Consider the following 68,749-nt stretch of genomic DNA (forward strand, 5'->3'; position numbering starts at 1 on the left):
GCACCCACATCTGTGTGTGGGGGCCCGTGGGTGAGCCCAGGGTCACCGAGAACGCTCTGCTATGTGAACCCCCCGTGCTGACATTTGGGAAGGTCGCAATTTCTATGCTGGTCTAGCCGTAGGCATACCCGGGCACACACGGTTCTTAAACTTTTAAGTGACCGAGTGTTTTCAAGCAAGCGTCCCGTTGCGGAAAGTATCCGAGAGTCCGGGTAGTCCAGATAAAATGGTTTATTTGTGACACCCCACAGAGAACTGTGTCTGGGCAGAGGAAAAGAGTAGGGCCCGGAGTTCTGGCTGAGTCATATTTGCCCCAAGGCCAGGGTGAAGGCTGGAGGCCAAGTTCTGTGGGATTCCTGCGCGGGCCCCACCCCCACCCCTCACCTGAGTGATGGCCCCACAAGGAAAGCCTTAACCTGAGATACCCAGGGAGCCGATGGCCTCTGGCCTGGCGTGTGCTCCCCTTCAAGGAGGCAAGATAAGACCCGAGCTGGATCTCTTTGCTTTTCTTGTTCAGTTCAGCACCGGGGGAAACAACCGTCCCGCCATCTGGATCGACACGGGGATCCATTCCCGGGAGTGGGTTACCCAGGCCAGCGGGGTCTGGTTTGCCAAGAAGGTAAGCCGGGGGAGGTGAGGAGGGTTCTCACCTGGTGGGCTGGTGGTCAAGGCCCACGGGAGCCCGGGCCTCCCCTTTGCATCCAGAAGCAGGGATGCAGAGGTGCAAATGTCCGTTGCTCTAGGGTGGCCGATGCCTGGCCTGACCCACTCTGCCTGCGTGTCCCCCCCACCAGATCACACAAGACTATGGCCAGGACTTCACTCTCACTGCCATTCTTGATTCCATGGACATCTTCCTGGAGATTGTCACTAACCCTGATGGTTTTGCCTTCACCCACAGCAAGGTACAGACTTCCTCTCGTTCTTGGGGAAAACACGGCGGGCCCCTGGCCTCTGAGCCCCGCAGGCTACTCACCCCGAATCTCAACCCCCAGAAGTTGAGGGAGGGGCAAACAGACCTGTTCTGCTGGACCAGGGTTCTCATCCTAGGCCTTCTTGATGAGGCCCCTCAACTCTCAACCCCTCCGTTGAGAGAGCCAAAAATGTCTTCAGACATTGTCATATATCTGGGGATGGGGAGGGGGGACAAAATCCCCCAGACCCGCTGCCCTGGACCTTATTTCCTAACTTTATTTTACTTTTATGGCAGGTACAGCCTGCTACCAATCCCGCGTGTCTGGGCAGGGGGCGGGGGGAGGGGCACCTTCGTTTCCGCCGGTAGAAACCTCTGGCCAAGTGCCGTCCACTGTTGCCTCTGTTCTCCTTCAACCAAGAGCCCCCTTTGCAGACAGACCTTCCCGACAACCAGTTGAACGTGGCTTCTGATCTGTGCTGTGTCCACGCCCATGCTCCTGATCGGAGCGCCTCGTGTCGGTTGTGGCCGCTCACGGCCCGCACTGCTCTCTGCGGGCTCTGGCCCCCGGCCCAGCACGGTGACCGACAGGTGTCTGGTTCCTTCCTCAGAATCGCATGTGGCGCAAGACTCGATCCCTCACACCGGGCTCCTCCTGTGTTGGGGTGGACCCCAACCGGAACTGGGATGCTGGCTTTGGGAGTAAGGCCCTGTGTGATTTGGGGGCAGGGACGGGAAACCCAGATGGCTTCTTCCCCGCCTGTGTCCTGCTGCCCCCCCTACCCCTTTCCTGCCCCAGCAGGGAGGGCAGAGATGTCAGCCTCTCCGCTGAGGCTCCCAGGGAGGGAGGAGGGCCTCTGAGATTTTCTTGCTCCTCGTCCGTAGAAACAAATCTCCCCCCATTGGAACTTAGGTCTGAAACCTATGTAGGGGGGTTTCTAGAGTAACTTCAGCTCCTTCTCTCTGTGGTCCCTTCACTGCAAGAATGGATCTTGCTTGGGGAGCCCTCCTTCCCTCTCTGGGCACGTCCACCTGGCTGGGGAGGGAGGCAGGCCCCCCAGGTTATAAAAGGCCTTGGCCTTTCCTTAATTCCAGGGTGGGGGTGAGCCCTCCTGCATCCCACCCTTATTTCCACGCAAAGAACTTGAGGGTGTGGAAGCCACGCTGCTTGGCTGTTAAGGAATGCTACCCCCCCTCTCCTCCCACAGTGGCCGGAGCCAGCAGCAACCCCTGCACGGACACTTACCGTGGCAAGTTTGCAAATTCCGAAGTGGAGGTCAAGTCCATCGTGGACTTTGTGAAGAGCCACGGGAACATCAAGGCCTTCATCTCCATCCACAGCTACTCCCAGCTCCTCCTGTATCCCTACGGCTACAAGGCAGAGCCAGCCCCCGACCGGGACGAGCTGGTATGTGCTGATCCCTTGCTTGCCCTGCCGTGCCCAGCACCCCTTTCCGCGGACCCCTGATGCCTTGGGAAGACCGGCAAGGCGGACTTGTCTCGCTTTCTGTCTGGGAAACTGAGGTACAGAGTGGCTGAGTCACTTCTGTCCCATGACACTGCAAGGGGAAAGGCTAGACTTTGAGCTTGTACCACAAGTTCAATCTGGAGCCGCGGTGTGATCAACGGCCAGCCAGACGTCCTGCGGGGTTCGGGGATCGCGGGGCTGCTGAGCTCCCGCTGTGCGCGGGGCCCCGTGCTCTCTGCTGGGCTACTTCCCAGCTAGACGCTGGGCTACCCTGGCCCTGGCGTTACTGGCCGTAACAGGTGGTATCGCTTGGCATTTTCTCCAGGATCAGCTGGCCAAGTCTGCTGTGACGGCCCTGGCCTCTCTGTATGGGACCAAGTTCAAGTACGGCAGCATCATCAAAACGATTTGTAAGTGGGTGCACGGTCTCTGGGGTGTCACCGGGAGGAAGCTTAGCCGGCTTTTCCTGCCTGACGCGGTGTTCCTCCTGGAGGAAGCAGCCAGGGGTGTGCCTAGATCTGGGAGCATGGGCGAGGACAACAGCCCTCGGCGGTGCCTCGGGGAGCAGTGGGGCCCTTTCCTGAAGTGAACTCTGCCTTCGTCGATACCTTCAGACAAGCCGATCGGTTCCTCTGAGAACTTTTGTCCCCTTGTCTGGGGTTAAGTCCAGCTTTAGGAGGGGATGGAGAGTTCCGCTGGCGTTTGTAGATCACCAAGAAACTCACCTTAAAAAAATACGCTGCCTCCAATGCCTTTCAGTGAGAGAATATGTCCTATCTTTTCCCAGCTTACTTGTACGTGCAATGCCCCTGCGAGGAGCACTGTTATGTCAGAATGGAATTAAGTCAGCAAATGTTCATTGAGCACCTACTCTGTACCAGGCCTTGTTTTCTGCGCTTGGGAAATAGTTGGAAATAAGCGAAGATCAGGAAACGTACGTTCTAGTCAGGGAGAGTGACAATAAACACGAATGAGTAGACGATACAGTGTGTTAGGCCACAAATGCTAGGGAGAAAAAGAAAAACTAGAACCTGGTGAGCGGAGTCAGGAATATCGGGCATGGAAGTTGGGTGGGTGGGTTGAAGGGTAGGCCTCATTGAGACAGGAAAATTTGGGTCAGTGTTGAAGGACACGAGGAAGGGCGCCAAGAGGCTATCTATCTGGGGGAAGAGCCTCGCAGGCAGAGGAACCTTCTAGAACAAAGGCCCTGCCATGTGATCTGGACTGGCGTGTTGGGGGGATAGCAGGGACAACATGGAGCCCTAGGTGATGGCCGCAGGGTGAGAGCACACGGGGGTCATCGGGGACAGGTGGGGGGCGGGGGGGGGGCAGATCCCGTAGGGCCCTGAGGAATGCAGTAAGTTTGCTGGCCGACGACAGGCAGAAGTACTGAGTCAGAGGCCGAGGACAGAGGTGAGAGGGCTTGCAGGCACCCTTCACGTACCTCCGCCCCCGCGCGCCCAGGGCTTGGTAGATGAGTGGGCCACGGTCTTACTGAGGGCTGGCCTCGCTTTTGGACTTCAGGCCTCGTTTGGAAATGGGTTTCAAACCGCACCAGAGGTTGTCGCTTCGGTCGGCGTTGCCAGGTTAAGTCCGGATACGCAGCCCACCTCCCACACCCCTGCCCAATTCAAAACCAACTTCGTTACCCGCTGTTAACCGCAAACCTGGGCAAAATTCCCTCCAGAAAGACAGACGAGGGGCCTGTGCTTTGCCTCTGGCCTTCTGCACTCTCTCCTGCAGACCAGAGCCCCAGGGGACAGATCCTGGTTACTCAAGCGGGTAACTCTGGTATATTTGGAGGTTTGACCAAAGCAGCTGTTGGAGGGAGGTGGTTTTCAGCGGGGCTTTTGCAACAGCAAGAACTTTCTCGCATTCCCCCGTGATAGGAGATCCACTGCCGGTCCTCCTGTCTGGGCCTCTGGAGCTCAGACCCCTTGGGGGACTTCCTGGGAGGGAGCCAGGCTGCTTGGTCAACAGCAGGCACTTAGTAGCCGCTGACTCCAGTCAACCCTGCATGAGGCTCCGGGTTTAGGACCGTTGGCCCAGCCCGTACCAGTGTTTCTAAGTTTTTGACCTTTGCTCTCCGGCATCTGCTCCTGCCCCAGACCAAGCCAGCGGAAGCACCATCGACTGGACCTACAGCCAGGGCATCAAGTACTCCTACACCTTCGAGCTCCGGGACACGGGGCGCTATGGCTTCCTGCTGCCGGCCTCCCAGATCGTCCCCACGGCCCAGGAGACGTGGCTGGCGCTTCGGACCATCATGGAACACACCCTGAATCACCCCTACTGAACTGGTCCTTCGGCCCTCTCTTCTTCCTCCTCTCTGGCCCCACCCGGGCGACCAAATAAAGTCTGAGTGTAAGTGGAACAGAATCTTGGGGGCTCACGTGTGGGAACGTACGTGGCACGTCCGCCTTTTCAAGCTAGGGCAGAAGTGATTTAGTTCCTGCAGGCCTCGCCGGAAATGTGCGGGCGGTTGGACTAGATGACCCCTCGATTGCCCCCGCCTTCCGAGGTCCTCTGAATTTGGATCCAAGTGGCGTCTGTTTTAATTAGACCACCCTGGGCTTAGCTCATCGGTGGGGCGATGTGTTCATACCTTAGTAGCAAGCGGCAGCCGCAGCTGCTGACCGAATGCCTGGGACCCCGCAGTGGTCAGGAATTCAGCTCGTACGAGAGTGTTGCCAGTTGGATCCATGTATCTACAAGAGCCGTAACTCTAAGTATGAGACAGAATAATCCTGGTGGCCACCGCTGTCCCAAATAGACATTGCAGCCAGGCCCGGCCCATTTCTGTAAAGCCAGATACGGTCTCCCACTCCTGGATTAAATCGGAAGAAAACGATTAGGTCGAATGAAATAATTTACTGAAGATAAAGAACGAACACCAATCCCAGAATCTTTTACTAACTGTGGTGCCTCGTGACGACTTTGCCTTTAGGGACAGAAGTAGCTTTCTTCTCATACGTCACATCCTTTCTAGCATCCTTCGGGTCTCCACTTCCTTTTCTATTTGACCACCATTACTCCTTATCATTTGCAACGTTTCTCACATAGAAGGCTCTCCTCTTGACACTCTCCAGAGCTCCTAAAACTCGTTGGGTTTCCTCCTTTGGCTTGGTGATTCTGCTGGCTATGAGATCACACTCGGCGGCCAGTACAATACATAGGGCATCCCGACTCTTGTCAGAGCAAGAGTCTAACTTCTGTTCCTTCCGAGTCTCTTCGGACGCGAATGCGGAGCAGGGGTTACTCCCACGGAAGTCACTGGGGAGTGGGTGAGGGTGGATTGGTAGCTCCCCAGAGATGGAAACTGGGGGTGAAGGTGGCGGTCTTGCCCTGTATCAGCCATTTGAGGTGTTACAGGGCATCCGGCTCCAAGATCTTAAAAGTCTTGTCTTTTCCACAGAGCACGGCCTGTAGGTCAAATGCTTTTTCTTTCTTTCTTTCTTTTTTTTTTGCTACCATTCTAAAAAGCAAAATGTACAAGGCAGGATATATACCTATTTATCAATCGTACATAAACTTAGACACATGCAAGTGTATGAGGCAAGGAAAAATGGTGTTTTAGTCTTTACGGACAAATGACCTAAAGGTTTTATAACACTCCCTTCAAGTTATCTTTCGGGAAACATTTCCATTCAACCTATGAATGGAACCCATTTTAATGGCTCAGTTTGGGCCAGTGAAAAGCCAATCGTATTTTTTGCTTAATAAAAATGGATAGGCAAAAAAATGTTAAGTTAGCAAGGACAGTAAATCTTACGAAATTGGATTACTTAGGCTTCCAGGATAGAATTGCTTAATTTAAGGTTAATTGTGCTTCCTGAGAGCAGGCACCACTTTGGCATTCAATCTCCAAAACCACCAACAATAGTTGACGTACGGATGCCCAATAAATGTTTGTTGAGTGAATGTTCTCTACTTTTACTAATGAATGAACTTAAGAATTTTATAATCTGTAGAGTGTAGGCTCGTGAGTTATTTTGAATTCCCTGAGTTGTAGTTTAGAAAGTGAGGCTCTGAGCAAGAGTCTTTTTCCTTTTTTTAAATTTTTTAATGTTTATTATTTATTTTTTATTTTTTTTTTTTTTTAATTTTTTTTTTTTTTTTTTCAACGTTTTTTATTTATTTTTGGGACAGAGAGAGGCAGAGCATGAACGGGGGAGGGGCAGAGAGAGAGGGAGACACAGAATCGGAAACAGGCTCCAGGCTCCGAGCCGTCAGCCCAGAGCCGGACGCGGGGCTCGAACTCACGGACCGCGAGATCGTGACCTGGCTGAAGTCGGACGCTCAACCGACTGCGCCACCCAGGCGCCCCTATTTATTTTTTTTTTTAATTTTTTTAACGTTTATTTATTTTTGAGACAGAGACAGAGCATGAACGGGGGAGGGGCAGAGAGAGACACGGAATTGGAAGCAGGCTCCAGGCTCTGAGCCATCAGCCCCGGCGCCTGACGTGGGGCTCGAACTCACGGACCGTGAGATTGTGACCTGAGCTGAAGTTGGACACTTAACCGACTGAGCCACCCAGGCGCCCCTACTATTTATTCTTGAGAGAGAGAGATGGAGCACGAGCGGAGGAGGGGCAGAGAGAGAGAGGGAGGCACGGAATCCAAGGCAGGCTCTAGGCTCTGAGCTGGCAGCACAGAGCCCGACATGGGGCTGGAACTCTTGAACCACGAGACATGACCTGAGCCAAAGTCGGACGCTCAACCGACTGAGCCACCCAGGTGCCCCTGAGCAAGAGTCTTAAGAAACCTGGTAAGACAAGGAATGAAGCACCAGAAAATTCCATGAGGGGAGAGACTGCACTGTTTTGTTCAACACGTAATCCCTACTGGTCTGCCAAATACACGGCACAGAGTAGGCACTTAATAAATACTTGTTAAATGGAGATAGGGAACTTGTTAATACTTTTTTTTTTTCTATTTTCAAGCATATGAAGAGGTTTACATTTTGTTTGCAGATACATAGTTTTACAAATCTGTGGGTAAGAAAAATTTATACATAAAAGCATGAAGCTAAAAGAGAAATAATACTTTTAGAAAATATCGTAGCATATATGAAAAAGTATTAATATTCTTGAAGGGAAAAGAGTTCTTATAAGTAAAAGGGGTTTAAAAAAATTTTTTAACGTTTATTTATTTTTGAGACAGAGACAGAGCATGAATGGGGGAGGGTCAGAGAGAGAGAGGGAGACACAGAATCTGAAACAGGCTCCAGGCTCTGAGTCATCAGCACAGAGCCTGATGCGGGGCTCGAACTCACAGACTGCGAGATCATGACCTGAGCAGAAGTTGGACGCTTAACCGACTCAGCCACCCAGGCGCCCCAGTAAAAGGGGTTTTAAATAAAAAAGGACTAAAATTTCCAAAGAAAAATAAGCAATTCCCCAAAGAAGAAACACAAAAGGCCAATAAACGTATGAGAGATACTGATCCTCTGAGTGATTTTTTTTGTACATTAAAGAAAGGCAAATAAATCATTTTTCTTCCATCAGATTGACAAAGAATAAAAAGACTGACAACTCAGTGCTATCAAGGGTATGAAGAAATGGGACCTGTCATGTACCATTGGTGTGAAGACAGATTTCCACCTTCCTGGGGGCAGAAGGTGGGGTGCCACATAAATCAAAATTTCACATGTATTGTTGCCTTAACCCAGAAAGTCCACTTGGAGAAAGTTAGTTTATAAAAATATTCAGACAAATTCAAATGCATGTATGTACAAGGCCGTAATAGTAGAAAATGAAATATAAAGGAAAAGAGCCTAAACAGACACCAGTCTTGATACCCCTATGACATGTTTAAACAATGGAGTCTCGTGAAGCCATTGCAGCCCGTGTAGACGTGGGGAAATGGGTCACGCGATACTGAAAGAAGCCAGCCACATGATGCAGATGTTTTAAAATAGGATTGTGGTAATGGCTGCACAACTCCGTAAATTTGCTGAACACTGAATTGTATACTTAAAGTGCATGGATTTTATAGTATATGATTTATACAGTTGCTTAAAGAAAAGTAGTTACAAAGTAGCATGTTGAGTATGAATTGCATTTTTGTTTGAAACACACACACACACACACACACACACAATGCCTGGAAGGATATACTCTCCAATGATAATTGAGGTTGCCCTGGATAGTGGTGATGGTTTTCCTCCTTGTACCTTTTTGGATTTGTTGCAGTAAGCTTTTATAATCAGGAAAAAAAAAAACTAGTTCACACACACCAAATAACCCCGTGGCTAAAGTTATCTAAAATCAACTTAATACCAACATCTAACATCTAAGCGGTCATCTTCATTTGCGCCCAGATTCTTTTTTTACAATCTGCCTCCACTCATTTCTTCTGCTCTGGCCTTCCATTTTACCACCTTGCCCAGAACAATGTATCTTATCACTGGAAAAATTTACCCTCCCGATAGAGCTGGAAGCAACCGCGTTTCTACCAAGGGAAGGGTTTTCTCCCGCTCCCAGTTGGGAGCTGTTCCCTAAGCACTCTGCCATAGCTCAGACGAAAATCCCCAAGAGCCCTTTCTGCTCACATTCAGTTCCTGTAGCAATCCGGGGAATTGATTACGCTAATGCCTATTCTCCAGGGCTTTTCAAAAATCTTTATTTTTAAAGGAACTCATTTGACTTTTTTCTGAGACCCTTGTATATGGTTCTCCGTGTGGCCTGTGAGCCATCGGAGGTCCGTGAGAATCCTTCGGGTGGTCTCTTGAATACGCTGATACGCATGTGTAGCTTTCTGGTTTTGGCTTGAAGTTAAAACTGAAATGTCATTGAATACAATCCAGGTATGACCTCACTGGTCCTTCATCCAGTGCATGGCCATTCATCATCTCAGCAAGTGCTTTGCAAGGGCAAGTGGGGCTAGGTGGGTTTGAGGATGCAGAAGGGCTCTCGCTCTAAGGACTCTAAGGACAGAAACATCATTCTGTCCCAGATGCTACTTACAGGAAACTGATATGACCAACCATAACATTCAAATTGGCCACACGAAGGAAGAGCTCTGAGAAAAAAGGCACGGGGTGCCCGTCAAATCTGAAAAACAGTCAAAGGGTAATGGATTTTCCCCAAAGCTTTCAAGATCTGCATTAATTTGGCAACCCAGATCGCGAGCATCATCTAAGAGCCCCAGAGACCGAGACTGCCAAGTGCTTATTGCCAAACGCAAAGAAGAAAATTGAAAGTCTCCTGCTCAACCACGGCAGCGGGTTTCAAAACAGCACGGTGGAAAACAGCGCTCCCGGAACGGGGGCCGAGGCAGAAGCTTGCGGCTTGCCACGGCTTCCTCCGGGAGGCCCAGGCCTGTGGCCGTGAGCCAATTCACGCACCTTGGGTCCCCGCCTAAATCAGAGACATCACTGCAAAGCAAAGCAAAGATCAGACACGAAGTCCTAGCAGTATGGTTTATTAAGTGAATGGTTCAAGTTACGAGAACAAGCCCACTTCTTTTCCAACGGTCTAGGTAAAAGTTTTTAAGTCCCATTCCTTAAGTGAGACCTCATTAGGGTTCACTCAGGAACGAAACCAATCTCAGAAACCCTGGCGCACCGGTCCTCGAGATCGGTCATTCGATGCAGACAGTGGATATAGGGAAACACGTATTCCCAGGAGATGTGCCGCCTCTGAGTTCCTGTTGCCTTTTGTGTAGACGGGGTGTGTGGGGGGCGGTGGAGGCGGCTTTTGGAGGGGCGGGGGGATCTCTGGTGACGAGGAGGGAAGGGAGGCCAACAGCCAGGGGAAAGTTGCATTTGCGTGGGTAAATTGGAGGCATCGCCGAGGGAGCGCGTGGCCGCACCTACGCAGAGCGAGCACAGAGCCGGGCGGCTGAGCGAGAACTTGATCTGAAGCCCCAATCCTCAGGCTGGCTCCTGGCGTCTCCACCTTTAGCTCAGTGAGTCAGGGCCTCACGATGAGTTGCTTAATTTCCACCTGATCCTCAGTCTCCTCCCCTGACACTGGGGCACCCATCTCACGGGACCGTCGCGAGAGCGGAGGGTCAGAACGCGTAGGAGGAGTCTGGCCACACTGCCTGACACAGAGGGAGCACTCCACGCGTGTGTGCTGGGGTTATTCTCCCGCGAGCTTCAAGGTGTGAAACAAAAGAGAAAAAGAGCCCACTCTCAGTGGGGACGGTGTGCACCTGTGCGTGATGAATTCTAGAGGCTACTTTGAGCCCGAGGAGACCCTGCAAACAGGCCTGGCAGACTGCAGACGGCCAGGGTAATAACGACACCCCTAACGGCTCCCAGGGTGCCTCCTGCAGTAGGTAATCCAAAAATCTCAGGGTTGTGAACGCCTCTCCTACAAAAGCAGGATGTATACAGGGAGACAAAAGATAACGAGCTTTCCGGGTTTCCAGAACGGCAGACCAGCACTGAGTGGCAACCACCATGGGCATTGCCTCCCGGATTTCCGTCTCGACAGGTCCGATCGTTCACGGACGCTTACTAAAGGTCGCTGTCGTATCATTGGCCATTTTCACCCTCTGGGAGCTTATAGTCAAAATAATTTCGAACAGAAGACCTATTTGCGTCCTTTAAAAAAATGCAGTCCGTCACTCAAGAGCACTTAATAAGTGGCCTCTGTCTATCACACGTTTTTACCAAGTGTCTCAAGATGTTACGCAGGCGGAGAGAATCTGCTTCCGCGTTCGCAACAAAGGAGGATCAGCCAGAGAGGGAGACCATAAGGGGATCGCGGCGTGACAAATATTGTTTTGTAAACACACATAAAACCAGGCACTGAATCCTGTTTTGTCAGAATTCAGTGCGGAAAAATTTCCGCCGTTACATTTTTTTTATGCTGTAACTGACCTATGGATCAGTGTGAGGGGACCGCAATAACAATTTTATTAAAAATTACTGCAATTTTAGGAGAGCAGAGTATTAATAACCAAATGTATTCTGAATGCTCTGGAAGCACAGTGTGTTTTATTTCCTGGCTTCACAGGAGAAGCGTGTTTGTTAATAAAAAAATTAATTGAACTGCGTATCAGCCTAGCATCATGCCCACATAATTGAACTGATGAATTATAATCTATGTTTCTGACATTTCTTGTAAAGAACGAAAAGTATCATGGGAATAATATCTTTGAAAGAATTGTGAAAATAAATGCATATGAAAGACACGGGGAACATTTCGCAGGTGGGGAAAGAAAGTTTCTCAGTGATAACCATCAGTCAGGCAAGAAGGGGAGTTATGAATGTAAAACCAGGAGGACAGGAATTCATTACAGCCCCCGCCAAAACGTCGGATAACATAAAGACGGAATCTATGACCAATATGTAACATGACAGAAATCAAAACCAACACAAGAAAAATGACCTACATCTTTCTTCCTAGCCTCGGACTCTGATTTCACTGATATGCCACCAGGGAATTAGGGAAAAGAAGGTTTTTGTTTTGTTCTGTTTTCTTGGTGTAGCCTAGAGTCTTAAGAATTTGTGTATAACCTTGATAGCAGCACAGGAAAAATCTCCTCAGCAGCTAATGAACACTATTTTTTCTCTTAACGATTCTGATTCACACTGAGTCCAATGTGACTGTGCTGATTCCGGTTTTCTACTAAAGGTAAAAAGATAAAACGACTTTTAGGCCATTGGCATCATTCTATACCTTTCAGTGGATTAGACCTGACATATTTATAGCCCGAGACGTTCTTTTTGTTTTCAAATGAGTTATATAGCTTTCCTTTTCAGTCTTCCCTCCTCCTTTTCTTGCTTCCTCGCTTCTCTCCTTTCTCCTTAAATATACACCCTCATAAAGCACTGAGCGTATCATCTAGACTTTGCCCATCACCACTGCTGAGGCGAAGCTGAAGTTATACATCAATAAAGCACCCACCATCATGTAGGGGGGGGTCACAAGTTCCCAGGCCTTGTCACCCTTGACACACTGGCAAGGAAGTCCTGCTGTGATGTGTTTAAGGGACAGTCGGCCCCTGCTTGAGCAAGAGCAGAAACCCAGGCCTTCTGTCCAGAGAGCTAAGTTCGGTCCCTTACCCTAATTGGAAGGGCGTCCTGATTTTTTACGCGGAGACTGTGTGCCTTCTTGGGAGATGCAGTGAAAAGAGGTATGCTTTCAAATCCCCTCCGTCTCATGTGGCTCCCCCAAATCGTCTCAACAGAGAGGGCGAGAGAAGTGGGCAGATCTCAGCATAGTAATAGCAAACAACAAATTAACAACTATGTACTTTAATCTTCAGCATTCATAATTGCACAGAGTGTCACGGATCACTTAAATAATACATGTCCGTTAATCTAATGAAGAAACCAGTAAAGTAGAACGTTTGGGACGGTCACTTGAGCATGTAAAAACTGTCTGCGAGTGACACTTAACACGCAAAGAGCAGAAACAGAACAGGTCTTTGAGGGGTAGTTATTTAAAATCCTTACCAACAGGCGAAGCACCATGGAGAAACACACATAAATATATTCAACCTGCCAGACACCTCAGCTAAACGCGCAGCGATTCTAATAGGTTTGGCTACAGTGACTTTCCACATATATACAGTAGGTTCTAAAACACTAGGGGGGTTTGGTGATTGGAATGCAGTGTAGGAACAAAGGGGGACTATCGTCACTTTCACAACAGAATTGAGTGGGGAAATCTAAACTCCTGACCAGTCAACTTTAAAATGGCATAAACAGAACTTTGTTACGGAGAGAGATGGGTTTTTTTTTTTTTTTCCCCTTGAAAATGTATATGTGTCATAAATGGCTGAAAATCTTGTCCATGCTAGGGGAAAGTTGAGGGTGGAAAAATTGGCATTTTTAAAAAATCTATGCTGTAAAGAAAATAAAAAGCCAGAGCATTCTGGCATTAGCAAAAGGCTGAACTAAGTTCTCAGGCAATAAATTTATGGGGAAACATGACAGGCTCCTCATTAAAGCTATGTGTACGTTGGCTGAATTTTATACAAGATTCTTGAATCTTGTGGAAAATTGGGTACGGCCTGACATCTGAACAATGTCCCTGGTTTGTTTGATTTCTAAAGCATCGGAATATGTTGCACTTTGGAAATCAAGTAGAGAAGAATAAACACACTAAAACAGAGCTGGGCTGAATCTTAAAGTTATTTTTCCATATGTCTCTATGAGATATTTATTACCTTTGTTTCTCTTACAAACTACGCACCCCCCCCGCCCCATGCTAGAAATACTGCGGTGCCTTCTCTTTTTCCAGTTGTTTTTTTTTTTTTGGTGGCGAGAAAATAGTCCCGTTAAGGCAAATCTTACCCAGCAGCGGTAACCACCTAAGGATAGGCAATTTTCAGTTGGCTTTTCAGAAGCTGGTTGCCATGACAAAGAGGACAATTTATTCCTTGGTCCCTTATCACAGCTACAGATCACAGACCATAAAAATTAACAAGGCTCTTTCCCTTTTCCTGATGATTTCAGGAGTTCCTCATCCTTACCTGAGGTCTTTTGTTCCCCCAATTAAATGGAATGAATGTCAGTCATCTAGCAATTCAATTAATGCTGATTCAAAATTCTGGCCCAAACCAGAATCTATAATCACAACCTCCTAATCACAGCTCAGTCGTGAGAATGAAAAGTAAGCAGGAAATTGCACTAATTACTCAATTAGACTAATACTGTATTTTTAAGCCAGGGTTTAAAGGGGCTGTCGGCTCTGACAAAGGACCTCGGAGTCGTCCTCACCATGTGTGCCTGCAGTGGCCCGATTGAGGCTGATGTTTTCAAGTGGCCATAATTTCTATCCATCTAAGACAGATGGACCTGAGCTGGGGAATGGAAATTTACAACCGATAAACCAACCATGAATGAGGGGCAGGTCGGGGAGGGCGGGGGGGCTTCACTGGCTCTTAACACAGGCCCGTGTAACAGACAGGGCTCTTCTGGAGGAAGCCGGTGGCCCGTGTGAGGGTGGCTGAGCACACGTCAGCACAGTGCTGGTTCCAGGAAAACATCTGGTGGGGAGCAGCACTCAGGAAGTGTGAGAGTGGCTCTAGCAAACCTCAAGATTGAGCAATGCTCAAGGTGCCAGCCTCCAAACTCACCACGGAGCCTGCGGCGTGTGTCAGGCAGAGAGCTCCTCAGCCAGTGGGCCCGCCCCCGGGGGTGGCTGAAAGCTGAGAATCATCCACCCCCAGGGACAGCTTCTGGGGCTGCAAAGCCCACCTGGACAACCTCCACGAAGCCAAGAACAGCGAGTGAAAAAGAACTGGCTGGGAAGAACGTACCGGATGTGCCCGAAGAACTTACAAAACAATGCGGGATATGAACCAATATAAGCTGGACCTAAGTAGAAAGAAAAAAAAAAAAAAAAAAGCCCCAAAAATTAGACTCTTTTTTCTTACTCAGGTTCAGAAACTTAAAGATTCTGTAAACAATAGGGAAGACACTAGAGCCTGCCATGCCTCTGGTTTTTGTAACACTCCCCCCGAGCTGGATGCAGGAAGGGAGGCGGACACAGAGGAAGGAGGGCCCATCGCACATGGCGTCGTCTTTCCTCTGCAGCAGTTGCTGAAAATGACCGACTTGGGAACTGCTCAGGGGTTCCGAAAGGAGACAAAGTATTTATTTGACTAAGACAGGCAAAGTCTTTACTTCCAGGGTTTGCCTTGCAGGTGGCCACTGCTGAGCGAGCGGGGATTCGGGGGGCCACCAGGGCCCCTGGCGGGCGGGTTATGACCGCTGCGGGTGCCTGGAACCTTGGAGTCTCTTCCGGAGGCATTAGCTTGGCTCAGCCGGCCTGCAGGAGGCAAGAAAGCAGGGAGCAGAGCTGCAAGAATGACTCCAGGGACGATCTGCCAAGTATACTTTCAAGCTAATGAAGTCGTACGGTATAACCACTTGCAAGCTAATGAAGCCCTATTCAGCATCTACTCTAGGCTAAACCCTACTCTTCATCCTTGGAGGTAGGGAAGGGGCAGGGACGAAAGGAAGCCCAGCGAGCTTTTTTTTTTTCCCCCCTTCCTCTCCGTTATCCCAACCAGCTTAGTCTGGCCTTCATTTCTTCTTGGTAGAGACGGGTACAGGAGTGATTAGGGAAAAGACAAGAGAAAGTAGTGTGTTCAAGGGAAGGTTGGATGTGCTTTCAAGGTGCCCAGAAGCTGCAGAGGGAAACAAAACCTGCGGGAGAGGAAATCTAAGTGCCTCAGCTTAGCCTCTCAACTCAGCCTGAAATACATACCTTATCTGAATGGTAAGTCCTTTCTCTCTATTGGCAATGCCTAATTCTCCCCACAACCTGGGATCACCTCCCCTTGCCCCCGCCCCTCCCCACACGGCACCTGCACACTCCCCATGCCCTGCAAATAACGTAAGAATCTGAATATAAGAGATCAAGCTTTTCATATGACGATATTCCAAGCCGCAAACCTCAAAACGTTCTACACAAAACGTACTCTACCCAAAACGTTACCTCTACAGGTCAAAATATCTTACTAGGATGGTCCGTAGGACCCTGCTCCTCTTCCAGGTAATATTCTATCTTTTTCAAGTCTTCTGGGGTAAATCTCCATTTATTCTCAGCTGGTGGAGGCGGCACCTTGGGGCTGGATCGTTTCCGGGCAGAGCCAGAAGGAAGGGGCTGCTGGCAAGATGCTGGCAGGGAACCCGTAATCAGTCCTTCTGGGAATTTCTGAGCTAAGACTTTTAGACCTAGGTGTGGAAGAGCATCAGAAAAAGCGGCATTAACACGGTGAGGCTAAGGTGAAACCTGGAAAGCTGGAAAGGAGCCTGCCTGTCTCCTGGTCTTTGGTCTGCTGGCCCAAGCCAACACAAGGACGTGAAATCTTAACTGCTTCGCCATTAAGTAAATTACATGAGAAACATGGTGGTTAGGTGGGATTCTGTGAATTCCACCAGAAATCCTTCTGCTGCAGTCTTCAGCCTTAAGGCTTGCTTACAGAGCCCTAAAGCAACAGCATTATTTCTGGAATTAAAAACATGTGCCGATGGAGCTAACGGAAGTTTCACATAACTCCTGACCCCTTGCAGCCAGCATGGTTGTCTCTCTTTCCAGAATTCTTAATTCTGCGCGTGGAGAGGAAAAGGGTGACGGGGGGCGGGGGGGGGGGGGGTGGTTGAAGGACTCTGAGTCCGACTCTCTGTCTTTTCGGTCCTAAGCAGAATACAGCACACTCACCTCCGGAAAGCATGAAGAGGTTTTCAAATCCCCGCTCACACATGGTGGTGGCCGCCTGGCTGGCCAGCCTCTCGTCGTCGTCATACAGAATGATGATCTTGCCGTGAGCATTTTTCTAAGAGTCACATGAGTTAAGGTCCCCCCCCACACACTGAGCTCAGGCTCCTAGACTCTAAAGAAACCCCCAGGGAACAAAGAACTGTCAAGGTTCCCCTTTCTGAGTTCAGAGAACGTCGGACAACCTCATGACCCCAGCAGTTACTGGATTTTTTCCTCTCGTGGAAACCACACAGGCGGGTAGTCTTATCTTTTAGAAACTAGTATTACCACGGTCCAAGACAGAACTAGCTCCCTGCTTGATGTCTTTTGATTCTTGTAGCTTCACAACCTTGAAAAGTTAAGTATTAACAACCTCCATTCCATAGGTGAGGAAATAGAAAAAAACCTGTGTGCCCCACGTGTCTACCGTGGCCTTATTTATAATAGTAAAAAAAAAAAAAAAAAAAAAGGGAACCACCCAAAAGCCCACTAGAGAGGAACAGTTTAGTATATCATAGTAGAGTATATAAGATGAGATAATGTAGTGCAACCAAAAAGGAGTTTATAAACAGCATGGGGAAATACACTGTACTACGGCAAGAGGAAGAGTCAAAATACTAAATTATATATACGGTATGATTTCTACTCTGGTTTTCAAAAGAATACATAGAGGACAATCTGAAATAAAGTATGCAAAAAAACATAATCGGAGTTGTTCAGTGGTGATTATCAGTCTTCCTTTTTAGATCTTCCCGAGTTGAAATTATTTTCTATTTGTGTAATTTTTGTAAGCAAAAAAAAAAAAAAGTAAAATTTTAAGAAGGGAAAAATTTAAAACAGAGGGGGAAAAAAATTTCCTTAAGTTTTACTTGGGAAAGCTTTCTAGGGGAAAAAACAAAAGTCTTAGGACTAACTCTCAATAGATCACAGCCTTTAACCTAATGTTTTTTGGCCCACTGCAGGATGGCTTAGAAACATCTGCCAGGATAGTCAGGATACTCAGCAAGAGCTAAGAACCCAAATTCTAAAATATGCTAAGTAAGCTAATTAATATCAAAGGTCCTTCACAGAGGTTTTTTTCCCTAGGAGCATGATTCATGGCAAGTTCAACTCGCACAGTCCTCAAACCACCCAACTCCATAAAATGCAACAAAGGATACGTATTCAAGAATGTCATTTGAATAAGGGTTCATTGTCCTAGACAGAGTTGCGATTGGGTAACTGTAAGCTGCAGAGAGAAGAAAAAGCTTAGGACGTTTGTTGCTTTCTGTACAATTTTGCCCCAAATTCCTGCCTGGTTTAAACTCTAAGAGTTCAGGGGCGCCTGGGTGGCTCAGTTAGTTAAGCGTCTGACTTCGGCTCAGGTCATGATCTCACGGTTCGTGGGTTCGAGCCCCGCGTCGGGCTCTGTGTTGCCAGCTCAGAGCCTGGAGCCTGCTTCGGATTCTGTGTCTCCCCCTCTCTCTGCCCCTCCCCTGCTCACGCTCTGTCTCTGTCTCTTTCTCAAAAATAAAGAAACATTAAAAAAAATTTTTTTTCAAGTCTAAGAGTTCAAAGAAATAGAGTTTCAAAATCAATAAGCCATAAACGTGGACACGTTTTCGAGAGAAAAGAAACAGGACACTATGAACAAAACATGAAGCTTCGTGTCACCGTTTCTGACATTTAGCCCCAGGCCGCGGGGCCATCTGAGAATGTCCCAAGCCTCTCTCAGAGCATTACGGTAGAGCCAACACGTCACTTCCGGAATTGCTGACCCTGGGATGTGGCTCAAGCTGGCCTGGACTAAAGAATGGGCTCTGTTCTTGGGACTCAGATGCTAGAACGTCCCCTCTCTCTTACCTCCAACGATGTGGCACTGTTGGTAGGAATCTCTGTCTCGCACATCTAGCAGCAGGAAGGGGCAGTCGGGATAAGGTCGGTCTTTGGTGTTGGGCTCGGCTTTCTTCACTAGCCCTTTGTCTAGATCCAGTTCCCCAACACCACTGATGACGCTGCAAGTGAAAAGCAGGTCGTCAGAAACCACTCAGGGGTGAGTGGCTTCAAGGTCAAATGCGTTTCTTCAGAATAGCGAGAGAGTGCTCAATGTCTTCTCAAAGGGCACGTCAAAGAAGAAGGAAAATGCATATGGTGTCTCAGTTCTGTCTCTGAATGCACGACCCTATGGATTCCTATTCTATCACACTGGACCGCGAGGAAGGGACCCATGTGTCCGTATCACCTTCAGAGAAGGCATGTTAGGTCCTTAGCATGGCTGAGGGGACAGAGACTGTAGGGCACATGCTGCCTCCAGCAACAAGAGCAGCATTCAGAGAAAAGAAAGAGGCCAACAGTTAATCTGATGGAATGTGAAAGCAGAGCGAAAGGGGAAAGAATAAGGTTGATAGGACAGGAAACACGGAGGCCTTCTCTGTCCGTCATACATAATACAAACCAACAGCAACGTTTTAATGTATTCCCTCTACTTATAGGGTGACCTAGCCGATACCTATTTTGAACCTTAATATCATCAATAGTTATCTGTACTTATTCCCAGGTTATAGGCCACGGCGTTGAAGTTGAAGAGGCTTCCAGATTTGGCGGCATTCGTATAACGAGACAGAGGAAAAACGAGGATCGAAGTGAGTGAGTTCACTATTGACAGTTCTGTTTCTAAGGTCATAAGATTGGTCGCCGTACTCAGATTGGAGGCGAAATGTAGTAAAAACATGAATCAAAGGAATAAGATTAGTAGGCGTTATGAATAAGACGGCAGGTAGTGAAATATCTGTATTGGAACGAAAAGAGGACTCCTTTCCCAGGCAACTGTGAAGGCTTGTGTGCCGGACCACACGCCAGCACGCACTGACGTCTCCTCTCCCGGCACGGCAAATCAAATTCTGCGTCTAAACCTGCTAAACGCTGTCACTCGATGCCACAGAGCGCATATTTCGTTGCACCAAAGGAGAAGAAAACCTGTCTCATAGGAAACCGCGTCCTCAACGGAAGTCCCGTTGGTCCGTCTCGTAAATGCAATTTTCAAGTTCTTGCGTAAAAGTAGTTACAGAAAAATAACAGCGGTACCGATGATAGCAATTCTTTCTCTGGTAGACCTGGTTTCTCGACTACAGTTGTTTTCGCCATTGTAGAAGGGATGGTTATGTGCGGAAAATCAGCACCGTCTTATAATCAATGCCTAGTGTTTGTGAGAAAAGGGTTGTATCACAGCAAGAAGGACCCATCACATGCGGTTTGCAAATCGACACCGAGGGCCGCTTTCCTGCTCCTTTGCACCTGTGTAATAGCAGAGTATGGTGTAGGGCACTCTATTTTTCTTGTGATCTCAGACAGGGTAATTATAAGCTGCAGCAGACAGAAAAGGGGGTGGGAGTGGGAATCAAAAGATAGGAGATGTAAAGCTGAGTCCTAATAGCAAACCTGCACACGGGAAGGCTGAGAAGAATGGAATTAAGGAGCGAAAATTAATGCTCTCCTATCAATATATTCTTACCTAAATGCACCGAGATGCTGTGAAAAGATTCAGGCGATGGCATTTATATCAAGAGAAAATAGAGGGGCTGGGATGAAAATGTGGGACTTGACTACTGCCAGTCTGCTTCTAAGGCGACTATATCACTGAAACTGGAACCCAGGTTAGTATGAAGTAAAATACAGTGAAAACATGAATCTGATTAGCATACCTCTGCAGAGTCGAGCGACTGGAGTCCCCGGCTCCCGCGCTGTTTGTGGACTGGACAGGGCTTGGCGACTGCTCCCCGGGGCTCCCCTTCCCGTTGGTCCTGGCACTGACTTCCCCATCGGGCTCCGAAGTCGCAGAATCATTGTCTAAAATTTGCAAATGAACAGGTATATTGGACCTCAGAGTTGATTTCACTTGTCGGGCAGTCCCACTGAAATGAGGTCAAGGCAAGGAAATCCTATCACAGTGATTAAATTGTCCCCTAAGTTCTAACACGTAAGTTCTCAAAATGTAGTCGCGGATCCCAGGAGTCCCCAAGACCCTTTCAGGGGGACCTGCGAGGTCTCTTTTACCGGGTTGATATCTGCCCTCAGGGTGCCAAAGAAACAGTGGCTAAAACTGTGAGCGCCTTAGTAACACTCAGGGCAGAGGCACCAAGTTTGATGAGGAATTATCGTATTTTTTTCACCAACACGAACGCACTCAGTTAATAAATACAGCGGTCACATTTTAGCCAGTCCCTGATGGAGCTGTGATAATAATTCTATTAAGTCTCATCTTTAAGTATACGCCTTTTTAACGTTCTGTGTAATGACATCGGGGGCCCACATACGGTAAGTCTGCTCCATACCAAGATAACCAAGATACCCCTGGGGCCCCGAAGGAAAGTGTTAGTGTGATTATTGCTGCTTTTGCCCTGCACACCATTTTTACCCGGAAGAAAAACTGACAGGAAAATTATAGTTACTTAGACTCGTGCACGTGGCAGACATTCTCTCAAAAATGATCTAAGTGAACTTGTCGTTTCAAGGAAAAAAAACAGCTGATGGGCTCTGTTGTAGCGACTAAATCCTACCCCAAAATCAGAGTTTTGGAAACTAGCTGCCCTCAGGAGCTTGGGTGCCTCCCCGTACTTAATGATTTTTCTGATACAACAGGTGATGACGTTAATAAGTGTGATTTTTTTTTTTAATTTTTTTTAACGTTTATTTATTTTTGAGACAGAGAGAGACAGAGCACGAACGGGGGAGGGGCAGAGAGAGAGGGAGACACGGAATCCGAAGCAGGCTCCAGGCTCTGAGCCATCAGCCCAGAGCCCGACGCGGGGCTCGAACTCACGGACCGCGAGATGGTGACCTGAGCTGAAGTCGGAGGCTTAACCGACTGAGCCACCCAGGCGCCCCAATAAGTGTGATTTTTTAGATGTTGTGTAACGAACAAAATTTGTCAGTATTTGGAAGATCTTCCTAACTCGGCGAATCAATATTTTCCAAGTGGCCAAAGAGTGAGGTTAGAAAATTATGCGTGGCTAAAAAGCTTCATTCAAAGCACAGGACAGACCAAGGAGCTTAAGGTAATGGAATCCAAACCATGCACTGATCCGGTTTCAGATTCCACATTACAACTAACCTTTAAGAAGCTACCGGTTGTCAAGTTTCAGTAGAGCCTCAAAGATGTGTATCCATAATTATCTGAAAGAACTATTAAAAGATTCTCTCTTTTCAACTACAGGTCTGTGTGAGGCTAGATTTCCTTCCTATACTTCAATCCAAAGAGCATATTGCCACAGAGTGAACGCAGAAGATACGAGAATCGGCTGTCCACTCTTAAGTCAGACGCGGAGGTTTACAAGAAGATGGGAAACACGGCCATGCTCAATATACTTTTTGTTTGCTTGTTTTGGAAACACAGCTATTTTGCATTAAAAGCCTAGTTATGCGTGTCATGGGCTCAATATCACTATTTGTAAGTGAAATAGTGAATACATATTTTTAAGCTCTCAGTTAAAATTTTTTAATGCCCTCAATATCGAAAGAGGGGCGCCTGGGTGGCTCTGTCGGTTGAGCGTCCGACTTCAGCTCAGGTCACGATCTCGCGGTCCGTGGGTTCGAGCCCCGCGTCGGGCTCTGGGCTGATGGCTCAGAGCCTGGAACCTGCTTCTGATTCTGTGTCTCCCTCTCTCTCTGACCCTCCCTCGTTTGTGCTCTGTCCCTCTCTGGCTCAAAAATAAATAAACATTAAAAAAAATTAAAAAAAATAAATATCGAGAGATATAATGCACCCACACCAAAACTATTTGAGGTCCTCGATAATTCTGAAGCGTGCGGAGGGAGACTGTACCAAAACGTTCGAGAATTTGCTGTTTCCACTGGTATGATGAGCGAAGAAAGAAAGATAAGAGGCCTCGTTATTAAAGAGGACACTAAAATTTATTTTTCATATGATATAATCTACCTAGAAATTTCAGGAGAATCCTCTGAGAATAAGGGAAATAAGTGTGCACGTAGATAGAGAAAAGAAATACTAACAGGCAAACAGTTTTTCCCACATGCCAATTAGAAAGGAACATGAAGAGCATCTCATTCCCAGTAACAACTGCGGATATAAGATATGTTCTCCTAGAAAACAGGACTATTAAGAAATGCAAAGGGCCTGTACAAACTTATATCCTTTATAGGTCTTAGACAAATTTTACTTGAGAGACATTACAGAAAACCTGAATGAAGAGAGTGATGTATCTTCACATTCCTGACTGGGTGACAAAAGTGAAACGATGTTAATCCTTTCCCAATTTCATTTTTAGTCCTAAAACAATCCCAATGGGGTTTTTGAAAAGCTTAAAGGGATTGTACAAATGAGAAGGAAAAAAAATACACACACACACACACACACACACACACACACACACACACGTACATACGGGTAATTTGGAGAACATGCCTTACCGAATAGTAACATATGTGGCAAAGATAAATGATCAAAACAACGCAGAACCACAAACCAGAACGACGGGATATAAGAGAGAACACAGAAACAAATCCCAGAATATACATAAAAGCTAACATATATTAAAGGTAACATCGCAAACGAGTGGGGGAAGGGAGAACACTTGCATAAATGGTGGTGGGATAACATGTCAACTCTCTAGAAAAATCAAATTTAGATAACCCCCTCACATCATATGCCACAAAATGTAACAAGGGGATTGATGTAGGGAGAAAACCCAAACCACCAAGCAAGGTAATAGAAGAAAATATAGGTGAATAATTTATCTTAGCTTGGATTTTACGAGTCTAAGGCAATAAAAGAAAGCACAACGCGGAAGGCTAATAGATTTAATCACATAAAGATGCAAACCTTGTGGATGTCAAAAATGAACACCAAGAAAATTAAAAGGTGAGTAACAAATCAGGAAAAACATCTATGACATACATGCATTAGAAAGGCTTAATATAGCGAATTTACAGAATTAAAAAAAATTAACTAGTGCTTTAATTGGAAAAAGATCATGTGCACCAGGTAAAAATGCAAACAAGATAAATTTGTTAATATGGAAAGGAAGTCCCTTCCCACTCCTGACCTCTAGGCCCTCAGGCCCCCTCTTCCAAGGGAAACACCTGCACGTATTTATGCCTCCCTCCAGAAATAAAACAACTACGTACTTTTGCACATATTTTATTTCCTCCCCTTTTCACATATCAGGAGAACACTATCCATACTGCTCTCCGCTTAGGTTCTTGGTTTGGTCGTTGTTTTATTTTTACTTAACGATGGAGATTTGCATTTGGAAACTTCACATTGTCAAGTGAAGCCTTTTCTTGTTTTCAAGGCTGTACTTGTTTCCAATGTTTAAAGAGACCCTAATGCACGGAGCTTTTTCAAATCGGTAAAAGATGAGCGTTCCGTGAGAAAAAAAGAATGGGGAAGGACAGGTAATGTTCTCAGAAGAAGAAATGTGTGTGGCCAATAATCGCGCACATACACAAGGCTCAGTTTCATGACCGGAGAGATTCAAAAGAAAATGACCAGATACTACTTTTGACCCATCAAGTTGGCAAGCACGTGCAAAAATGAGAATTCTTCAGCACTGCCTGGGATGGGGAGGAACAGGTCTTCTCATTTATTTGCTGGGAATGCAAACGGGGAGAACCATTCGGGTTCGTTCGGGAATGCAAACGGGGAGACGGTGCGGAATCAGCGCCCGAGCGTCTGAAAATGGTTCCGCCCTTTGACCATCTGCAGCAAAATTTATCTTCAGGGAATAATCAGAACCACACTCAGGTTTACGTATTTACACAGCAGCATTATTTTAGAAAAGTGAAAAATTAGAAAAGCTGTCATGTCCGGTAGGAGAATAGTTAAATCAGTTATGGTATGTCCAAAGGACAGACGTTATATGACGACACAGCCTTTACGATTAAGCTTTTGAAGTCTATTCAATGACACAGGACAGCAGGCATGATGAAATGCTAATCTGGTACAGCATAATTCAAAAGTATGCACAAAGAACATGGATTCGAGGGGCGCCTGGGTGGCTCAGTCGGTTAAGCGGCCGACTTCGGCTCAGGTCATGATCTCGCGGTCCGTGAGTTCGGGCCCCGCGTCGGGCTCTGTGCTGACAGCTCAGAGCCTGGAGCCCGTTTCGGATTCTGTGTCTCCCTCTCTCTGACCCTCCCCCATTCATGCTCTGTCTCTCTGTCTCAAAAATAAATAAACATTAAAAAAAAAAATTAAAGAAAAAAAAAAGAATATGGATTCGGGTGCGCAGTTAGGGGAAAAAGTAGGGCAAAATGTTAACAGGGATTATTATTTTAATTTCCTTCCTTACATGTTTTTTGCAATTTTCTAATTTTCTAGAAATATACTTTGAAGTCGGGAAAAAAACAACAAACATCACAAAAGGAGGTTTTTTCCTCCTTCAAAAATAGCCAATATGCATACAATCTGTTCTACAGGCATTCCTGAGTGAGTTATTATTCTGTGTAGAGCGCTAGAAAAACACTAATATTACTCACACATTATGGTGTCCTACTTTACAAGAGCCTATTTTGCTGTGCAAATTTATCTCAGAAGAGAAAATTGCATGTGCCCATATGTTCTGGTGCTGTAATCTCCATGAATTCAAGGACCAAATCCAGGTACTTATATAACCAGGTTAAAATTGGGAGTACTTGTATGAGGAGACTCAATTATCTCTGTTACAAAGAACCCTTATTTCTCTGCCGTGTGAGAGGCATCTGTCAAAGATAAATTCCTGTCTTTGTCAGATGCTCTTTATCCTCCCTAACAAAAACAAGCCCAGGGAAATGACAGTTAAGTTGCACAAAGCCGGTGTTCGAACTTCCTGAGAAACTGGTCTCGAAATCCGAAGTCAAATTCCTGGCCTGCATCAACCTTAACAAAACATATTCCCCTTCAATAAACAGCCACACGTTGATGGTTGGGGGCCTCAGGATAGAATAAAGACCTTAACTCTGCGTATTCTTTTCACGACAGTGCCACTGAGAGGTTTTATTTTCGACTTCGCACTTAAGAAAGGAAACCTGGAGCTGGAAAGCTATCTTCCCAGCCCTGTCTCCAACCTAGCACCTACGCCTCCCCGGGTCATCGCCAGGCTAGATGACGCGATTCTCCAAACCCGCTCTCCGTGCCTTTTTGCTCAGGTTGCAAGACTCTCGCCCGTCACTTGCACCTGTTCAGATTCTGTTATGTTATGAACATGTTATGTTCAGCTCACAGGCTTTAAGAAAGCCTCCCTCGGTTTTCTAGCTGGAAAGCACCCTTCCTTCTTCAGAACTCCCAGAGCGAAGACCCTGGTTATGAGCGGAGACTCGCAGATTTGTACCCTACGCCCATCCCTTACTGGCTGTATCCCCTTGAGCAAGCCATTTAACCTCCGAGGCGTGGGCTTCTCATCTCTAAGCATTTGTTTCTTCCAGAGTCTCTGGTAAGGTGAAGTAAGAAAGCTGTGTGAAGTGCTTAGCAATGTATATTTAACGAATGATGACTTCTTTCTAATCCTTCATTATGAATTTCTGCCACGTTAGCAATTTCACGCTTCTGTTCTCATTTTCCTCGCCCAACACGCACACATGCGCGCACGTGTGCACACGCGACTACCCACTCCATGTGAGCAGGGCTGTGTCGTCTCTGTAGTCTCCTAGCACCTAATTCTGTGACCTGTACGTAGGTAGAAGGCACTAAAAATATCCGTTGAGAAAAAGTAATTAGTATATTAAACACACACAGAACGTTTAAAACCACGAAAACACACCAACCAACCCACCACACAAAAAAACATTAACAACTACAAATGTTAGAGCTGGAAAACCAGATGGCTTTTTAAAAGGCAGAAGAATGAACAATTAAAGCACCAGAGAGCACGTCTCGGACGGTAACAATCTAATTACAAATAGATATATCGAAGTCCCAATCCCCTGTGGACACAAGAGCAAAGGTGGACAGGGTGAGAACTCCGGTCACACGGTCAATCGGTTATTTCCCCCACGTCCTCAATTCTCATTACCTTCTAGCCTTTGAATCTCTTCAGCTGTCACTTCCAGTGTTTGATCAGATAGGGAAGCAACCTGGATGACCTGATAGAAAAAAAGAATGAAATATGTAGATGTGTTTGTGTTTGTTAGTCTTTAAACAGAGGCAATTCTGTCTTTAACAAAAGACGAGGAAACATCAAAGATCTCGTTTCAAGAAATTGTCAGTGTCCTCCACTGGAGACTAAATCTCAGGCCTCCTGACTTTTGAGGAGCGGGAATTACACCGCAGATGATCATTCCAGAAACACAGATTCGTTTAAAACATCGCACAATAAACTTAAAAGTCCAAAAGGATAATTTAGGACAAGAAACATGCGTAAATGGTCATACACATTCCAGTCCCAACATAACACACAATACTTAACTGTGACAGAATTGAATCAGCAATTCGACATTCAATGAAGAAATCAATGTCTTATGAATATATATATATATATATTTTTTTAATGTTTATTTACTTTTGAGAAAGAGAAAGAGAGAGCGGGGGTGAGGGGGGAGGGGCAGAGAAGGAGAGGGAGACACAGAATCTGAAGCAGGCTCCAGGCTCCTGTCGGCACAGGGTCCCGATGCGGGGCTTGAACTTACCAACTGCAAGATCATGACCTGAGCCGAAGTCAGACGCCCAACTGACTGAGCCACCCGGGTGCCCCTGAATGTATTTATCACAACACAGTATACCCACCCCCCCACGGTTTTTAAAGCACTTTTCACAGCTCAGCTCATAAGACCCATGATCCACCATGTCAATGAAACTCTAGAGACCAGAATTCTAGATTCGAAACATGAAATTAAAGTGTGCAAGGAAACATACAACCTAAACCATAAATGCGACGATTTAAAAGTAGAATGCACATTTTACTTTATCAAATTCTTATCAAAGAAGATAGCTCACACCATCCTTGAATGAGCTGCACACCTCTTAATCCTCCCATAGGTGAAATGTACAGACAGAAGAAACCCTTCTGCAAATATTACCTAGAGTGGAATTTAGAAATACTCACATAAACCGGCACTCATTAGAGTCTTTACTCCAATGGGAAGATCGCTGAACTTACCAGCTGGGCAAAAGTTGTAACTTTCAGTCTCTTGAAAAGCTCATCTTTTTTGTATCTGTAATCTGAAAAGCAGGATAGGACAAATAATTTTGTAGGTATACTTTTCTTTCTTAGAGGTACTCGTTCTGTCTAGTCGTCGAGTTACATGGTATGATTTTCAAGTTATTTATATGCTTTTACATATATTATCTAACATTTGATCCTCATGACATCCTCGGAATTAAGTGTGGCAGGTATGATTATCATCTCTGCATTTTTTTTCCCCTTTGCTTCAGCTGGTAGGAGGCCTAGAGTTGAGTTTATAAGCCACCCTTTTGTGTCTAGGGACTTTACCCCTCATGTTATTTCATCCATTTGCCATTTTCCTTTTACTCGGCTATCTCTCTTTGGACCGTGTTGTCTTGCATGCATGTTGTAAGCCACTTTCAATCCTTTGCAGAACAGAGCAAGGAATAAACGTCTGCATCTTACAGATGAGGACAGAGACCCAGAGAAGCTGAGTCGCCCCAGGTCAAACAGTTGGTGAGACATTTACACCCTACTATTCTAACCCTGCCTCAAAGAGAGACCAATTCTGTTCCTGAGGTTACAAATTACACTGGAGACACGGGACAACCTTTTTTTCTCCCCGGGGTACAATGCTGGGCACAGAGTTCTTATGCCGGGTCCTGATAATCTTCTCTATCAATTTCTCTGCATTTCCACCTTCAGTAAAAATCCACACGCTAAGTTGTACGAGATGAAAAAGTTCCCGAGATCTATCATGCAGCTGTGTGAATGTACTTAACGCTACTGAGCCGAACACTTAAAAACAGTGAAGATGGTAAATTTTATGTTGTGTGTGTGTGTGTGTGTGTGTGTGTGTGTGTGTGTTTACCTCAGTTAAAAAAAAAAAAACAAACATCCATATTTATTCACCGCTATCCTTCTGGTTCTGACTCATAACTCAAAAGGGGGTACTTCTGCACTTGTTAACATTTCTTCATATCACACTTGAATGGTCGTTTTAAAATTTTAGCCAATCTCACTTGATCTAATACCTGTCCCGTGGAGGCATGCTAAAAGTTAGCTTCCATGCAATTTTCTGAAGATGACTGCCGATTCTAAAGAATTTTTGGCATTGAACTCCCCCCCCCCCCAACCCCTACACTCCACTACTCTTCTCCATTTTCATATTGGTGGTCACGACTCCTCAAGTATTGCCACATTATTTCAGAATCATTAAAGGTTAGATGGATAATTACTATGGCCTTCACAGCAAAAAAACAAGTCTCCTAAACCAAGACTCCTAGCAACAAAGGAAAGGATTAGAAGTATTTAAAACGATTTACCTGGTGTTACTAATCATTTCCATGAATTTTCTAAAAACGAACACACAATGAACACTTTGGAAGATGATGTTAGCTTGGTTTACCAAACACTTTACGAACCATGGTCAGGAAATGACAGTACGTTAAAAACTAGCCTTCTGTAAATATATCAAGACTGACTGTTACAACGAATTAAAGCTTCTCTGTTCTGAGACGCCTCAAAGAGAGCGATGTGGCTCACAACGAACCACTACGTCTAGAAAATTCTCAGGGTAGCTTCCTCTGGACACAACAAGGTAACAAACCTAGATGCAAAGGACCTTCCAAGACTCACCGGGATGCAGCCCCAGCAGGTTGGGCAGAAGCTTGCAAAAAAATCCAACTGAATAGCTACAGCATTCCTCTCAGTCACCACCGATTTGCCCGCCAAAAGCCACTCACGTAAGTCAAAATGGTGATAAGTCAGCCAAGAAAGAGAGGCAACAGCTTTCGAGGGGTTTGTGCTGCGGCATTCGTCCACTGATCTTCTTTTGGTACAGTTACAAAGTTTGAAATACTTCCCCAATTCTTCACATGCGCAGTACAAAAGGTACACATGCAAATCCCCTTTGACTACGTACAGATGATCCCAAACCCAAACCAGGCTCTACCACATTCTACCCATTGGCATTTCTAGTACCCTCTAGGCACTACACGCCCCACTGTGCATTTGAGCCTGCACTCTACATACCTGGTTCTTGTTTAGAAGGACAGCCATCACTGGGACTTTCTGACATTATTACTCAGAGATAAAAGATCAAACTAGACGTCTGACAGTTAAGTTTTAAATGTTATGGAAAAGGATGACTGGGAACACTCCGTCAGCCCGTCCTTGCAAGGGCGAACAGAGCTTTAAGAATGGAGCCTCTGCTCCCATCGTCGCTCCCCAACTCGGGGATGGAGACAAAAAATCCGAGTTGCAGATCCGTTATCAAGGTCTTCTTCTCCAGTAAGTCTGGAGTCTAAGTCTGACTCTCTCGAGTTACTGGAAGGACAGAGACCTGACTATCTAGGATGCTTCACGCTGGTGTCATCTAACCACCAGAAGCCAAGAATAGGCTTTGTGCGCGGTCAATAAGCACAGGGTGTCTGTTTTCTTGAGAGAGAGTTGAAAGAAGATTCAGATTACAAAGGAATTCTGCGTTTTCAGGGTTCTGTTAAAACACGTTATTAGCAAAGGGAAGCTGGGCTCACAGGGGAAGACAAATCAAAGGAAGTAACAGAACAAGGTTTGTGATTTCACAGAAAGACACGGCATCTAAGGTAACCCGAGAAAAGTGATGGATCTAGGGTGTCAGGAAACAAGGCAATATTCTCCTCCCTTTCGACCCAAAAGAACATCTACAACAGAAAATGGGAAAAGAGAAGGAAATAGCTTCCAAAACGTAGATCTCAAACCAGAATCTGAAGTAATTCTAGTCGGGGAATCAGCACAAACTGTGTGTGAAACAAGGTGAGAGGGGCCTCCTGTCTTACTAAAAGGAAGTCCGAAACTTCTAAAGAGGGAAGCAAACATTTTCAAGGACTCTATTCTAGAGGTATTTGGGGGGCGGGGGTGGGGTGGGGGAAGAGAAGCTCCATTTAAAGTTTAGATATTAAAGAAATCACATTGCGCTTTTAAGAAATGTTTTCAACATGGCTTGGCAATCTGGGCGGGAACGGGGCGTTTTCGGGGGACAGATTTTGGTGTGGACGTGAGAACTTACGCTAAGCTACGAATGGACAGGGGAGGCAAAAGGGGACCTCAAACCCAAACAGAAGCAGGCCGGCTGAACTTTACCTGCTGTGGATGAATTACGGGCGACGACAATGAAGCATGGGTGAGTAAATGAGACTTTTTTCCTAGTTGAAAACGTTACTACATACTTAAAATATATACACTTGTGTCATGTATAATGGAATAAAGCAATAACATCTAATATAAAGGACCCGAGAAGAAAAGGATACTGTGACGTGACACATTAAAAACCAAATGTCTAGAACATTAGCCCTCATAGCTAGACATGGCAAATAATAGAGTCGGCATAAAGCTGTTCCTGAGTCCACACTGATGGCTGCGGTTTCTCGATACCCCAGCAATTCAAAAGAAGCAGAAACATTATCATTTAAATGAAAAGGTCTGCTGTGTAGTAACAGAAGTCCTGGCGAATTCTGGATTTGCAGTATTCTCTTCCCAAAAGATGTCTATTACCAGAGGGAAGTCCTGAACTGTTAACCATCGGAGTGCCTCTTTGCTACCATCAGCTAAATATTCCCCCGTCACTGGGCTCTTCTGCTGAGGATATGAACAAATCCGTCTTAGAAAATAGATGTTTCTACTTCTTTAATTCTCCCCTCGATGTGTACACTTTACATCTATTTTGGACACAGCATGAAAAATTATGCTTTTGTGCAAGGGGAATGCACAAAATGACTAGTAGCAGATCTTTGCAGATGAGTAGTTTTTAAGAAGGAACGCATGAAATATGATTTTTAATTAAAGGAGAGCAGAGACTGCAATGGATTTATAAGGCATAGCACCGCTTTAAGCTTTCTCCCTCACTCCTCTGTGTCTTTCATGGATACTGACTAATTTACACACACAAGGATGTTATAAAATAAGAGATAATATTATTCCCATCTCAGGTATAGAGAAAACTAAGAAAATGGGAAAGATCATGACCTTGGAAAAGGTCGTGGAGACTGCAGTACAATGAAACAGAAGCTTGGACTCTCGCTGCTTAAGTAGAGCTCATTCTACATTCCAACACTAACATCTCCTATGGGATGGAAGTCGGGCAGAACTTGGCCCTCAAGCAACAACCTTAGCAGCTGGCCGGGACGGTACACGGCGTTTCCCACATCCTTCTAGGCACCTGCCAGGCTCACCCACCTCCCACAGCTCTCTGTGCGTGTCAGCTGTAGGGAAGGGTTAAGGTTGTTAATAACCGACTTCTAGATGGGCTCCATTATCCCAAACCTTCAATAGGGTTACTCACTTTTTTTGATCTCTTCTAGCTTCTCAGTGTATTTAGTCATGCTGTTACCTAAAAAGAGAATAAGATAGGCTTTTTAACGGAAGAAAATGAGTAACTCTGTAAAAACAGAATGGAGTACAAGTGTTCCCTAAGCCTTCCTATCCTGTTCTTACAGAACTACAATAGGCAAATGGGCCACACATACTTAACAGTCTTTTGGATTATACAGCATCATTAAGTGATGAGGAATCAAGGAAAAAGTTTTGGCCAAATAAACACGAGGCAGTACGGATGATCACTTTATATTTAAAAAAAATTTTAAACACTTATTTTTATTATTATTTTTAATGTTTATATATTTTTGAGAGAGAGAGAGAGAGAGAGACAAAGCACAAGCGGGGTAGGGGCAGAGAGAGAGAGACACAGAATCCGAAGCAGGCTCCAGGCTCTGAGCTGTCAGCACAGAGCCCGCCGTGGGGCTCGAACTCACCAACCTTGAGATCATGACCTGAGCTGAAGTCAGATGCCTAACCGACTGAGCCACCCAGGCGCCCCTGTAATTTTTTTTTTTTTAAGTCAAGGCTTTCCTCCTTCTTTTTTTTAAATTCCCCCATAACCTTCTCGTGGGGAAGATGTGCGGAAGAGAGGGAAAGAAGCAATGATCTCTGAATGTCTAAAATGTGCCGCTGTGGCTACCCAAGCAATCCCTTGTGCTGCACTTAGTCTTTGTGGTTTCCCTCGCTTTCCTGAACTTGGTCTTCAACTATTCATGCTGATGTTGCAGCCTGAACTAGACCACACAGTCTGTGCAGTAGTATTCATCACGGATTTGCTCTGCTGAGAAGAGCAGATTCCCACCACTGCGAAGAGCACCCAGCCCTCGTGTTCTACAGCCTGCTTCTACAATACCAGGCTCTCGCCAAGGTGGTTTGGAGAGTTTCCACATGCTAAAACTGGGCCAGGATCATTTTGGTTTCCGAAAGAACTGAGGTCTAGTTCCCAAGCGAGGGGCTATTATTTTTTACCGGGCATGCTTCAGTTTGATTCAGTTCAACACAGCAAGCTCTGCCTGGCATTTGAAAGGTACAGCAAAAAGGGAAAACCCGTCAAAAAGAACTTCTCATTTCTAAAATCGCGCTCCTAACTTTCAAGCCTTGAGAGGGGCTCGTCAGATTCCGTCCCAACTTCAGATAAAAGAAACGCTTCCAGTTAATGGCGTGGACTGATGTTTTTAAGGACCATCCTGAACTTTTCTGCACGGCTGAGGTCAGAAGTAGAGAAAGAAAATTCTTGCTCTGAAACCCAAAATACCTTTTCAAAAAACAACTTACATCACGTTAGTATTAAATCTTCACTTATGAATCCATCCGGGAATAAAATTCTGCTGGGTTAAAAAAATTTTTTTTTTTTTTCCCCATCTGAAGACACAACTCTCCGAATCAGGACAGAACAGCAGGACTCGGTGTAGTCCTGGAGTCAGGCTGTTGCGGCCTTCCAAAAGCTCAGAGAGACATGACGGTAGTCAGGGCCGCGGGAAGGCCTGAGCCTTCTCAAGGGAGGCACTAAAAACGCCTAAGAGGTCCAAATAGCACCACAAACCAAGATTGGCCTCAAATATGATCTTTTCTAGGTTCTTCAGACTGGAATGGATCTGAGATGGGACCAGATCTCCGGAGGGAACCAGGAATTCCTCTGGAACGTACTTCCCTCTCCCCCCGCAATTTTGACCTGAGGCGGGAACCCCCCTCCCCCAGTCAGCAGGGTGAGGGAAGAAGTGAGCTCTTCAGCGACCCGCCATCTTACTCGTCAGCTATTGTACATCACAGCTTTTGGTTCCGCGCTCCCGAGATCCTACACTTGCGTGTTTTTGGCGTGGCAGTTGGTTTCTTTTGGCTAGGGCAGCTTCAGGCAGTCTCCTCACAGGAGGCTGAGGTGCAGAAGAGATGACTGATTTGCTCAGTGACACAGCAAATTAGAAGCTAAGCCAGGATTAATATTCCCCACCTCCTTGTTTGTAGCACGGCTCACAAAAACAACACCGCTTCTCTAGATGTGTTGGTTCAAAAACATGGTTTCACCGTGAGGTCAATACGGAGGGAGTGTTCCTTCCCTAACAGGGGCAGGTGGGAACCATTTTATGCTCTGAATTCCCCAAGGCATACCACGCATGGAAAACAACAGCCAGCCTTATTATATGGTCTTTATTATCAAAACGTTGCATTTCCAATCTACAGTGGTGGCTACTAACAAGAGTGTCGCGAGTCCACTTCTCCATCGATTATCAACATTTTTGGACTCTTCCCCACCCGCCCCCCCCCACACTTCATCTTTGTAGCAACAGAGCCTCACAACAACCCAGTGAGGTAAGGCTGTCACTCCTCCTGTTTGTTTTTCCCACCGAAGGAGAAGGCGGGGAAAACAGTCTTTTGCAGAGGTGTACAAATACTTGGCACAATTAAGAACAGATCTGAGAGGGCTACCGAGAAGAAGGTCTTTGCATGACAGACATTCATTCTGTCCAAGGAGAGGGGGGAGAAAAGAAAATGGAGGATGTCTGCATTGGTTCAGCTGGAGGAAGACCCGGGGATGGCCGACTCATCGAGGCAAAAGGAAAAAAAAAGAAAATCCTTCAAAACGATGGTAGAAAGTACGAGATCTAGTATTTTACCCTCCTTCATACACTGCTTGTATCTTAACTACACAGCTTATCTTACTGGGTCTAATTGCATCTGAAAGCAGGTTTCTGACTACCTCTTAAAAAGGCTAGAAGTGAGTCAATTCCATAATTGGCTTATTTATAAATGCAGCTTTGTTTTATACAAGGGGAGTCTAAAAGACTATCGGCAAACCAGTTCTTTTTTAACTGAAATTACACGTTGCTGCCTGATAAATTTTCCTAGACAAGACTTTGATTAAAAAAAAAACAAAAAACAAAAATGTCAGCGGCTCCCCGCTGCTTCGTGACTGAAGTTTAAACTCCTTGCTCCAGAGCTGAAGGCGCCGACGTCTCACCTGCCTCTTCAATCTTGCCTTAATTACTAAACTTGACAAAGTCTGCGTTGGTCTTCTGTTCTCTAACAGGTCATCTTGTCCATGTAATCATAATAGCTCACCCAGCTGGAAGTGACCTTTCCCTTCTCTGAACTTCTCCAGCACTCAGCTCCCCACTCACAAGGCATTTATCATCGAGCCGCCTTATTTGTGTGCAAGCCTTATCTACCTTCTGATACGGAGAGCCAAAGGCTGTTTACACTCGCGCGCGCGCGCGCGCGCGCGCGCGCACACACACACACACACACACACACACGCAGAATCTCTATCTCTTCCGCTGTCTAGCACGAAAGGCACTCGGAATCACTGGCTAAGTGAAATTTACTATGAAGACGTACTGTCTGAAGAATCCTTATAATACATTCTTTTACAACACAAATAATCACATCCCAATGTGGCTTGGGTTTTTGTACACCTGATTTGCTTTAAGCTCTGCACGACCTGATCTATTACCAACCCATGTATGTACGATCTGTGTGACATCCATATGGTTTCAAGACTCAGGTAGCCTCGAAATGCTTAAGGTGGTATTTAGCTTCTACTTAGCTTATAAACCCAACTCTATCGATAGTGTTACGCAAAGACAGAGTACAATCGATAAACTGGGTGACTCATTCATTAGACTTTTTCCCTTTGTTTCCTTATTATTTAATAACATTATTTGTACTGAGCCAGTACGAAAAGCAAGTGATTTTGAGCAGCAGTAATCTAAAGTGGGCAAGATTTATAAGGCACGAACTCAGTTGCTAAGAGACAACTCCATTGCTTTATTTTTCTTCAATATTTCCCTCCTCTCCGGAGAAGTTCTTTTGGCTCAGAAGGAGCAGAAAGCGTGAAAAGAGGCACAGTGGTCCTTTGTTAATCTCAGTAAGTTATATGAGTGTATAGTGCTTTCTGCTTTGTAAGAGGCTTTCACATATATTTCTTCCTTTGACATAAAAAAAAGGACAGAATTAAATACCAAATAAAAATGAAGAGTACCCAGTCTGTAATGAGTTTGAGTGCTTAAGACCAAGGCTATTAGCAAATATTCAGGAAAAGTAAAGACTAAAGAAGAAAACAGGAAACGACTAGCTTGTGGGGAGAGAACAAGAGTAATGTGAGTTTACAAAAAAATTAACAACAAGGCTAGGAAAGACTAAGTGGAGGAAATCTAGAGAATTTTAGGAAACTGAAGACATTTCAAATATGAGACTGCATCTAGACTGAAATGAGGGGATAAACGCAGCGACAAAAGAGTGTGGGACACTGACAAAGGGAGAGCCCTGTGGTTTGGCAAGTGTCCCTGAATCGGCCTGCAGTGCTGCAGAACGGAAACCCACAGAGGGTGCTTGAGAATACACAAGAGCCCTGCGGTGGAGACTGAACAAAACGCCGTCAGGGATCTCATCGGAAGCGTAATCCATTCATGGCACAGTCTGGCAATGCTGGGGAGCGGGTAAGACACACCCAGGCACCTATGGAACAAAAGAAATATTTGAAGTTCAAAACAGTTCTGCTATGTCCAGCCATGGCTATACATCAGTGTTTGGGTTTAGAGGAGAAGTGGAGTCAGAAGCATAGAAATCAAAAATAATCTTTACCCAGGAGGAAGAGAGCAGTCTTTGAAGAACTCGGGAGGTGATGTGGGTGAAGACTGGAGATACCACGCAATTCTTGATTTCTTGTGATTAACTCTGAATTGCTCACTGTTTGGTAAGAAAAGATTAAAGACCCATCTATTTAGCCTAGAAGTGAGGAATGTTCACTCATACCTGTGCCTATTTCTACTGCTGTGACTGCGGAGCTTAAAAACCTACCACTCGGGCTGTAAGGTTATTCTTGGGCTCCCTTAACCAGGACTCCTCACCCTTCGCACCTCTTGGCACCCATACAAGTGGTAACATTTGAATAGAATGCTGGCAGAGACGCTGGCTGTCCCAGGCCGATGGCTACCCAGAGAGCTAAAGGGACACAGATCGTGGCACGTAATAGGCCACGGCACATCAGGTGGATACTTTCTCTGAATACACAGGGAGGTGAGTCATAAAAATGCACAGAAAAACATGAAAATAAAATCCTCCCCTGAAATTGACTTTAAAATAATTTCTAAATTTGAAACAACAAAAAAATCGAACACTAGAATAAGATTTCTCTCCCACACTGACTTTAAAATACTTTTGAGTTTTAAGCAACGAAGTACACTTTGGCCCTTCCAAAAGCTATTATAAAACTGGTTTGGGAGACTTCTGCCTCCAGGAAGATGAGTAGGTGTACTTTTCTCTACTCCCCCAGCTAAACACAACAAAAATACTAGACCACTCAGTAGATGGGAGGAAGTATTGGCAAATCATACTTCTGATAAGGGCCTAGTACCCAGAAGACAACAAAGAACTCTTGTAACACAACGATTAAAAAAAAAAAAAATTAAAAACCGGGCCAATGATTTGAACAGATAGTCCTCTATGGGAGATACACAAATGCCGGTAAGCACATAAAAAGGTGCTCCACATCATTAGTCATTAGGAAAATGCAAATCAAAACCACAATGCGATACCCCTTCACATCCGCAAAGATGACTATAATCAAAATGACGGACAGTAACAAGCATCGTCGAGGACGTGGAGAAAATAGAGCCCTCCTACATCACTAGTGGGAATGCAAAGTGGTGCAGCTGCTTTGGAAAACGGTTTGGCAGTTCCTCAGAAAATTAAACACAGAGTTACCACGTACGGTCATCCGTGACTCCTAGGTATAGAACCAAGAGAATTAAAAACATATGTTCACGCAAAAATTTGCACAATAATGTGTATAGCCGCGTTATGGCCAAAAAGTATAAACAATCCACGTGTCCCTCAACTGATGACTGGCTAACCAAAACGGGGAAGATCTATACAACAGAATATTATTTGGCGGTAAAAAAGACCGAAGTGTTGATAGATGTTGCAACAGAGATGGACCTCGAAAACATCATGCTGAGTGAAGCCAGACACAAAAGGCCACATATTACGGGATTCCATTTATATGAAATGCTCAGAATAGACAAACTCGTAGCTACAGAAAGTAGGTTAGTGGTCACCAGGGACTGGAAAAAGTAAGGAATGAGAAGTGATTGCTATTGGATATGGGCTTTCTTTTGGGGGTGACAAAAATGTCCTGCAATTAGACAGTGATGATGGTGTCACAACCTTGTGAATGTACTAAAAACCTCTGAATTGCTTAAAAGGTTAAAAGGGTGAATTTTATGGTATGTAAATTATACTTCAATTTAAGAAAATAACATATCAGTGCGCCTGGGTGCCTCAGTCGGTTAAGCATCTGACTTTTGATTTCAGCTCAGGTCATGATCTCCCGGTTGTGAGAGGGAGCCCCGGGTCAGGCTCTGCACTCAGTGTGGAGCCCGCTTAAGATTCTCTCTCTCCCGCTCCCTCTGCCCTTCCCCTGCTCTAAAAAAAAGTTAAAAAAAAAAAAAAAAAGAAAAGAACGTATCAATTATAAAAAAGATTGAATAAAAAAAAAAAACCCCCAAACCCTGGACATTATGTATAAAATATAAGAGAAGACTGATTGGTTGGAAAGAGGAAGGCAGACTGGCTAGAGACCTCGGGACCCAAGAATGGCATAATGGTTGAGTTACTTAGCTTGTTTTGTCTGTCTGCCTGGCTGTCTGTTTGCTTGCCTCATATATCTTAGACTTAGAGCTAAAGAAGCCAGCAATCCAGAAGCACCAAGGGACAGACAAGAAAAAAAGAATCCCCATCAAAGCCTGCTGTCCCCGCCCAAAGGACTGGGAAAGGGGCAGCCCAGCAAGCTGGAAAACTGTCAGACAGTAACTGCTTTTACTCCAGCCAAACACCACCCTCACCTGGCAGCAAAGTCAAGTGGGGAGCCTTGATTTCCATCCTTGCTGGGCTATGATGTGGTGCCATCAAAGCACGGAAAGAGGATCGAGAAGGTGGGGATGAAAGAGTGCTCAAAGATACAATGGCTGAAGACTCCTCAGATCTGACAAGAGACGTAAACCTATAGATGTACCTAGGAGCCAAGTGAATGCCAAACAGAACAACCCAAAGAAACCCACATCACGATACATCATAATCAAACTTTTGAAAACCAAAGAAAAAAGAATCGTGAGAGCAGCAAGAGAAAAAATGGTTATCTTTACCTATATAAGAAAAACAGTTCAAATGACAGCAGATTTCTCATCAGAAATCATGGCAGCCAGAAGGAAGCGGCACAATATTTTCCAAGTGCTGAAGGAAAGGAATTGTCGACCTAGGCTCCCACACCCAGAGAAAATACTTTCCTTCAGGAATGAAAGGGAACCAAGACATTGGGCAGATGAAGGAAAACTAAGAGAGTTTGTCACCGAAAGACTTGCCCTAAAGAATAGCTAAAGAAAGTTCTCTAATCGGAAAGCAAAAGTAAAAGAAGGAACCTGGGAATTTCAGGAAAGAAGAAAGAATACAGAAAGCAAAAGTATGGGTATATACATTTTTTTTCAAGTGCCTATGGGATATACACCAAGATAGACCATATCTTGAGTAATAAAATGGACAACGATGCGTTAAAAAAAAAAAATCAAAACATACAGAGCGTGTCCTCCAACCACAAGGGAATCAAACTGGAAATCGAAATAACAAGAAAATCTCTAAACACTTGTAAACGAAACAACACACTTCTAAATAATCCATGAATCAAAAAAGGAAGTCTCAAAGGAAATGAAAAGGTACACTGAACTGAATGATAATAAAAATACAACATATCAAAATTTGCGTGACACAGCTAAAGCAGTGCTGAGAAATTCATAGCACGAACTATGTGTATTAAAAAAAAAGAGGGGGCGCCTGGGTGGCGCAGTCAGTTAAGCGTCCGACTTCAGCCAGGTCACGATCTCGCGGTCCGTGAGTTCGAGCCCTGCGTCAGGCTCTAGGCTGATGGCTCGGAGCCTGGAGCCTGTTTCCGATTCTGTGTCTCCCTCTCTCTCTGCCCCTCCCCCGTTCATGCTCTGTCTCTCTCTGTCCCAAAAATAAATAAAAAACGTTGAAAAAAAAAAATTTAAAAAAAAAAAAAGAGGAAAAGTCTTAAGTCAATAAGTTAAGCTCCCACCTCAAGAATCTAGAAACAGAAGAATCTAGAAACGCAAAGCAGGACAGAATAATAAATATGAGAGTGAAAATCAATGGAATTGGAAACAGAAAAAATAGGGAAAACTGATGAAACCAAGAGTTTGTTCTTTGAAAGGATCAGTAAAATGGACAAATGTATAGCAAAGAAAAAAGGGGGCAGATGCAAATTAGCAGTATCAGGAACAAAACGGGGGCTGGCACTTCAAGAATCAGCAGGATAATAAGGGCAGATGACAAACAGTCCTGCTCACGTAAATATGAAAATTCGGATGAAATGTACTAAATTCTCAAAAAACACAAACTAGCACAACTCACTCAATAGGAAACAAATAATTTGAATATTCTCCGTAACTATGAAATAAATTGAATTCAAAATTTAAAAACTGTCAGAAATCTCCTGGTTCAGATGGTTTTATTAGAGAATTCTACCAAATGCTTAAGAAAGGATGAACACCAATTAACCAACTGTAAAAATTAACACCAAGGTTTTGTTTTGTTTCGATTCAATCTTTTTCCTAATGGGTATGTTATTTCCTTAAATTGAGGTGCCACGTACATACAATAAAAGGCCACCCTTTTAAAGCGTGTAATTCATAATACACAATCTCTTCCAGAAAACAGAACAAGTGGAAATACTTCCCAACATTTTATGATGCTGATGTTATGCTGATGTTTATGATGCTACTAACACTAGACAAAGACAGGAGAGCTTGGGTGGCTTAGTCGGTTAAGTGTCCAACTTTGGCTCAGGTAATGATGTCACGGTCCAGGAGTTCGAGCCCTGCATTGGGCTCTGTGATGACAGCTCAGAGCCTAGAGCCTGTTTCTGGATTCTGTGTCTCCCTCTCTCTCTGCCCCTCCCCTTCTTGCACTCTCTCACTCTCTCTCTCTCTCTCAAAAATAAATAAACATTAAAAAAAAATAGAAAAATAAAAAACTAGGCAAAGACAGTCCCCCCCCAATAGAATTACAAACTAATGTACCTCATTAATATAGACACAAAAATCTTTAACAAAATAATAAAGAGAACTGAGCAACATGTAACAAGAATTATACACCCTGACTAAGTGAGGTTTAGTCCACAGATGCAGCAATAGTACAATATTTGCAAATCAAGGTAATCCATGCTATTAACAAGCTAAAGACAAAATCATATGATTCTATCAATTGATGCGGTAAAACCATTTGATGAAATTCAAATCATACATGATGGGAAATTCTCACAAAAATAGGAATAGGAGGAAACTTCCTCAGACAAATATATGGCTCACACTGTACCTGATGATGAAAGACTGAATGCTTTCCCCCTAAGATCAGGAAAAAGACAAGGATGTTCACTCTTAACATTATTTGACATAATTCTGGAAGTCCTAGCCAGTGCAATAAAGCAATAACAGGAAATAAAAGACATGTACAGACTGGCAAGGAGAAATAAAACTATTCTTTTTTTGTAGATGACATCATCATCTACATAGGAAAGCCCAAGGAATCTACCAAAAGACCCCAAACAAACAAACAAACAAAACTCCTTTTGTACTTAATAAGTGAATTTAGCAAAGTCCCAGGATTCAAGAGAAACATACAAAAATTAGCTGTATTTCTGTATGTTAGCAATGAACACAGTAACACCAAAATTAGAAATACAATACCATTTACAACTGCTCAAAAAAAGAAAAAAGAATACTTAGGTGTAAATCTAACAAAACCTGCACAGGACCCTTATGCTGAAAACTACAGTATTGATGAAAGAAACCAAAGAAGATCTAAATAAATGGAGAGACATATAGTAGTCTCCCTTTATCCTCAGGGGATATGTTCCAAGACCCCTCCCCTCAGTGGACACCAGGAACCATATATAGGTACTGAACCCTATATATACACTATGTTTTTCTATACATACATACCTATTATAAAGTTTAATTTATAAATTAGGCACAGTAAGAATTTAACAACAATAACTAATAATAAAAGAGAACGATTATAATACATACTATGATAGAAGTTATGTGAAAATGGTCTCTCTCTGTTTCTCAAAATAGCTTATATCCTTGGGCGCCTGGGTGGCTCAGTCGGTTACGTGCCCCACTTCTGCTCAGGTCACGATCTCAAGTTTGCGAGTTTGAGCCCCCCGTCGGGCTCTGCGCTGACAGCTCGGAGCCTGGAGCCTGCTTCAGATTCTGTGTCTCCCCATCTCAATTCCTCTCCCCAACTTGTCCTCTCTCTCTCTCTCTCCCTCTCTCTCTCAAAAATAAAAGAAACAAAAAGAAATATCTTCTACCCTCCTTCTTGTGATGACGTGAGATAATACAATGCATGATGAGAAGAAGTGAGGTGAATGACACAGGGGCTGCGACGTGGCATGAAACTACTATTGACCTTCTGAGATACGTCAGGAAGAGGAACACCTGCTTCCGGACCGCGGATGACTCTGGGTAACCGACACGGTGGGAAATGAGATCTCAGAGAAGTGGGGGGACCACCGTCCCCTAGTAATGGGTTGGCAGACTCAACATAGCAAAGGTGTCCATTCATCCTAAATTGATATACAGGTTTAACGCAACTCCTATCAAAGTCAGAGCAATGCTTTTTTGTACATGTAGATGAGATTATTCTAACACGTACACGGGGAGGCAAAGGAATTAGAATAGCTAAAATAATTTGTAAAGAAAAATAACGTGGGGGTAATCGGTCTAACCAATTTTAAGCATCAAATTTACCATAGGGCTACAGTAACCAAGACTGAGATACTGGCAGAGGGACAGACACATAGGTCAGTGGCACAGAATAAAGAACCCCAAAATAGATCCGCATAAATAGGCCAAACTGGCTTCTGATAAAGGTGAACATACAATTCAATGGAGGAAAGGCAGCCTTTTAACAAATGGTGCTAGAGCAGCTGGACATCCATCCATAAGCAAAAAGTTAATCCTTATCTAAGTTGCACATCTTATGTAGAAATTACCTCAAGGTGCATCACGGACTTAACTGTAAAACCTAAAACTATAAAACTTTTAGGAAAAAAGCACGATAGAAAAATCTCTGGGATCCGGTCTCGGTAAAGAGTTCTTCGATTTGACAGCAAAAGCAGGATGCAAAACAGGAGACACCGATAAACTGGACTTCGCCACAATTACAAACTTCTGCCCGTCAGAAGGCCCTGTAAGGAGAACGGAAAGGCAAACTACAGACTGGAAGAAAATATGTGCCATCCATCCAACAAAAGGCCTGGTCGCTAGAATACACGAGGAATATTCAACACTCAAGTTAAAAAGCAAACAATCCACTCAGAACACAGGCAAAGGACATGAACAGATATTTCACCGAAGAAGACACACAGATGGCAAATGCAAATCAAAACCGCAATGAGACACCGCTGCTCGTCTATCAGAATGGCTAAAATTAAAAATGGCAACACCACCAAATGCGGGCGAGGATGTGGAGAAACTGGAGCATTCAGTCATCGCTGGTAAGAATGTAAAACGGGGTAGCTCTTCTGGAAAACGGTTTGGCAGTTTCTTAGAGACCTGCAAACGCAACTATCATCCGACCCAGGAGTTGCGCCTGTGGGCATTTATCCCAGAGAAACGCAGACTTAAATTCACCAAAAAAAATCAAGACATGGATGTTTATAGCACCCTTATTTGTAACAGTCAAAAAGCTGGAAACAGTCCAGATGTCCCTCAACAGATAAATGGTTAAACTGTGGCACATCCATACCAGGGAATACTACTCAGTAATAAAAAGGTATAAACCAATAAATGCAGCAACCGGAATGAATCTCCAGAGAATTATGCTGCGTGCAAAGCCAATTAAACAAAAAAAGTTCCATATTGTATGATTCCATATATATGGCATTTGTGAAATGACAAAAACTATAGAAATGGAGAACAGATCTGTGGTTATCAGGGGTTAAGGAGGGACTGAGGGTAGAAAGTGGGTGGTGATGTCTTTAAAAGGGCAACAAGAGGGACCCTCGTGGTGAAGGAAATGTTCGGTATCTAGACTTGTATGTATCAATGTCAGTATCAGGGCTGTGATACTGCAGGATAGTTTCCGTTAAGATGTTACTATGGGAAACTGGGTTAAGGGTACATGGAATCTCTCTGTATTATTTCTTAAAATTCCATCTGAATCCATAATCGCTTCAAAATAAAAGGTTTAATTAGCAAAAACACTAGTTTAAAAACCCGACGATATGAAAGGACACAGGCAATTACTATGTATTATAAAAAGCAGACTTGAGTCTCTCAGTTTCAAAAAAAATTGAAATTACTATCAGGTACTACTATTAGGTCAAATTTTGCTTATGACTTGGGGAGTTGAAGGGAAAGAAATGGGTTTTCATTTCTGTCAATTTCCAGGAGAAAAAAAACGCGAAGATACAGACAAATCTGTGTATCTGAGGTAAACCTCAGGTCTCAACACTTTTAATTTTAAGAAGGGTCCAAAAGAAATGCATTCCTTTATAGCTGTCTTTGAAATATTGTTTGGACTCCTCAGAAAAAATATGGCGTCCTTCACAGAATAGCTTATTCCAGAAGGGTGGGTCACAGCTGCAGTTAAAGGGGAGACAGGAAGACACGGAGGAGTTGAAGGCATTCGTGGTAGAAGGAATGAGGCTGGGGGGGGAGGGGGGAGGTGGGACAGCTGGCCTAAGGGACAACGGCCAGGACTTCACACCAGATCCCCTGGTGTGCCATCGACTTCCTCACCCTGCATTCCAATCCTAGTTCTGTCTCCTGTATTGAACATCAAGCAAATCACATCATCTCTGTGCCTCAATTTCAAGCAAATCACATCACCTCCGTGCCTCAATTTCAAGCAAATCACATCATCTCCGTGCCTCAATTTCCTCCTCCTCAAAAATGGAGCTAAAAGTTTCTACCTCCTGTCAAACAGGATATTTGCAAGGATAAGTATCTGTACAGCCTGGAAATGTTTGAAAGAAAGGTCCCAAGAAATAGTATCTGCAAATGTGGTTCATTTAGAACATTCAACTGAAAGTCTATTTTATATGGGGAAACCTGCATAATGGAAGACAGTAATTTTGAAGGAGACTGGTGAAAGGGAAAGACAAAATGAATGAGCTTTAAACCCAGTCGGTAGCTCATCCGTATTTCCTCAGTTGTCCTCAGGTTACTGATGGCAAATTCAGCACTGCCCAAGCCATGTGGTGCCCCAATCCACCAGCAAAACCATCTTACTAGAACGGATTGTCCATAGCAGACGTTAAAGGATTGGAAAACGAAACAATTAAGAAACCAAAATCTCACAAGACTGCAAATCCACTAGGGACCTAAGCAGTGGTCTGCATCGTGGCACTGAAAAATGTTAAGAGCATGGAAATAAGCAGCGATGCGACTCTTCATTTCGTTTTACCTGAAGCACTAATTGAATTTTGCCCGGTATTCTAGTGACTCACTCAAGTCTGTCTGCCTGCACTTGAATCTAAGCTCTCTGATTGCAAAAGTCACAAGTCGCACTCATCTATGTCCCACAGTCCATAACTTTGCGTGTGGTCGGCGCTCAGCGACTACTGAATTGAACACATGCTCACAAATATTATCTCCCACTCCTAGCTTGAAGGAATATACTTAAGTTGTTCCAAAGCAGAGGCCGACCCCCTGGTATTTAGCTTCAGCCTTGTTAACTTATCGAACAACGTTCTTTATCAGTTTCTCAATTTATCATAAGCTAAGGTCTGTAAGTGGAAATTTTTACTGATGATCTGGGGGGGGGGGGGGGGAAGGTTTTAAAGAGAAATTCTGAGCCCAGAAGGACATGGGGCAGGACAATGAGAAACTTTGCGCTTTGACTGATATCAGGCATAACAGCCTGCTTCTTATCAATAATTATCGGATTTTTAAAAAAAGTTTTAATTTTCTAGTATTTACTCACCAGTATCCAGTCTTGACTTGATATGCTGATACCTTGGGTTTTGTGGTATTCTTTTGGTTAGATACTAAAAAATAAGAAAATTCACAAATTAATCAGGTTAGTGTAAAAATAAGGGTGACAAAGGTGGGAAAGAGTCAGATACTTAAAAAACAGAACAGGTGATAAAATTTCATCAAATTTAATGATTTTTTAAACATTTATTTATTTATTTTGAGAGAGAGAGAAACAGGAGGGGCAGAGAGAGAGAGAGAGAGAGAGAGAATCCCAAGTAGAGTCCGCACCGTCAGCCCAGAGCCCAATGTGGGGCTCGAACTCATGAACTGTGAGATTGTGACCTAAGCCGAACCAAGATACGATGCTTAACCGACTGAGCCACCCAGGCACCCCAAATTTTATCAAATTTAAAGAAGGAAAGAGCCCTAGAGGTCCAACTGTCCATTCAATCTAGGACTCTTCGCCACAGCATTTCCATAGGTGAGAATGGTTATCTTGTTTCCGTCAAAATATTTTCATTTTTTGTCAAAATAATCTCATGGCACTATACAATTAGGAAGAAAAAAAAAAAAACCTCGTAAAAATTATTTCTGACATTGAGCCCAAACTAGTCTCCCTTTAGTTCCATCCAGTCCACTGTCACAACCCTGAACGAGACACCCTCCACCCCCGCCTCAAGAGATCTGTTCAAATAACTAAAGGCAGCTCTCTGGTCCTTCTTTTTTAGTTTTACTCTTGGTATGATGAGGCCATCTCCTCTGGACACCCTTTAGATTTTTCTCCACATCTCCCCTAAAAAGTAGCTTTTGGACCCAGACCTGAGCACGGCGCCCAGATGCTACTGGGCCGGGACCCTGTTTGGCAGTCCTCCCCTGCTGCTTGCCTGGAGTCTGACGCTCCACCGGTGGCATTGCGATGGCATCTGCTCTCGGGGCCACTGAGGCTCATCATGGGCCCAGGGTAAGTTTGTGGTCATCAGAGAATGCCTAGGTCAGGTCTCCCTTGTCCTGTACTCTGGGAGGGACCTCTAAATCCAAGCACAAGACCTTTACCCATATTAAGTTTCACTGGCATTTGCGAAAGCCATCCAAGTGAGGGAAGGCTAGTGAATCGACATTTCAAGATCTAGATTTCTTGGGACGCCTGGGTGGCTCGGTAGGTAAAGCATCTGACTCTTGGTTTCGCTCAGGTCCTGATCTCACAGATTGTGGGTTCGGGCCCCACATCAGGCTCTGTGCTGACAGCATGGAGCCTGCTTGGGATTCTCTCCCTCTCCCTCTCTCTGCACCTCCCCTGCTCGCTTGCTCGCTCTCTCTCAAAATAAATAAATAAACAAAAAAAAAAAAAAGATCTCGCTTTCTCGCTCAGGCTTTTTTCTGGTCTACAAGTATGAAAATCGTATGTTCAGTCACAGGTAGCTGTGGAATATGAAATTAAAACTGTTTAATACGTTTCTGGCTTCATCTTCTGCCACTCTCACACCTGACTCTATGTTAGTGTTGCCCGAGTGTTCCCTTAATGTGCTGCACTCCCTCAGATCCTCAGGCTTAGCAAATGTCTGCCTAGAATGCCTTTCCTCGACTTGTCCTTGGGCAAAACCTTACTTCCTCTGTAAGGTGTCCAAGGGGGAATTGGGCATTTCCTCTCCCAGGCTCCCAGAGTACCCTGTACCATTGTTCACACCCCACCCTTCTCTATCTGCCCTTGGAGGCAGGGACAAAGACGTACTCATATCTGTGTACACCCAGGACCTAGTACGTGGTAGGCACATTTATTGAGATGCAGTCAACAAATGAATATCTAGAATGCAAAGTATATTACAGTAACTACCTGGTTCCTTGGAAGGGAACACCAAACTTTATTATTATTTCTTGAGATTATTTTTATGTATTTATTTTTTTTAAGTAATCTCTACATCCAGTGTGGGGCTTGAACTCATGATCCCAAGATTAGGAGTTGTGTGCTTTATCGACCAAAGAAAAAAAAAAATCAGGTGGAGAACTAAAATTTAAAACCCCCATCATATGCTCTTGAAAACACAGTTAACTACAGCATGTCCTGTTGGCCAGAGTTTTGGATTTCAGAGACCAGGAAGAATTTCTAAGAACTGGGGGCACCCATAGAGAATTATCAACTTCTAATTTTGCCAAGAATGGTCTTTTATTGTTATTAAAAAAAACTCAGGACATTGTCTCTGGTTTTCATTTCACTCTAGGGAAGTAAAACCTTTGTCCTGAATGCTTAGCATTGGGCCTCAGATGTGTGTGTGGAACCCCTAAGCTTTTTCATCCTTAGAGAAAGCCTGGAGAGCCCCCGTTTCCATCTGACCAGTAATCTACTGTCTTTAAGACAAACTGACTCTAACACCAATTCCAACTCCGGAATTCCTAGATGAAGACGGAGAAGATTCTTAAGCGAGAGAAGGGAAATATTTAAAGACTAAAAGGGGGAACTTTAGGGCAAGATATCCCAGAAGAAGACAATATCATAGCAAAACAAAACGAAACATCAAAAAAAAAAAAAAAAACCCAAAAACCAGGGAAAACATGTGTCTGGTAAATTGAGTCAAGAAAAGCTAATAGTAGAATTCAGTTATCTTAGGCTAAGGGATTTTGTTTTCATTTTTTTCTGTACTCTGTATTTTTATAATTTCTATATGCTATTTCCTGTTTTTACTTTTGTTTTGTTTTGTTTTCTGCTAGTTTCCTAGCAAAGTGTCTTTTGAAAAACTCCAGGCTAGTCTCTGCTGAACCAAGGGGATTTGTCCATACCTAAGCCAACATAGCTAAGAAGTGAGGGTGTCTCTGGGGACCAGGTGTGGTGGCAGCAGAATGATGGGGGGGGAGTGTGGACAGCTGCAGTCGCTGGGCCCCTCCCGCCCCCGGTTTTCCCTTACATAGACTAATGAGAAATCCATATGCTGCAGTAGAAAAATGTAGTGTCTCTTTTCCATTTTCCCAATTTGGTCCAACTTCTCGTTCCTGGCTTTCGAGTGCCAACCACAACGCAAAACTCTAAGGAGACCATCACAGACTTTATGGAACTTTCATACTTTTTTCCTTAAAATTCTTGTTTTGGGGGTGACTGTTTCTTGACCTACTGACCAACTGGCTTTTTTTTTTTTTTCAATTATATAAACAGGATGGAATGGTGGAAAATGAAAGAGCTGAGAAAAGTTCTTTCAAGAAGGACTATTCATTCATTCATTCATTCATTCATTCAACAAAGCCTTATTGAGCACCAACCCTTCAGCAGACATTTACTGGGTGTCTACTAGGAGTGAGCCGCCATGCTAAGCACACAGAGCCCTCCAGCTCTCAGTGGTGCTGGGAAGAAAGACAAGTGAACAAAGACAAGTGACCAAAAGAGTCAAGAACTGTGTCCTGAGCCATGACTTCCAGGCTGAAATCTGAGGGCTAAGAAAATGAGTCAAGCTAAAGGAGCGGTAGGTGGAAGGTGGGGTTTCTGGCAACTGGTAGACCTGGAGCATAGGGGGCAACATGGGGTCAGATGAGACTGAAGAAGCGGGTGGGGGGGGGGGGTGGCGTTCATAAAGGGCCTTGTATCCACCCATGCTAAGGAACCTGGATTTTTTTCCCTGTAGATGACTATCCTTAAATGGGCAATTTTGCTGCCCCCCTGCTCCCGGGGACAACAGTCAATGTCTGAACACCTTTTAGGTGGGTGGTGGCTGTGGTGGGGAGGCTACCGGTATCCAGTGAGTAGAAGCCAGAGATGCTGCGAAACACCCTACAATGACAGTCCCCCACAGCAAAGAATTAGCTGGCCCAAAATGTCAATAGTGCTAAAGTTGAGAAACCTTAGTGTAGACGATTGGGGAGTTACTGAAGAAAATAAGAAGAAGTGATGGGATTATATTTCCATTTTAGAAAGCTCATTCTGGCAGCATTCTGGAGAGCTAATAGGATCATAGTCGAGGATGGGGGCACAAAGATCAATTAAGAGGTAGGTGTGCTAAGAAGATCTATGATGCTAAGAAGGTGGCAGTAGAGATGAGGAAGAGGAGACAGCCTCAAGATGTAAAATCAGTAAGATGGAAAACTGACTGGTATAACAGGGTGAGGACAGTGTTACCATCCTCCAAAAAAGGGAATTAAGGAGGAAGCACACATTGAAAAACATGAGGTTTCTCATGTTGAGGCATGTTCAATGTGACATAATCTGTGGGTTATCCAAGACGGAAATGGTGAGCTGGCTATTTGGGTCTGGAGATCAGGAGATCTGGGGTTGCAGAAAGAAGGTTTGGTGATTGTCAGCATAAAGGCAGCAGGGGAAGCCATAGGAATGGACAAAATCACCATCAGGGACCGTTTGAGATGAAACAGCCCAGCACTTAAGGTCTGGTAGAGAAAAGCACCATGTTTGAGACTCACGAGAGGCCAGAAGAAAGTGGGTCATGAAAATTAAAGAAGAGTTTCAGGAAGAAGGGAGTGGTCAACAGTGATCGATGCTGTCAAGTCCAAGAACAAGAGGTCAAACATGAACAAGTGAGCAAGAATGAAGGCCAAGTAAGAGAATAACAAAGTAAATTTGGATTGAACAAACCAGAACGTTGTTGCCCTGGTGGAAGAGGTTACAGTAAATTGACAGAAGCAGAAGCAAAACAGCAGGTTGTATGAGACGGGGAGGGAGGAAAACACAGGATAGTAGCCAGATGGCTTTTTTTTTCCCCCTTGAGAGTTGCTAAGGGATAAGTTTTTCTTGTTGATTTGTTTTGTTTTGGAAGAAAGGAGAGATTTGAGGATGTTTAGAGGCTAGATAATAGAAGTTGGAAATGGAGCAAGAAGGTATGGAAATGAGGGAGTGGCAGAGGATGAGGCCCGGAGCCCAGGCAGAAGGCTCAGCTCTGGATACTGGCTATGTATTCAAGATAAAGATACCAGATAGGCGATCACAATGAAGTTCCTCGGGAGGAGGGAGGAAGCTAAGAAAGTTCATGTTTGTGATATGATCAGGGCTCTTGGAGAGCAATCAAAAATGTCAAAGACTCTTTGAGGGCTTACATCTCTAGAAAGGACCAAAGATAATGTCCTCCCCGTGTGGCCATGCCTCCCCAGCTACTTCACTTCCACTCTGCTTCCAAGACCCAGCACAAACATGTCTTCCAAGAAGATTCCTCTGAAGGTCTCAGTCAGATGGACATCTATTCCCTACCTGGACTGTCATGGCTCTTTGTACTAATCGTGATTACTCCTTGCTTCCGGCACTTGGGACATGGCTCTACCTTCCAGATCTCTGCACCTGCTGTGAGGCCTCGCACCAGCAAGAGCAGTCAGGACTGCCTAATGGATGGAGATGGTTCTCACACCTGAGCAACACACAGCATGCGTGTCAGCACCACACGACAGCCCTGGGAGTCTGAGGCAAAGGGAGCACTCACACACGGCTGGGGGATGTGGGAGACTTTGCGGGAGAAATGGCACCGGAGCTGTGTCTCAAGGGTTGAACTTCTATGGATACGATGAGAGAGGAAACAGGTGGAAAAAGCATTCTGAGTGGAGGCAATTCTAATAGCAAAGCCACTTTAAAAGCAAGTGTAAAGAACAGCATGTTTTCGATTTGCGAAAGAAGGTACAACAACCGTAATGAAGGCAGCCGATGCTAACATTTATTGAACACTTAACCATGTTGTCAGGCACTCGACTAAGCATTTTACCTACATTATCTCATTTAATCGTCACAACAGCCTGTGAAGTAGACACCAGCATTATCTTCATCATACATAGTAGGAAAACGGGCACAAAGTGGAGTGACCTCTCGAGGTTACTCAGCGGGTGAGAAGGATGGAACCTGGATCGAAACTGGGTCGTCTGGCTCCAGAGCCTCCACTCTTCCACACTCATTCCAGGGTTCTGAAAATCAGATCCTCTGATGGATTTTTGATAGTCCATGAGTCCTGTGAAACTACGCAAAATTTTGTGTGTGTGTGCATTTTTATGGGGAAGGGGGTCCTTGTTTTCACCAAATTTGCAAAGAGATTTGTGACCTAAAAAGGGTTAAGAACCAGGGGTATATGAAATCCTGTGCTGTCTGGTGGGACCATGGATAGGCAGGCTCCAAGTAGAGAACCCTGAATGTAGACGAAGGGCCTGGAGTAGGCCCTGAAGACAATGGAAGGTACCAAAAATACTGAGCTGTGAGCCACATAATTGCAAGGGTATTTTGGCAGATTACTAACACACAGTTTATGAATCCATGGATGTTGGAGAGGAAGGGAGAAGTATGAGAATCAACAATGGGATTTTTCTGAAGGAAAATCACTAGAAAACGAGTGACATTGTCTGAATCTCAAATCATTCAAACACGAATGAGCTCTTCTGACTTCCCACCTCTCTCAAAATGGAACTCACAAGGTTGGTTGTATTTCAATGGCAACGTATGTAGTAAGATTTCCCTTTAAAGGATTTTTAAAAATTCCATTATACATTTTGTTCAGAATTTCCCTATTTATCTCCTTTGTATAGACAGGAGGTCCATCAAATGAAGGAAATGAATTCCATCTTGAAAAGAGCCTCATTTAAGGCAATCTCGCACTTAACATAGGTCTTTTAAAGAACTTTTTTTTTTAAATGGGAGTTTGGATCTGGCCCAATTCTACTGATCTCAAACACTAACCTGGACCCTGTATGCACATGCAGCAGCCCCTACTTTGCCAGCAGCTACTACCTATGGCTGATTGTACTTCTCAAGATGTTTGCAACAGAATTTCCCATCTCACTTACACTGTGATGTTGAGACTCCTCCCATGGTGGGGTGGGGCCAAAGTCTCCATCCCCAGCCCCACTGGAATCTGGATGGGCTAGTGAGTGTGATGGAAGTGCTGCCTTATGACTTCTGAGGCTCGATCCTAAAAGGCAATACAGCTTCCACCTACCTGTCCTGGGACATCTGTTCTTGGAATCCAGCTACCATGTTGTGAGAAAGGCCAAGCCACACGGAAAAGGCCATGTGTAGGTAGTATGGCTGACAGCCCCAACTGAGGGCCTAGCCAACAGACTGTAATCAATGGCCTTGAAGAAGCCTTCAAGTTAGCTCTAGCCCTAGCTTCTGTCTGCCTGAAAAACCACAAGAGATCCCAAATGAGAAGTGCCTAGTCGAGCCTGGTCAGCCTCCAGGACCATAAGAGATCATAATAAAATGACTATTATTTTAAGCCACTAAACATGGGGTGATTCATGAGGAATCAATCTATAATCGGAACATATATTCCCATATATAATTGGAACACTCTCCCCTCCCCCCTTCCTTTCTAGCTAAGCAACTTGGGTGGGGCGGGGGGGGGGGGACCCTTACACTGGGTATCTGCACTTTACTCCTCTATCTATTGCATTGCAACATGGCTACCGTCCCCACTATTCTACTATGGTTCCTATGGCAGCTGGCCAACATCAGAGATCCCCTGATTGCTGAAAAATGGCTCCTTTTCATTCTTTAACTCACTTGACCTTTCTGTACCATTTGACACTGCTATACAGCCCCACCTTCTTCAGTTTCCACTCCCTTGGCTTCAGTGATACCTCTCTCCCCTGATTCTCCAATGACACATAGATCATTTCTGTCAGTCAGTCATTGAAGCACCATGTTCGCCAGGATTCCATCTTCTCAATCTATAGCTTCTCTGTGGGCCAAACACTTAGGTTGAATTCCATTTGTATGCTTCTGATATCCAAATAGGGAACTGTAGCCTGACTTCTCCTCCCAGCTCAGCCATATATTCATGTACTCATTCAACAAATGTTTATTTGCATGCCAGGCAGTGCGACGATGCATACAAGTTTATGTTCTTGTAAGTATGCCAGAAGTAAACAAATAAATAATTACAGATTACAAATAAAATAATTACAGATCACGATCTACTGGATGAAGATAGCATATTGAACACAGGCCTTTAATTTCACTTCCTTCCCAAACCTCAATTTTGTCTTCTATTTTAAGGACATAAAGCCCAAAAAACCAGAGAGAGTGGGAGAAGGTACAGCAATAGATTTTTGAAGTCTAGAAAGCAGATCAACAAAGGAAAATGACTTGACTGATTCAAGAAAATCAAAGGGAAGGCCAAGAACAATTCTTAAAAGGCTTAGGAAGTGACAGCTCCAGGCACCTCCAGAAGTGGGGAGTAAAAGGAGGGGCTGAAATAAGGAAGATTATTTGAAGGCTGATTGAAAAACAACTGGATCTCCAAATCCCTATCCCCTGTGTGCCCCTGAGTGACCTCTCCTCCTCCACCATGGCAGATCTCTATAGATTTATTCCCTGAAAAGAGTTTCTGGACTGGGAGGTATCCAGACAGAGAAAGGCAGAGATATCATTACTGAAAATAGGGGCATTAAGTGAATGATGCATACTAATGTTGAAATTTAGCTCCTAGCTCTAATTCCTCCAGGAATTCAGTTAGGCTTTTATTTTCAGGAGACTGGAGGAATTCTCTGAGCAAAATAACCAGCCCAAGAGGAAAGAGCTGAACCTACAGATTTGGGAGGATAGTTCCCCAAATCATGGCCCAGTGAGATCTTCCTGTAGTTAGGCTCACCATCAGCAAGTCCCTCTCAAATATACAGATTCAAATCACCTGTTTAAGTTTCCTTCTCAAACCATAAATTAATAATTTAGGATTATTTATTAAATTATGTATTAAATTAAAGAAGCCTGAGAACATGGCTATGAAGTGAATTGTGTCTCTCCCCCCGCCCCACCCCCAAATTCATCGCAATGTTCTCAGGCTTCTTTTAATTCTAAATTATTAATTTATGTTTGGGGGTTATATTGAAGCCCTAATTCCCAATGTAACTGTATTTGGAGGCGGGGCCTTTTGGAGGTAATTAAGGTTAAATGAGGTCATAAGGGTGGGGCACAAGTGTAATAGGCTTAGTGTCCTTATAAACAAAGACACCAAAAGAGCTCTCTCCCCTCTGCACAGGGCACACAGAAAGAAATCTAGTGAACACAGTGAGAAGGCAGTCATCTACAAGGCAAGAAAGACCTCTCACTAGAAACTAAACTGGCCAGCACCTTGATCCTGAACTTCCCAGCACTCCAAAACTACCAGAAATAAATTTCTGTTGTTTAAGCAACCCAGTCTGTGACATTTTGTTATGGTGGCCTGAGTTGACTAGTACAAACATCTCCAACAAACCAAAAAGAAAAATTGCAATAGGGAGGAAATACACTATGCAGGGAAAAAAAATAGTTCAAAAAACTATCATTAGAGAAATGAAAACATATATCCACACAAAAACTTGTACATGAATATTCATAGTAACATCATTCATAATAGCTCCAAAGTAAAAACAACCCAAATGTCTATCAAAAAGAATAAAAGGAGTATGTCTACGCAAAGACTATTATCCAGTAATAAAAAGGAATGAAGTACTAACACATGATATAACATGGATGAACCTTTAAAACATTATGCTAAGTGAAAGAAACCAGTCACAAAAGACATTTTGCATGACTCCATTTATATGAAATGTAGACAATAGGCAGATCTACACGGAGTAGATTAGTGATTGTCAAGACTGGATGGGGAAGACAATGGGAAAATTGGGGAGTGATAGTTAAAGGTTACAGGATTTCTTTTTGGTGAAATGAAAATGTTCTGATCAATGATGATTGCACAACTCTGTGAATATATTAAAACCACTGAATTGTATACTTTAAATAGGTGAATTATATATATCTCATAATGCTGTTACTAAAAAATTAAAACTTGACAAATTAAAAAAATTTTAAAAACTTTAGCTCTACAACCATACCAAGTACTCACGTAAGCATTAAAAGAAAATAATTAAGTTGGGCTGTATTTGTCTGACATGGAAAGATCCCCAAGACTTATTGTTAAGTGCAAAAAGCAAGTCAAAAAGCCATATACCAAATGTTACAACATTTGGGTAAAACAAAACCACAAAATAAAATCCTCTCTCTTTACACACACAAGTGTGTGCGCACACACACAGACACAAATCCAGAGCAAAAGTTTTGGCAAAGATAACTGGAAAAAAATTATAAATAGTGATGTAGGAAAATTTTCCTACATATTTACAAAACTTTATAAATAGTACAGAATAAAATAAAGGCAGATAGAAACTCCAGGAAAAACAAAAAGTGGTAAGAAAGAAAATGTAACCATAATGATTACCGCTTTGGCAATAATCAACATTTACACAGTAACTAAAAAAACAAACACACAAACAAAACAACAGTAAAAAAAAATCCAATTAGAAATCAGGCAAAAGACAAAAACAGATATTTTGTTGAAGAAGATATTTAAATGGGAAATAAGCACGTGAGAAAAATGGAAGATGTTCAACCTCAGTATCCATTGGGGAAATGCAAATTGAGACCACTATGAGATGTCACAGTGCACCTATTAAAACAACTAAAATAAAAAATATCGACAATACCAGATGTTGCCAAGAATGTGCAAAAACTGAATCTCTCATACACTGGTGAGGAGAATGTAAAATGGTACAGTCACTCTGGAACATAGTTTCTAAAAAACTCATATACGCTCACATACTACCCAGCAACTACACTCCCAGGCCTCTATCCCAGAGAAATGAAAATGAACATCCATACAAACAGCTGTACCCAAAAGTTCGTCTCTTTGTTTATAATAGCCTCAAACTGAAAACAAGCAAAATATCCTACAATAAGTGAATGGGTAAACAAACTGTTATACATCCATGCCCCAGAATCCTAACCAGCAACAAAAAGGAACAAACTATTGCCATAAGCAACAACTTGGATGTGTCTCAAGGACATTAGTCTGAGTGAAAAAAAGCCAGTCTCAAAAGGTCACATATCGTGTGATCCCACTTATGTAACATTCTCAAATAACAAAATTACAGAAATGGAGAACACATTCGTGATTGCCAGCGGTTAAGATGAGGAGGAGGAAAGTGGATGGGACTAGGAAGGGATAGAACGAGGGAGATACCTGTGGTGATAGAATAGTTCTGTATTTTGATTACAAATATAAACCTGTGCAAATCTTGATTAAATCTACACGAGTGAAAAAACAGCCTAGCCTAGAACTATACATGTATTATATAACTGTCAATTTTATGGCTTTGATATTATACTATACTTACATAAAATATAATCAGTGGGGCAAAGCGGGTAAAATACATGGGACTGTACTGTTTTTGCAACTTCCTGTGAACCTATAGTTATTTCAAAATGAAAAGTTTTTTTTTTTTTTCAGATTTTATTACTTTTTTTTTTTTAGTGTTTATTTCTGAGAGTGAGAGAGAGAGAGCACACGCACATGCATGAACGACCAGGGAGCAGGGGAGGGACAGAGAGCTAGGGAGACAGAGGATCTAAAGCAGGCTCTGCACTGACAGCGAAGAGTCCAACACGGGGCTTGAACCCACAAACCGCGAGATCGTGACCCGAGCCAAAATCAAGAGTCGGATGCTAAACCAACTGAGCCACCCAGGCACCCCACAATAAAGTCTTTTATAAGGACGCAGCAGGGTCCAAAACAGAGCTCTTCAGAATTAAAAACATGATGGCAGAAATTAAATAGAAGGATTACAAGATAACGTTAAATAAACAATCTCCAAAAGAGGAAAAAGACCAAGAAGTGGAAAACAGGAAATAAAACTTAAGGAAATTAGAGAATCAGTCTTACAGAAGCAACATGAGAATAATGAATTCAAGCAAGAGAATGGAGACAGTGGGAAGAAGTCAACAACAAAATAATTCAACAAAATTTTACAGAATAGACATGAATTTCTGGTTCCCACCAAAATGAGTGAAAACAGACCCATAGCAAGGCATATCTTTGTGAGGCATAACACTGGAAACACAGAGAAGATTCTACAAGCTTCCAGAAAGGAAAAATCAAGTCACATACAAAGGAACACGTGGCTTTGGACTTCTCCACAGCCAACACTGGATGCTAGAAGACCACAATGTAATGTTTTCAAAACGCTGATGGTCTCCCACCAAGAATTCTATACTCGACCAAACTTGCAGGCAGATAAATGTGAAGGCAGAATAACAACATTTTCAGACATGCGTAACATTTTAGACAGAAATAAAAAATATTTATTCCGCATGCACTCTTTTTCAAGAAACTACTGGAAATTGTGCTCCACTGAAACAAGGAAATTGGACCTCTTCCTCTAGGACACAAATGGATGACCACACAGGGCATCTGTGCTTCTCTCCCCTACACTCCTCTAATCTCATCAAGGGTGTCAGCACCGATGGGTAGCCCCAGCTGGGAAACTAAGTCATCCATTCCACTCTCATTTCTCAAAGCTAATCATGAAGTCTTAACGACTTAATTCCCTAAATATTTTTCATTTCTGTCCCTAGTTCGATGGCCTTACTTTAAGTCTGTATCATAAATACCACCTATCTAATCTGCCTGTCTCCATTCCTGGCCTCCTCAAATCCTTTCTCCACAAAGCAGCTACAGCCATCGGCCTAAAATGCAAATCTGACCACATCGCTCAGTCACTTACAACTTCTCAAAGGTTTCTCAAATTCAGACCAGCAAGCAAGATAAATATGTGGCAAACTGCTGGTCTCCACACCTACCTCCCTGGCCTCCGTGGTAGAGATTATATTCGATCCTGGCATTCTCCTGCAGAGCCCAAACTTAGCCTCACAACTTTCTCAACCTAGCTCATAGATATCCACCGCGAAATGGAATGAATTGCGACTCCTGTTCCGTATAAAGGCCAAGTAACTTTAACGAGGCACAGGGGACCCTTCCAGAATTTACTCCTGCTTCTCTACAGGGGAACTGTCCACTCCCCCCGTTTCACACCTCCTCATCTTTGCTTATGCTATTCTATCTGGGACGCTCCCTCACCTGGCTCATCACCTTGCCATTTCATACCACCTCCAGGACCTTCTCTCACTTCCTTAAGTGAGTCCAATCTTTCCTCTGCGCTCTTTGAACTTGTTCCCAAACCACACTGTACTCAAATTGTTTACAGGTCTCCCTCACTAGGCTGCACTTACTAAAGGACAAATGCCTTGTCCTACTCTCTGTATTTCTAGCACCTACGGCGGTGTACGAGTCCCATAAACACTTGTTGAAATTAAATGCGCACAAATGCAGCAGGGTACTAGGGGTGAAACAGACAAGAAAGTAAAAGGTCCCATCGGGAAGAGGGTAAACTAACGTCATAGTTTGCTTCCTTTACACATGGCTTGATCTGCTTGTTCCTGCTCATCCTGTATCCCCAGAATCAGAAACGATGGCTCCTTTTGATTTTGCTCCTTTTAGGGTTCAGGGCGTTCATCTGCATGTTCGTTATACTGTGGAACTGCCACACCTAGACTGTAAGCCCTTTGAGGGAAGGGGCTGTGTCTTCGGGCACTTCGCTTCTCTGGGCGACAAATGGCGGGGTACAGCGAACGTTCGGGAGGGTGGTCTCTCACCACCTGATGCCGGACTTGGCTCGCAATCCCCCAGGCCCGCCCCGCCTCCCTCCGCTCTCCAGACCCCTCCTCACGGCGGCCGCCTCCCGCCTTCCGGCCGACGGAAGTCGCTAGCTGCTCTTCCCGGCCCACGTGGAGCCTTTTCCGGTGCGCCCGCCCCCTCCGGCTCTGCGATCGAGACCTGACCCTCACCTCGGGATTCCCAATGTGCCTCCGGACAGACATATCTGCTCCAACCGACCACGCCGGGATTCTAGCCTCGCCGGGAGCCTCTAACCCTAACTTCCTACCCCGACCACCTCTCTCGGCCGCCTCCTTACAACCTCTACTCCGATTGGCTTCCCTGCCCCGGCTAGCCAATGGAGGCTCTGTTTACTCTCTCTTTCCAGGGTCAAGGGGGAAGCGAGACGCCGCTCAGTGGTTGCCAGGGGCAACGGGGGGACGCCGGCTGCAGAGGCCTTTTGTGCTCTGGGCAAGGCCCGGCAGGCTGCTGCCTGAGAGCGGGAAGAGGGGCGTGGGGGGAGGGGCAGGCTGACGCCTGCGCGTGAGCGGCTATGCGGAGCCCGGGGGAGGGGGGGGAGGGGAGGGGCCCCAAGCAGGAATTGGTTAAGGGGGCTTTGGGGGGAAACAAGGAGCTAATGTGCAAGCACAGACATGGCACGGGCACTCTCCCCTCCTAAGGCCATCTTAAGCAAACATCTGGGCTACTTCTACAATAGGGAAAAGATATGAGACAGGGCTGTTCCTCAGGAATTGGAGAATCTGTAGTTTCTTATTTTCAGGTTAGGTTAATGTGCAAATCATGCGAAATATCATGCGTCAATACAGTAATTATTGTTGCCTTAAAAGCGCTTTAGCTACCTAGAGAATGGCAGCTTTAATTGCAAAGCGCACACACCATTCTGTGATTCATCATTCGCTTAACAAATATTTAATAAGCACCTTATGAGAAAAGCTCCAGTAGGTTTTGTGGAGGATGGGAGGATGACTAAGAACCAATCCCGTTGTCATGGAAACCATTGTGACTCCTGCCATCAGCTGCCACCTGTTCTTATTCCAGATCTGAAAATTAAGTCCCAGCCACCTTTACAAAACAATCACACACACAGTTTGACTTTGGCTCCAAAATGTCCCACCAAATCCATCAAAATTACTATTTACTTTTACATGGGAGAACAACACAGTAACCCTTTGTCCTTTGGTCGAAGTTGTTTTTCCAGGAATGGAGAAAGGTTACTCTGAACTGCTCATGTTCACTGGCTGTCTCTGCTTGTGCATAATAGCATGCAGCTGAGCTCCTTCAGGGTCTGTGCAGGCGACCCATTCAGCAACATGGCCTCACATGCCCTTGTCCTCTCAGACACTTCAGCGTTGCACCCTCAAGGCCACACCTTAAATCGTGTAGTCACTTATGGCTGCTTGACCTCCAGGATCTTAAGCTGGCCACAGCTGTCTCTTGCCCCTTCCTGCCTACTGAGTTTGTCTGAACTTTCCTAGCGTTCTCCAGTCTTTTAACCCCTCTAAAATCCCCAGTTTCTCACTTCTCCACTAGAATAAGGAAGAGTTTAGAGGCTGCAAAAAAAAAAAAAAAAAAAAAAAAAAAATGGGAAGGGGACCGTGGGGAGGATATCTCAGTATGCAGAGGCTTCTGGACACCTTGCTACTTAGAATGAATGTTTGCCAGTGCCGTGTGGAGGTGCGGTGATGATGGGGATTATGGGTAGGATAAAGAGAAGAAAGAAAAGAGAGTGATGGTAAGGAACGAAACTAAAAGGCGGTAAGAAAGAGAGGAAAAGAGTTTTAAAGGCCTTTGTAGGTCAAACGAACAGCTATTATATATGTGGGAAGTAATGAGTGCAAAGGATGGGAAGGCATCAAGGATAGCTATAATTTTTCCAACTTGGGGGACTGAACAGATGAGTGATAACGCATTAATCAAGTTAAAGAGCAGTGGAGGTCAGTAAATCAAAAGAACAGAACAGCCTTTTTGGAGTTGGAAGCTCACCTTCCGTTCTTCGGTGTTTGGGCTCACTTTTCTGGTCATCTTCCTTTTTTCCCAGAGGGTATGGGAATATCAGGTTTATTTGCCTCGGGACTCATTTTGGTTGTCCAATTTGGGCTGCCTTATTAAGCCTGCAGAGAGAGTGTAGAATGTGGGGTCTTGGGTCCAGCCATCAGAGATGCCGGTGTTTAGGGTGAGGCTTTAGGGTTTTGTAGCTAAAGAAGAATTTTTTTTAATGTTCTTCATTTTTTAAAGAGAGGTGAGAAAATGCAAGCCGGGGAGGAGCAGAGAGAGGGAGACAGAATCTGAAGCAGGCTGCAGGGTCCGTTCTGGCAGCACAGAGCCCAGCGCAGGGCTCAAGCTCATGAACTGCAAGATCATGACCTGAGCTGAAGTTGGACGCTTAACCAAGTAAGCCTCCCAGGCGCCCCTAGGATTTTGTAATTTAATACATGTTTCCCCACTCCTACTCCTTGATTCTGGTGCAGAGTCCATGGGCCACACCATGAGAGGCTCCGCCGTGGAGGAACTTCTCATTTTGTCTCTGGAATCCTTAGAAAGCTTAAAACTATAAATCAAAAAGCATTTAACACCATAAATTTCCTTTCAGGATGCCTTTTGGACACAGAGCAAAACTGCATCATAATTAAACAAGGTGCTTACTGCTAATATGAAAAATAGGTAAATGTCAAAACAAGATAATTCATAGAAGAAAAGCATTTAATAAACATATGAAGAAATATCCAACTAATAATGAAAGAAATGCAAAACTGTGCAGCTAGACCTCATTTTTCAACTAACAAATGGACAAAAGTGTTTGTTTTCTCTCTTTTGTAAACAATAATGCCCAGGGCTGGCTAATGTTTCATGAAACAAGCAGGCTCATACATTGTGAGTGTGACTATAAGGAAGGGTGACCAGGGGCGCCTGGGTGGCTCAGTCGGTTGAGCGTCCGACTTCAGCTCAGGTCATGATCTCGCGGTTTGTGGGTTCGAGCCCCGCGTCGGGTGCTGTGCTGACAGCTCGGAGCCCGGAGCCTGCTTCGGATTCTGTGTCTCCCTCTCTCTCTGCTCCTCCCCCACTCATACTCTGTCTCTCAAAGATAAATAAACGTTAAAAAAAATTAAAAAAAAAAAAGGGTGGCCGTTCGAAAAGTAACTTGAGAGTGGGTATCATGAAGCCCTCAGATCTTCATAGTCTAAGAATTTCTTCTAAGAAAAGAATCAGATACACAAAGATTATACCCACAGATATTTACTGGAATCTTACGTAAAATGATGAAAATGGAAACAACTGATCGTCAGCTAAAACATGATCAAAAGAAGTGATGCCATATCCCTGAAAAGTAATATTATGGAACCATTAAAAAGTATGTGTCAAGGAATAAGGCAATGGAGAACTGTTCCTGATATAGTAACAAAGAAGAGCTGGAAACAGTTTTTTACTTAACATAATCCTGATTAGTGTGGAGAATCATACAGGTATCCACAGAAAAAAACTGAAAAAAATCTTTTTTTAATTTGTTTGAATGTTTTTACTCATTTTTAAGAGACAGAGAGAGACAGAGCATGAGCAGGGAAGGGGCAGAGAGAGGGAGACACAGAATCTGAAGACAGACTCCAGGCTCCAAGCTGTCAGCACAGAGCCCAACGCGGGCTCGAACCCACGAACCGCGAAATCATGACCTGAGCCGAAGTTGGACGCTCAACCGACTGAGCCACCCAGGCACCCCGGAAAAAATTTTTTAATGTAAGCAATCTCTGGATTATGAAATGTGGATTTTAAAAATTCTTTATACTTCTGTGTATTTTGCAGATTTTCTTCCAGTGACTATGAATTACCTTTATACTTTAATAAAAGCCTTTTCCTTCTAAGACACAAAAAGCCTGATTCTGATTTCAGCCAGAAAATGGTCTATGGCCTTTGTCTGGGCCGACTTAGACCCGAGCTGAATTCTGCGTAATTCTGCTTTCTGAAATGCTGCTGCTCTGTCGTTCTTGGCAGTGAAAGACCCTCCAGGCACTTGAGCGAGAGCCTTGCAATCAGAGTCGTGATTGCTAAGAGGTTCAAGCTTTGTTTGCAAGAGAAGAAGTTCTGATTCTTTTCTTTAAAAGTTCCTAATCGCACTGATTAATCTTATTTTTCATGAAGTTAGAAGTGCTCTTGTGAACTTCCAGTTGTGTGATGTCTTCTTTTTTAACCCCGTAGGTGTTCCAGAAAGCTTTGAGTCTCTACAGAGTTGGTGGGAGCCCCAGACAGGTTAAGGGTGGCTGTTGAGGAGTAGTTCACGTTCTGGGTGCTGCTGTGCTTGATCCAAGCACTCTTCCCCTCAGCCTCCCTTCCTGGGGAACTACTTGGGCATTTGGGTGTTGTGGTCTGATGCTCTCCTGAGCCTAAAACCCTTTGGACCCATCTTCAGCCTGAATCCGTGGAGCCTGAATCCAGCCCCAGGCCATCCAACTCTCCATCTCCCTCTCCCTCAGTCTCAGCCTTGTTTGCCGGTCAGAGCCCAGCAGGCTCCCCTCAGACATGTTCCATGACCTTGCTTCTCAGGTAGGGGCCTTAGCTCCCTCCCTCGGCCTCCTTTACCTTTATTCCCTAAATATAGGACTTCTAGGTGCTTAAGGACATAGTTCTGCCCAATCCAGCCCAGTCCTGGGCTGCTTTCTCTCTCCCCCAGAAATGGATCTGCAACCTGCGGCAGTGAACCCACAGATCCACAGGCCCCACCCTATGGTCAAGTCCTTGAAGTTCCGGTAACAATTGAGTGTCACTCTGCCTGGCGGTAGAATGTCCCCAAGAGAGTAGCACACCAGCCTCTGAGTGGAGGGCTGACCCTTGCCCGTGTTCAGCTTAGGCCAGACTTCAAGTGCTTGGCCTGGGCCCAGAGGCGCCAGCCATCCCTGCAGCCCCTCCCCGGGGGAGTAATACCTACCTCCCCGGATTTCTTTGGGACCACCACTGGCTACACTGCTTTCTGGTGAAACAAAATCTTGGCATCCTGGTTCCTTACATAATGGGGCTGGCATTCCCACATAGGCAATTCCGTAGCCACTTCTGAGAGGCTCATAGGATGCCTAGCTGTGATAGAAAGGATATATTGATGTCCCTTCCTGGGGACATCCAAGACTTCCTTTACCCGTTGTGATCCCATCCCAGGGCTTTCAGTTGTCACCTGCCATGTTCTGCTTCTGTCCTGGGGTTTACACAGAACGATGCTCTGCCATAGATCCAGTTCCAAGAGGACTCAGAGATGCCGACCTAAATCTCAGAATGGTCTGCCGCTGGTGAAGGAGTCACTGCTGAGAGGTACCTGTGTCAGGCTGGGCACAAGGGACAGCTAGAGACCCTGCGCCCTGCGGAAAGGTCAGTAAACGTGGATCAAGGGTGTCACATATTCACATTTTTTCAGAATGATCTAGAAACTTAGGTTTTCGTGTGAAATCTGTCGGCCACCAGCATGCAACCCCTGTGTGAGACTGCAAATGTAATTCCTATCCTTCGTGGTTTTCAAATAATCAAGATCATACCCACGGTAAGAACAAACAATTATTGGGAGTTCTGCTTTTATTTAAGCCGTAGAAAGCTGCTAGGGACATCACTTCTTTCCTATCGATAAGAGGGAATGAATAATCTACAAAATCATACATTTTCTTGAACGAATGAGCTGAGATCACAAGGCGGCCACATAACCAAATGCCAAAAAGTGGCAAGCCCTACTGAGGCGAAAGGGGACACACAAACTGTTTCTCGTTTGGCAGGGCCCTGGAGAAAAGGTGACTACCTAGATGTGAATATAAAGAAATCAAGCTAAAATTTTCACTAATTCCTAAAGGCTGAGTTTAGGCTATTGGATCAGTTTAGAATAAGTGGGAGCTGGTGATGATTAATTTTATGTGTCAACTTGGCTAGGCACAGTACCCAGATATTTGGTCAAGCACTCTTCTACGTGTTTCTATGGGTGTTTTTTAGATGAGATTAACATTTAAATCAATAGACTTTGAATAAAGCAGTTTACTCTCTAATCATATGGTGGGCCTTACCTAATCAGCTGAAGACGTTAAAGAAAAAGACTGAATTTCTCGGAGGTAGAGGGAATTCTGCCAGCAGATTGCCTTCAGACTGTCGCTGCAGTTGTCCCCAGCCTGCTGGCCTACTCTGAAGATTTTGGACTTGCCAGCCTCCATTATTGCATGAACCAATTCCTTAAAATAAATCTGTTGCCTCTTTTCCTCTCTCTTAGATAGATGTTAGTATACACGTATATCTATATATCTCTCTATATTTTTATGTTGGTTCTGTTTCTCTGGAGAACCCTGACTAACATAGAGTGACAGACACAAGGAAGGCTTATGTTCACTTGCAAGGTCTTCTTTATGGGTGTCCCCTGGGTGCTCAAAAGGAAGAAGTGAGGGAAGACAGGAGACCAGAGAGCACCTCCCCCCACCCCCATGGTGGTGTCCATTTGCAGGAGCTGACTGCCTGTTGCAGGGGACAGGCACAAATCACCCATATCTTATGACCTTTCTTTTCTTAAAGCCAAAAAGTCTTAAGCCAGTAAGGTAGGGAAAGTAGACCCTCCTGTCCCCAGGGCCACCAGGGGAGAGTGCAAAATCTGTCTCTATCTGGGGGAGGGTAGGAAACCATCCATATGACTCTCAGGGACCCAGAAGATGTCTGTTACTTCAGGAGAAAGGGTAGAAACGAAAGCTGTTTGCTTTGCAGTAGAGGTGGGGCAGAGGGGTAGGGAGAGTGAACATGAAAACCTCTTGGGTCCAAGAACCTGCACTGACATAAAGCAGAGGTAAACTACTACTGGGAGAGAAACAGGTACCTCTCTCCTGCCCAAGGCCCACCAAAGACACAAGACAGAGTTTGGTTACCACGGGGGAGGTGAGGGGATGTGGGGAGTAACATTGAAGAGGTTCCACGCCCCAGGCCCAGGGGCACAGGACTTGCCTGAGACTGAGGCTGGACCAGGAGAGTCAAGGACCGCAACCTGCCGCCCATCACAGCCTAGCAACAAGCGGCAAGCAGTCTGTTGTTGAGGAGGAGACAAGACTGTGGAGAGAAACTCCACTCGATGGTGTGAGTATGTAGGTACGGCTGAAAGCCAGTGGTAGAGTATTAAGGAAAACCCTCCAGCAGCCCATTGCTTGTGCTTACACTAAGCACAAGGTAATGGCACTCGTCGGTACACCGAGGGTAAGGATACCAGTAACTAAACTCAAACCAGCTCAATTACTGACTAGATTAACTCACCCCCTGTCCCCCTGATAATAGCCTAACGGAAGAGGCAAGCCCGCTTCCAGGCATCAATACTGTTTACTTCAGTCTTTACTGGCTTCTACATATAGTGTCCAGCATTCCATAACAAGCCATGACAATGCAAAAAGAAAAATGAGAGGGAGACAGACAGACAGACAGACAGACTTATCATCAAGCGAGAAAACAAACAGAACCAGAGCTCAGCGATACAGATCTATCAAACGGGAACTTCTAAATAACCATGACTGATCTATGAAAGATCTAGTGTAAAAAGCAGAAAACATGTATGGACATATGGGGAATTGGGGCAGAAAAATGGAAACTATAAAAAGGAAATGTGAGAGAGAAAAAAAGACAATCTCAAAGATGAAGGATTCTTGCACTGTGCTCACCAGCAGACTAGATACTTCTGATGAAAGTGTCCATAAACTTAAAGGCACGACATTAGAAATCATCCAAAATGAAACACAAAGAGAAAAAGGTGGGGGGAGAGGGTACAGAAGATAGAATTTTAAAACTGTGGGACACTATCAAGAAGATAGACAATAGGGAAGAAGTATTTTAACATAAAATGTCCAATCATTTCTGCAAAATTAGCGAAGGACAGCACTACTGCTCCAAGAAGCTCAGAGAATCTCACGCAACATAAATACAACCAAACCAAATCAAAATCAGTACAAAATTCCGCTTATAGACGTATCCCAAACTTATAGACGTATCCCAAAGATTTTTCCTCTTTTGAGAGAAAATCTCAAAGGCAGCCAGAGAAAAAAGGAATATTGCATACAGAAGAAGAAAAATAAGATTATGGCCAACTTCTTGTCAGTAGCTATTCAAAGCAAAAAGATAATAGAGGGACATTTTTTAAGTGGCGAAAGGGTAAAGGATGTCATATTTTTCTGGAATTCTATACTCTGCGTAAATGCCTTTTAAAAATGAAGATGATATTGACTTTTTCACACAAACAAAAACTGAAGGAATTTATTGCCAATAAACCTTATTACAACCTCTCTGGCAGAAAGAGGACAGGACTCTTCTGAAAGAGTACAAATTTGGACATAACGCTAATGAAGAGCAATGAAATGATAACGTGACAATATTATCAAAGATATTTTCCTCTTTATTTTTGTTCTCTTTAAAAGAGAAATTACTACGTACAGATAATAACAACGTATGATGAGATTTCTAACGTGTAGGATTAAAATGTATCACAATAGCACAAAGGCTGAGAACAGAAGTTGAGGTTCTTAAACTGTTAAGGTTCTTAAACTGTACGTGAAGGGGTTCATTATTTCAAGGTAGACTAATAAATTTAAGGTGTATATTGTAAACTCTAGAGCAACCACTTAAAAAAAAAGAATCATAACGAAATAGTAAAAAGTGGAGATAAAATAGATAATAAAAATACTCAGTTATTCCAAAGAAAGAAGAAGAAAAAAAGAACAAAGACTGAATGGGACAAGTAGGAAATGCACAGCAAGATGTTAGATTTAAATCCAACCATATCAGTACTTTAAATATAAATGGTCTGAACCAGGGGCTCAATAAACTGTGATCCTTAGCTCAAATCCAGCCTGCTGCCTGTTTTTGTAAAATAAGCTTTATGGAAACACAGTCTTATCCACTAATTTATGTCTTGTCTCTGGCTTCTTTCTGTCTACCATGGCAGAGTCAAGCAGCTGCAACAAGACTGGATGACTTGCAAAGCCTAAAATATTTATTAACTGGCCCTTTAAAGAAAAAGTTTACTAACCCCTGGTATGAATGCCCCAGTGAAAAGGCAAACGTTGTAAGATTAGATAAAGAAAACCAACTACTTATTATCTATAAGAAATGCACTTTAAATATAAAAATACCCATAGTTGAAAGTAAAGGGATAGAAAGAACTCTACCACGCAAACACTAATCAAAACAAAGCTGGACGAAGACAGAGAAAGTTGGTTCACTGAATGGTGCTGTGAAAACTGGATATTCACATACCAAAAGAATGAAGGTGAACCTTACACCATATACAAAAATGAACTCAAAATGAATCAATGACCTAAGTGTAAGGGCCAAGACTATAAACCTC

The 68,749-nt window shown here is 44.3% G+C and overlaps 2 protein-coding genes across 3 annotated transcripts in view; one reads left to right on the forward strand and one right to left on the reverse strand.

The window, feature by feature from the left end:
• Positions 1-4,741, forward strand: part of CPA1 (carboxypeptidase A1) — a 6,452-nt gene extending 1,711 nt beyond the window's left edge. Inside the window, exons 5-10 of the mRNA XM_042927636.1 lie at positions 518-619; positions 795-905; positions 1,525-1,615; positions 2,122-2,321; positions 2,707-2,791; positions 4,490-4,741. Coding sequence (XP_042783570.1) covers positions 518-619; positions 795-905; positions 1,525-1,615; positions 2,122-2,321; positions 2,707-2,791; positions 4,490-4,677 — 777 coding nt within the window. The 3' untranslated portion in view covers positions 4,678-4,741. The remainder of the gene's footprint in view (positions 1-517; positions 620-794; positions 906-1,524; positions 1,616-2,121; positions 2,322-2,706; positions 2,792-4,489) is intronic.
• A 10,183-nt stretch (positions 4,742-14,924) lies between these two features.
• On the reverse strand, positions 14,925-59,828 carry CEP41 (centrosomal protein 41). 2 transcript variants are annotated; one of them, XM_042924734.1, is made up of 11 exons: positions 59,601-59,828; positions 45,990-46,053; positions 31,954-32,001; positions 27,627-27,688; positions 26,544-26,613; positions 20,238-20,382; positions 18,400-18,551; positions 17,718-17,785; positions 16,519-16,633; positions 15,816-16,031; positions 14,925-15,120 (listed from the first exon to the last, which is right to left on the reverse strand). In XM_042924734.1, the coding sequence occupies exons 1-11, from the start codon at positions 59,631-59,633 to the stop codon at positions 14,972-14,974; spliced, it is 1,122 nt and encodes a 373-aa protein (XP_042780668.1). In that variant the 5' UTR covers positions 59,634-59,828; the 3' UTR covers positions 14,925-14,971. The 2 variants fall into 2 exon arrangements, with proteins under 2 accessions (XP_042780668.1, XP_042780662.1); XM_042924728.1 differs by lacking the exon at positions 59,601-59,828 and adding an exon at positions 59,150-59,430.
• Positions 59,829-68,749: the final 8,921 nt, after the last annotated feature.

Source organism: Panthera leo, chromosome A2 (genome assembly GCF_018350215.1).
Source record: "Panthera leo isolate Ple1 chromosome A2, P.leo_Ple1_pat1.1, whole genome shotgun sequence".
Lineage (NCBI taxonomy): Eukaryota > Metazoa > Chordata > Mammalia > Carnivora > Felidae > Panthera > Panthera leo.

What these genes read in the sequence shown, in the direction of transcription:
- CEP41 (XM_042924728.1), bottom strand. Translation starts at nt 59,200, where the DNA reads ATGAGCAGGAACAAGCAGATCAAGCCATGTGTAAAGGAAGCAAACTAT. An exon ending in GCTAGAAGAGATCAAAAAAA is followed by an intron (nt 27,689 to 31,953) that starts GTGAGTAACCCT and finishes CCTGCTTTTCAG; the next exon opens with ATTACAGATACAAAAAAGAT. An exon ending in GGGTCCTACGGACCATCCTA is followed by an intron (nt 15,121 to 15,815) that starts GTAAGATATTTT and finishes TGCCTCCTGCAG; the next exon opens with GCCGGCTGAGCCAAGCTAAT.